The 72,089-nt window shown below is 37.2% G+C and overlaps 2 protein-coding genes and 2 long non-coding RNA genes across 7 annotated transcripts; all 4 read right to left on the reverse strand.

Moving 5' to 3' along the window:
• Positions 1-24,364: 24,364 nt before the first annotated feature.
• On the reverse strand, positions 24,365-25,987 carry LOC147514998 (uncharacterized). Its single transcript, XR_015213338.1, has 3 exons — positions 25,897-25,987; positions 24,568-24,632; positions 24,365-24,432 (listed from the first exon to the last, which is right to left on the reverse strand). It is a non-coding gene; the product is annotated as an uncharacterized LOC147514998 (long non-coding RNA).
• Positions 25,988-49,162: 23,175 nt separating this feature from the next.
• On the reverse strand, positions 49,163-49,747 carry LOC147514999 (uncharacterized). Its single transcript, XM_086592764.1, has one exon. It carries the CDS (start codon positions 49,745-49,747, stop codon positions 49,163-49,165), a length of 585 nt encoding a protein of 194 aa, XP_086448890.1.
• Positions 49,748-51,610: 1,863 nt separating this feature from the next.
• LOC147515000 (uncharacterized) lies at positions 51,611-54,555 on the reverse strand. 4 transcript variants are annotated; one of them, XR_015209773.1, is made up of 8 exons: positions 54,291-54,554; positions 53,739-53,885; positions 53,417-53,619; positions 52,996-53,342; positions 52,767-52,901; positions 52,450-52,622; positions 52,104-52,341; positions 51,611-51,887 (listed from the first exon to the last, which is right to left on the reverse strand). It is a non-coding gene; the product is annotated as an uncharacterized LOC147515000 (long non-coding RNA). The 4 variants fall into 4 exon arrangements; XR_015209770.1 differs by having other exon boundaries at positions 52,450-52,625; positions 52,996-53,619; positions 54,291-54,555; XR_015209771.1 differs by having other exon boundaries at positions 52,767-52,896; positions 52,996-53,619.
• Positions 54,556-54,801: 246 nt separating this feature from the next.
• LOC147515001 (uncharacterized) lies at positions 54,802-55,380 on the reverse strand. The gene has a single exon (XM_086592765.1). The coding sequence runs from the start codon at positions 55,378-55,380 to the stop codon at positions 54,802-54,804; it is 579 nt and encodes a 192-aa protein (XP_086448891.1).
• Positions 55,381-72,089: the final 16,709 nt, after the last annotated feature.

Here is a 72,089-nt window from a genome sequence, read left to right on the forward strand (position 1 = left end):
TCCCACCATTACTCTCATTAAACTTTGGATAGATTCGCAATATTAGAAAACATTGAATGCTAAAGAACTAGGAGTGGAACGAATCTTCTATTCCAACTCTATTTCAATAGGATCGAGAGTAGAAATCTTTGATAAACAATCTATTTTAGTAAAGTTTTAGTTTTACTTGCGTTGGAATTTTATCATTTATTCGTAAGTAGAGTTAATCAAATTTTACGATTATCACTGTCTATCGCTTTGTGGATTGGGAGGAATGTCATTGGAAAGGAGAAAGTCAATGACATCAGCCTGAATTGTCTCCATGTGCTTTGGATACTCCAGACAAGAGAGTATGATTTCTATATCCTCGAGTTTTTGATTACTATGATTAAAGGAGTCGGGAAGAGTATTGCACCTCTCCCTGTTTTGATAACGAGGATCATGATAACCTTGAGAGCGACTTCAAAGTCTGTTCTGATTTACGTGAAGAGGCACCAAAATCCTACTATTTATACAGAGTGTATCCAAAAGACATGGAGGTTGCTTGAAGAGAGGGTAGTGCAAGAGAATGAGTTGGAGGATGAGGAGGACACGACATGTTTTGATGTCTATGCCTTAGAGAGGTGTAAGTCTGATGCAGAACGCATGTCGGTGCTTCATCGTGGCATGCGTTCTCTCAACACTATTTGTGGAGATCTTCGGACTCGACAAGCTGTCATACATCGTAACTATGAGACTCTTGCCCAGCGCGAGGATGAGTGTTAGGAGGAGATGAAGGCCGAGATGGAAGCTCAGCGAAAGTTCGGTGAAGATATGCGTGAACGCTTCCTACGGGGGTTCCTCTTCTGAGGAAGAGTCTGTGTGGCACGAGCGTCGTCGCCGCAGGACAGATAGCTCGGGGCCATCGGGAACTCAGGAGTCATCTTCTTCTCATGTGCCATCCACTACCAGCAGCGCATTGTTAGGGATATTTTGAGTAGATGTCATTTTGTATTTCTTTTTATTTAGTTGGATGTTAATTTTGAATTCCGTAGTTAAATTTGAATTGGGTAGTTAAATGTTGTTTGAATTTCAATTTTAATATAATGTGGTTCTTTTCAAATTGTGCGTTGTTTTTATTGTTAATCCCACCTTCCCAAATTGTTTGGGGGTGGTATTATTTATTCTGGCATAATTTTTATATGAACCTCAATTTTAGAAGTTGTTTTGGATGATTGTTGAGAATATTGTCGATATTGGCATGCCTATGATTAGATGTTATAGTAGGATGAAATCTAAAAGAGTTTAGAAGTTACTATTCTAAATTCAATCTAAAAGATATTAGGTTTATTTTAGAATAAAAAATATGGGTTGTTTCCGTTTTCGGTTTTGAAATTTTTTTGTTTCCGGCAATTGCCTTAAAACTTTTTGGCAACTTCCCAATTTGTTTTGGAAACTCAAAACCTATATAAACTTTATTCATTCTCCACACAAAACTCACATCTCTCACTTTCATCTCTCACCTTTCACTCCCAAGTTTTCCTTCTTTTTCTGCTTCACTTCAAAGACTTTCAATTTCTTCGAGCTCAACCTCGCACCTCAGTTGAGCGCCACCCGCGCCCAAAACACTATAAGTCCAGTTTTCCTTTAAGCGCGACCGCGCCCTCCCAAGACCAAACCTGAGCGCGACCCGCGCCCAAATCACTATAAGTCCAGTTTTCCTTTGAGCGCGACCCATGCCCAAAACACTGTGAGTCCAAATTCTTCGTAGCGCGACGCGTGCCCATACAAGGCTTAGGTTGAGCGCCCCCGCACCCTGACTTCCATAGGCACGAAAAATTCCAATTTTTTGTGGGTTGTTCCAGGATCGTTCCAGCTGTTCTAGAGAGTAGTTTTGTGATGACATCACCTATAGTCATACCGGAGCAGTCTTTCGAGGACTTGTTGGGAAACGAGACATATGGACATTGGTTCCCCGACAGAATCTTGTAGTTAGGATGGAGACATCTACTGGAAAGTGAAGATGACTCGTATTCACCCCAGCTTACTAAATTTTTTTACAATAATGTTAGTTTCTATTATAACCAGGATGGAGAACAAGAATTCTCCATCATGGTTGATGACACGCCACTAGAATTCAATAAGTATTTGGTAATGTTAGTTTCAAGAATACCAATACCTGATCATATTCACACGTGGGGATATATGACCGATAATGCATACCTCTATGACTATACATATTTCCATGAGTATTATGGGGGAGGGGTGTTTCGTATAATGGACCAAGGGCGTTATAACATAGCCATTGGTAGCTTGTCCTTTAATGTAGGCAAAACCATGTTATTCATCCTGATGAATATTTTAGGGGACTGACAGTTTAATTCTGCAAATAGTACCGCTGGTGACATCTTTCTTGCTTTAGCTGAGGGACGTCACCGATATGACATTCCCCGCGTATTAGTGGCTAGTCTAAAGAGAGCCCAAAGCATGAGGCATAAGTATCTTCTTATGCCTGTTTTGGTTTGCCGCGTCATGCGCAGTTGTCTACCTGAATTCTCTACCCAGTTCACGAATTGGAAAAGGGTTGAAGTCATGAAACCCACCAATTGGGTGGTTCGTTCATTACGAGTTATGACTTGGCCGGGATGGCAGGTGCAGCCTCATTTGGTTGCCCCTTACACCCCATCAGACATAGTAACACTCGATAGGTTAGCACACGTTATTGACACACAACGGCGGGCTTGGCAAGTTATCATGGCGTGCAGGACAGGAAGGAACCTCATCTCTTTAAAGAGGATGAGGATTAAACGGGAGTTAAATTAAGTTTTTAGTTTCAGTTAGTGTCTACTTATGTCCCAAGAAATTTATTTCTTGTTAACCCCATAATGGGTGGAACTCATATAGAGTTGCATCTGTTTTTCTTTTTCTATATTAGTATGTTTTAACCTTGTTTTGTAGATGTTCCAGAATTTCACGCGTTTCTATGGTATTTCTCTACCCATTTTATTTAAATACTTTGAGGACAAAACATGCTTCTTGTTTGGGGGCATAGAAACACGTGTAATTAAGACATCTGTTAGGATATAGATATGTATAATATGCACTTGTTTTCTAGTAAAAATTCAAAATTTTCAAAAATATAAATAAAAAGTTATGCTATACATTTAGGAATATTGGTATTGTTTTCTTTCTCTATGCTCTGAGTAATCTAGAAGTCTCACGTAGCTTTTGCATTAGAATAATTTTTAGAAACTTAGGTTAATATATAGGTAATAATCTTTGCATCTATCTATAAAATATATTACATGAGTATCTATGATTGTTTGGTAGTAAGTTTATGAATTTTAGGCTAGAGTACTTATTCTACAAATCCTGTGAGAATATAGCCTAAAGCCATATATGAATGAAACATTTAAGAAATAACACAAGGGAGAAGTAAAATTTGGATAGAGAAATCACACGTACACTTGCTTGATCACTATACCATATCCTAAGCGAGAATTTAGGCCCTCTTTGGATCGATATAGCCAGAAATTCAAACCAATGAATTATTTTCCGCTAGTCGCCTCTCTCAGCCTTTCTTTAGCCTTTCATAAACCGCAAATCCTTTAACCTTTTACAAAAACAAAACAAAATAAAAATCAACCTACCCATTATAGAATGAGTCTGAGAATAGAGATGAAGAATAGAAGAGAGAAAGACCTTTGAAATCAAGAATTTGTTAGTCGCTTCAGATAAGAAAAGAAAGTTTCCATCCAAATAAAAAAAATAATAAATAAATAAAAGAAAATAAAGAGTTAGAACTCCAAAAAAATAGAATCAAAGGAGTCAAAAGACAAAGAAAAAAAATATATATGGCTAAGGATGGAAACAAAGTGTAGAAGCAAAAGTAAAGAACAAGGTTTTCTCTAGTTATATAATATGAAGACTCTATTATCTCAGACTTGTGCTTTCTGAATATCCATTTCCTTCATTCTTAAACCATCTCCTAATCCCCACAACACCTAATAAAGACCTCTAGCTCAATTAGGAATAGGTTAATGTGATAGTAAGTGGCAGATGTGTTTGATTGACTCTGGCTTCCTTGTGTGTCATTGAGATTGTGAGATAAAGTGTGCCCACCGCATTAATCGGAGTAGCTGAACTTGAGCGTAAAAAATCGAGTGGTTTTGTCTTGACATTTATGTGAGGACCTACTTAAGGACGCTATTCCGAGTTTTCATAAACGGACCTGCTAGTGCATTTCAAAGTATTACTCATTGTATATATGTTTATTCATAGATGATTGATTATTATGCATATATTAGCCTAGGTTTCGACTTGATTTTTCTTTATTCATTGCTAATGAGATATATAGATAATTGGGAGCATAAATAAGGAAATAATAGTTTTATTTCTTAGTCATTTTAGTATAGATGAAGTTTGTGAGTACCTTCACTGGAAAACTCTCACAAGGCTATAACTCGTCCACTAGGGAATTCCTAGTGGTTTAAGGCCTTGTTGCATATGGTCAATGCAACCGCACTCGGCGAAACGAGAGTAGTTAGAACTCTATTTTTGGTCACTTATTCTAATTTCTCATATTTGCTTAAGGACAAGCAAAATGCTGTTTGGGGGTGGTTTGATAAGAGGCCAAAATTGTAGTTTTAACCCCTTAACAATAATACTTTTAGACCAATTATGCGAGTAATAAATAAGAGTTAATGCTGATTACGTGCTTTTATGTATTTCAGGCATTGAAGTCAATTATGTGCAGAAATGTGTCATTTTGGCAAGATAAAAGAGAAAGGGTTGGTTGCTAAGAAGTTTTGTGATTAAAGGCCAAGATTCAAGGAGAAAAAGCCTTTATAAAGCTCGGTCAAAGCTGAAAACTCAAAGTCAACGCGGGCAGAAACAACACACAAAAATCAGCAGAACTTCCGAAGGCTATATCTTTAGATTCAGACCTCGGAATTGGGCCTACCTTATATCAAAACGACTGGCTCAGAAAGAGATTTCCAATGGTACAACCCTTGACCCAATCAAAGGAGCATCAGTGGATGAAAAGTCTGCTGAAGTCAAATCCAGTTGGAAAGGGGTCTGTGGACTGAAGAAATTGGGTTTTGGGCTCGATTTTCCGGACCAAAATATGGCTCCTCAGCCCATGCACGAAAATGTGGATCTGGTCTCCTCCATTTCAGGACAAAAGACTTAGCTCTTAAGAAAAATTAGCTTAGGTAGGGGGTAGCCATTAGAAAATAGTTTCTAGATCTAGTTTTAAGAATCCATTAAGTAGTTTATTAATTAGTTTTTATTATCTTGTTTTAATTTAGTATTTGAATAAATTGTTATTTATTTATTAGATCAATAAAGTAGTTTGTTCTTCATAATATAGTTTCATTTCATTAATCATTGTAGTTTCAATTCCTAGATTTAGTCATTTGTCATTATTAGTTTCAATCAATTCTTGCATGAGTAGTTTCCATTTGAATTCAAATAAGCAAAATTAGAATCTTTATACCATGTCTTGTTTAATTTCATTGGGAAATGATAGCATAATGATTCAAGGCTAAACCTCCATTAAAGGGGTTTGATGAAGCCTTGATGAAAACTTGATCTTTGTTAACTTAGAAATTGTCATGATAATTTATTCAATTCTAGAAAGTAATTAGTTCACCATGAGAATGGGCTTGATTGCTTAACATCCTGGTTATTATTTGGTAGAGATTGCCATGAATAATTAGGGATTAGAATTACCAATTTGTTATGCGGAAGCATTTCAATTTAGATTGCGACAATTCTTTGTTAATTGATTAAGTTTAGTTAAGGTGGAATTAATCACCCCTAATTTTTATTATAGATTCAATTTAGCATTTCATAGTTGAATTATCGTATCTCGTTAGTATAATTTACATCGTAGTATAATTTCTTTCGTAAAACTCTCATTGACTTTGGTAGGATTGATAATCTTAGAAAACCTAAATACTAAAGAACTAGGAGTGGAACGAATCTTTTACTCCAACTCTATTTCAATAGAATCGAGAGTAGAAAACTTTGATAAAACCTTAGTAGAAAATAGTTTTAGTTTTACTTGCGTTTGAGTTTCATCATTTGTTCGTGAGTAAAACTATCATTTTACTCTTATCACCTAGCTCAGGTCTTAGGAGGAGGATTTTTCTGTAACTGCCATGTTAGCTTGTTGATGTTCTCGACCTTATGAGTGGATACAGTAATTGCATTTGGGTCTACCTCAATAAGCTCTGTGCAAGTTTCTACTAGGTTCTCTTTTCCTGTCATATCGATCCAACTCATAGCCGGAGATAAAATGGAATCAGGTGGCTTCGCTATCTCCATATTACTGTTATGTTGTTTCCTATGTATCACCATCTGGAGAACCATATCTGCCTCACTTGTTGCTTCCTTTATTCTTTAAGAGACCACAAGTGGTGATTTTGGACGTGTCATCACCACTACCTGATTGTGTTTGTCCATATTTCATATTGGGCTTGGCTACCAAGCAGCATCGTGCCAGTCCTCAGTCTCAGAGCCAACATTTTTTAGTATCTCACCCTCCTCAACAGCTATGCCAGCACCAAGATTAACTTGATCGCCTTGTTTGTCTACAAGATTCTCTCGGCAATCATTTGTCTCTTCATTAGTAGTATCCATGGCATGGTCCTGCTCATCATGCAAGAAATGCAAAGCATCGAATCTGTTTTGAACTACAGTCACCTTAGTGGCCTTAGTCCCCATCTGAGTAGTGGCCTTGGCTTGTGACAAGCCTCTTTTTTGTGTGTGAGATGGTATATGGATGATTAGATAGATGATGGTCGTTGAACAAATAGAAGTGTATCAAAACCTAATTATCCCTCAATACGTAAAGGACGAGTAGGGTATCGTTCCACTTTTAAGTGTATGTTTATATGAAGGACAGGACTGGAAAGGGGGTTTAAGGGATTAAAAACTACGATTATAGATATTGTAGATTCTAATGCTAAACTAAACTAAACTAACTAAACTATTGAGAATTTATAAGATAGGGAATTCAAGAGATTAGAATCCACTGATACTTTTGATCTATGACATTATGCTTCATGGTTGTTCTCATGAGTAGACTACAATTAGGCAATCGAGCGAGTGTCGATGCCCTCTTGGATGAAACATTGTTAACGAATAATTCTACTTAAGGTTGTTCCTATGTTTATGCTACTAGTATCTTCTTTCCTTTTATGTGAGCTTGGGTAGTTATTCAATGAATCACCATCTAAGGCAAACACAAGGAATACTTCCCTTACTCTAAAATACTACACAACTAGAAGAAAAGTAGAGAATAATAGTATAATATTCAATTACAATAAATAAAACCATATTCTAGCATTATATTCAATTGCAATAAATAAAAGCATGTCACTACCAAATATTCAATTTCAATAAATAAAACCCTAAATTAGCATGATATTCGATTGCAATAAATAAAAACCTTAATCTATACTTCCATCCCCTGGTCTGGGCAATGAAACTAATAACTAAAAACATAAAGAACTAACCTGATTGAAGAACACCATGAACCAGAAGAATCATTAAACCTTCAGCATTGGCTTCATCTCCTACCTTGAAGGAGAAGATTAGCCTTCCATAAAGAAGGAAGAACACGAAAAACAGGAAGAAGAAGAGTCGAAGAACATAACACTAGAAGGACTAATTTATTAAGACTCAGCTAGTTAAAACCGATATTTTATTATTAATCTCTCTCTGCCTCAAGTTATGGAGACAAGAATATAAGTGAATTGGCAAATTACATAAGGCACTTAGGTCCTCTATTTATAGAGGTTACAATGAGCTCTAGAAGCATTCCAAACCGTCATTTGTTTCCTAATACAAATAGACTTCTTCGTGAGTCCAACCGTCTCAAAATTGAGAAGGAATTGGCTACAAGAATGGATTCATCATGCGGGCGACGACTATTTATGCATCTCAGATGCAATCAATGCGTCTGGATGCTCGATCCATGCGTCCCAGACGCGTAAGCCTATTTTGTCTCTTCTGCTCTATCCTTCTATCATCTTTTGTGGGATTTGGTCCAAACAATGAATCCTTTGGCCTTAGGCTTCCAAATAGGCTTAAAAATAGGTCTAAGTCGCATCTTTAATAGCTCCAATTCCTTGGGCTTCTCCATGATTGTCCACGGGCTTCCCATGTGATCCTTAATGCTCCGAATTGCTCCGTTTTATCCCTTTATCTCTAATATTCCACAAAACTCTCTCTTTGACTTGTAGAATCATAAAACATAACTTAAAAACACTATTAGTACACTAAGATGGCTAAACAAGAGGCATAATTGAGGGTTAAATTGCACTTTTTGAGCACTTATCACAACTCCCAACTAGCCTTTTGCTAGTCTCTTAGCAAATAAGATAAAAAATAGATAAGTGATCAAAATCACATCCTAATAACAAAAATAAAATCCTAACTCACTTTCGCAGGCATCGCGAGTGCATTTACCATATGCAACAAGGCTTTAAACCTTTTAAGTTCCCAAAAAGGACAAGTTATAGTCTCGTGAGGGTTTTCAGGTGATATCCCCACAAAATCAATCAATAGCATGTTCAAGAATGATAGTATTTTTCAGAGAGAGAAATTTCTTACCCACTTAGTGCTTACTCCAACAGACGGTCTCCATTGTTGACTACATTGCTACAAAGACTCATAGATTATGATGGGAGATAGTAAAAATTGACAAAATTCTCAATCAAGGCTTATATGTGTACTCAGTTAATCTCCTATACTCTCCTATCCAAGAAACGGAATCCTTAGTTTACTTTTAGACAAATAATCTCGACTTTCAATCCTCACCGGTCATACTCTCAGAAAAGAATCTCTCAGAAGATGGTCTACTATTTTACCTCATGTATGTGGGGAAAAGAATAATGCATACGAACATCCCACATACTACCTTGAAAAACAGAGTTCTGAATAAAAGTACTCTCATGGAAAGAATGTCAATCACATATGAAGTGTCGGGTCCTTCACTTTAACATCCTCTCACCGATTCTAGACTTTGTGCCATACTGTAGTGATAAGTCATGGGTTATAACTTGGCTTGGGTATTGGTTTATGAAGGAAAAATAAAAAGGATTCTAAGGTTGTTTCTTAAAACACTAAGGGTTTTGCTTCATTCTTTGGAAGATTTCTTCAAATTCTGTATTGCAGATAAAGTTCTTCCTTTATCTTAGCTTTTCCATCCATTCTGTTCAACTTTTTTTTTATTTATTTAAAACCCAGGGGTATATCCTTGATTAGTACTGGATATGCTTGTTTTCCACTAGCTTCTTTCACTTAGAACAGAATGATGGTCTTCATTGTATCTCTCTGGTATTTCCTTGTAATCTTCCTTTTGTGCTATTTCTTCCTCTTTGTGCCCCTCGTATTCTCAGAAACATATGGGTATGGCTGATAAAGATTTTGGCTATACTCCTTGTCTGGAGTTGGGTAAAGGGTAAAGGGTTTTATGAAAGAAAATGGCTTATTGTAAGACTCAAAAAGGTTTAACATGATGGTCCTACTAGCTGGGATAAAGGCAGAATGGGTTCACTACTTGACTTATCAGTATGATACTCTGTTTCGAATAGACTACAAGACCTAATGGCTATCTCCCCAGTTGATGTCACTTCGTGATTAACCAAATCAACAAATAATGAGACTATATTACAACGACATAAAGAACTGAAAGATGTTGAGTCACTAAGACTCAGATTTTTCATAAGACTCTCCAAAGAATGGGTATAGAGCTCAAGTCTCACGGGCTAAGTCTAAAAATTCTACTTCCAGTTTACTAGGGGTTTAAATCTCTCTTCTAACAAAAGTACACAAAACTGACCAAGTACTATGGTGGTGCCTTGATAAAGAATTCTATCAACAAGAACTATGTCCGAGCATAAAAAATAGTCTAAGCGGTAATGAAATCAATAATATCAACTATCTATCAAACTTAACACTAAGCAGTATAGAATCTATATCCCAGACTCATCATTAAAATACATTTTTCTCATGCTACTGATATAGAAACAAAAATATTTTTGTTTTTGAAAACTAATTTTCTAAATTCATTTCTCAAGTACACCCTCCCCCAACTTAACATATGCATTGTCCTCAATGTAAAGAAATTAAGTAAATGAAATGAATGAGAAAAAGGGAAGATGTTACCATTGATGCCAAATATCAAAATTAATCCCAAAAATAATAACATTTCCTTTTACCAAGATTTTTTTTTTCTTGTTAGGTCATTTTAAGTCAGATCCCTAAGACTATATATCATGCATTATCAATTTGGAGTGAAGAGATCATATTTTCTTACACAAATCTGACGAATGTTTGGAGGACGAGGAGGTCTCACCTTGTGGGTTGTCAAAAATACTCCTTGATATGCCGAAAAGATTGCTGGTGAAGTTGCTTCTCTACCTTGAACTATTTCAGGTCTGATAATTGTGTGATAGGCCTTGTGGTTCATCTGTGTAGAAGATTGACGAAAATCTTTCTTTCTAATAGTACAATGGTATCTGATGTGCCCTTTACCACCACAATAATGGTAATGGATGTCTGGCTGACTGCGCTCAAGGTGGGCAGTAGACTGGTTTACATACTTCTCTTGTTCAGAAAATGATGGTGCAGAAGAGGCTTCAACAGTGCAATGCTTCTTATCAATATGGTCCACTTTCTGCTTCAGAAGACTCATTTCAGTTTCTAGATTCTGTTGTTTTTCCAAAACTTCTTTAAGTTGATTCTCTAGTAACTGATTGTTCTGGGTAGAAGTCTGTTGTTCATCCTGAAATGTAGAGTTCATCTTCTCAAGGTATGATACTCTTTCTGCCAATTTTCCATTCTGCTCACTTAAATCCTGAATTTTATGTAGAGATTCTAAGAACATGGCTAGCAACGCCTCTGTTGTGGGGTTCTTAGGTTCATCACAGTTTTTTGTAGATTGAGCACTCTCAATTGTATCTTCGAATGGGAAGGATTCTTGTATCATACTATCAAGGAAGTACACCTCTCCACCTTCAGAGTCATCACAATCCTTATGCAACAGGTGAAAGATATTTATGTCCATGGACATCTTACCAAAGTTGATCTTCATTTCACCATTGTGACAATTTATCAAAGCTTTTGCGGTAGCGAGGAAAGGTCGGCCTAGAATAATTGGTATTTTATCAAAGGCTTCCTGGGTGTCTATCACAATGACATCCACTGGATAGTAGAAATCGGCTACTTGAACAAGAACATCCTCAACTATGCCTCTGGGAATCTTGGTAGAGCGGTCAGCTAACTTCAATTTGACTTTTGTAGACTTTAGGTTCTCTAGTCCCAACGCTTGGCACACATGATATGGCAAGAGATTAACACTAGCACCAAGGTCTAAAAAAGCATTACCCGTGAATTTTTCTCCTATCTTGCATGATATTGTAGGACTTCCCGGATCTTTGAGGTTGACTGGAGCTTGCTAATGGATAACAGATGTTGTTTGTCCAGCTAGAAATGCTCGCTTTGGAACATGAGTACTTCTCTTTATGTTGCATGCATCCTTCAAGAATTTGGCATATGATGGCAACTGCTTGATCACTTTGAGAAATGGGATATTGATGTTATCTTTCTCAAATGCCTCCTTCATCTCTAAAAATTGCTTGTCATTTTTGCTTTGAGCAAAAAACATAGGAAAATGTGCCTTTGGTACAAACACATCAGCATGTGTCTGCTCTTCTTTCTCTTTGGCATTCTTGCATATCTTGTCTTGGTTGACAAATGGGAGTGGAAAAGATTTCCCCCACTTCCATTTGAACTTCATTTGAAATCTTGACCGATTGCTCTGTAGCAATGTCATCATGAGAAGGTAAGTCAACCTTGTTGTCTATCTTCAATCCTGATCTGAGAGTAGTGACTGAGTTGACCTGATCATGGAGGTGATCAGTATTAGAAGTTGTCCCAATGTGGCACACATATTCACTCCTCGAAATCGGTTCTAATAAGCTAGGTTAAGTGGCTTGTGTCTTTACAGACAAAGCAGTAGTGAGTTGGTCGGCCTTAGCCTCTAGAGACTCCATTCTAGAACATTAACTTGCCTGAGATTGCTGGAGATTGAGCTGAGACTGTGCAAGAAGCTCTAGAACACTTTCAAACTTCTGATTTTTATGTGATAGCAAAGTAATTGCATTATCCAGGTTGGCAAGTGTGGCATTATTTCTCCTAGGATCAGGCACTAACTCTCCACTTGTATTGGAATTCTGCTGAGAGTATAATTGTTACTGAGGAACCAACTGTGAAGCTTGACTTGTTTGTGGAATATAACTTTGATCTTGAGAACCTGGGGGTCCAGCGTTCTGTCTCCAATAATTGCCTTGAAAGTTATTACCACCTTGGTTGGGCCTCTGAAATGAGTTTATATTGTACTATCTAACTGATGCATGTTGATAGTAACCAGGACATTCTAGAGTTGCATGAGAAGTGTCATAACAGACTTTGCAGTAGTGGCTAGCTTGCATGACTGGGAGAGATTTAGCTTGAGACTTGTTGATCTTGGAGGGATTCATAGAGAACTGGTTGAATTTCTTACTCAGAGTTTCAATGTTGGTGGCCAGGCTGGCCAATGTAGACTTCAGTTCTTGATCTGATTGTTCATGTGCTTGGTAACCAAATTGCTTTGGCTCCCTCTTCATGCTAACGACATCCTCGTTGCTAGTAGTCCATTGTTGTGTTTCTTCAGCTAAATTCTCGAGAAAGTTGTATGCTTCCTCTCCATCCATTGATGTAAACTTGCCTTTGTGCATTGACTGTATCATCTGCTTGTTCATCATCGAGAGTCCTCGATAGAAAAAATGAGCCAGTGTGATCTTGTTGTATCCATGATGTGGACACAAGACTAGCATATTATTGAATTTGTCCCAGCTTTGATGATATTCTTCAGTCACCTTCCCTTTGAAATTGTTGATGGCTTGCTACATTGCATCTATCTTTTGGGGTGGGTAGAACTTGTTCATAAACTTCGTCCTCAACTTCTCCCAGTTGTCTATTGAATTGATCGGCTGTGCAGTTAACCATTCGGAGGGTTTACCTTTGAGTGAGAGCGGAAAAAGAATCAACTTGATACTCTCATCTTTGATATTCTGATTCTTGAAAGTTCTGAGGACTGATAGAAATTTGTTCATGTGAACATATGGGTGAATATTGTCTGAACCATTGAACTTTGGAAGCATAGAGATTACTGATGCTCTAAGTTCAAACTGGTTAGCGTCTGGAAAATTGATACTGTTGGGTGGGTCTCCAATGATTGGCGAATAGAAATCGCTCAACTTCTTCTTCTGTTGTGCTTGAATGGGTGGGATAGCTTTAGGATTATTGGTGTCCATAAAATCTCCATCATTGCATGTGGCAATTGTATCAATCTTGTCTAGTATTCTTGCTATGCAAAGATGATGAAAAACTATCCTACTATTCTTGAATGCAATTAAACTAATATGCAACTATTCTAAATTATACTAATATGCAAAACTACTTTCCTTCAACTGGATTGGGCTTTGCAGATAGTATCTCGCTCGTTATCTAAAGCTGTCTCTTCTAGGGTTATAGTGAATCACTTGGATTGCTTAAGTACCACGACCCACAAACGATAGTCCGTTTGTCAAGATTCAGACAAGAAACACTAGAGTTTGATGTTTCACTGTGTTGGCTTACAACTTCAATTGTTGAAAAGGTCCTAAATGCAATTATACTAGAAAGCAATAAAACTAAACTACAATGCAACTATACTAAGAAAGGAATAAAACTAAACTACGATGCAACTATACTAAGAATGAAATAAAAATAATGAAGATTCGACTAACCTAGATGGTAGATCTTATCTTCGAGATGTCCTTCAAGCTTCTTTCTTTCTTAAAAGGATAAATGATGCGGCTAAAATTACCTCAAGATCCAAGGTTCTAATCTTAAAAGAAAACGTTAAACATAAACAACTTCCTCGACAGCGGCGCCATTTGAGAAGCCTCTTTTTTGTGTGTGAGATGGTCTATGGATGATATAGATAGATGATGGTCATTGAACAAATAGAAGCGTATCAAAACCTAATTATCCCTCAATAAGTAAAGGATGAGTAGGGTATCGTTCCACTTTTAAGTGTATGTTTATATGAAGGACAGGACTGGAAAGGGGGTTTAAGGGATTAAAAACAACGATTATAGATATTGTAGATTCTAATGCTAAACTAAACTAAACTAACTAAACTATTGAGAATTTATAAGAGAGGGAATTCAAGAGATTAGAATCCACCGATACTTTTGATCTATGACCTTATGCTTCATGGTTGTTCTCATTAGTAGACTACAATTAGGCAATCGAGCGAGTGCCGATGCCCTCTTGGACGAAACATCGTTAACGAATAACTCTACTTAAGGTTGTTCCTATGTTTATGCTACTAGTATCTTCTTTCCTTTTATGTGAGCTTAGGTAGCTATTCAATGAATCACCATCTCAGGCAAACACAAGGAATATTTCCCTTACTCTAAAACACTACACAACTAGAAGAAAAGTAGAGAATAATAGTATAATATTCAATTATACTATTCTAGCATTATATTCAATTGCAATAAATAAAAGCATGTCACTAGCAAATATTCAATTGCAATAAATAAAAACCTTAATTTATACTTCCATCCTCTGGTCTGGGCAATGAAACTAATAACTAAAAACATAAAAAACTAACCTGATTGAAGAACACCATGAACCAGAAGAATCATTAAACCTTAAGCACTGGCTTCATCTCCTACCTTGAAGGAGAAGATTAGCCTTCCATAAAGAAAGAAGATAGAGAGAGATAGATTAGAGATTGAAGGAATTGAACTTGGCACTCCTTATGAAGTTGGCATGGCATATTGATAAATTAGAGAGAGATAGATTTGAGAGAATATTTACTTGATTGATTTTCAACTGTTTACACACTTGTTTATATAGAGTTTACAAGTTCCTAATCCGTACATATTGTTGCTATCTACGTTAATAGAAATCCTAAAATAAATAGGAAACAAACTGTACAAGTGGCGAGAGAGCAGTTTTTTCGAAGAAGCAGCAGCTCTAATTATTATACTCGAATAGAGGGCGCGCTCTTCACGCCCGACATGCCCGGCTACTTCTAATACTCCCCCTCAAGTTAGAGAGTGAATGACAAGAACACCCAACTTGCGAATTAACCTGAGGAAGGTGTCCTTGCCGAGAAGTTTAGTGAAGGTTTCAGCAACTTGAGCTGAGGAAGGAATGAACTTAGGAAAGAGTAACTTGGCCTGTATCTTGTCGCGTAAGAGATGACAGTCCAATTCAATGTGCTTTGTTTGTTCTTGGAAAACTGGATTCTGAGAGATATAGAGGGCAGCTTGATTGTCACAGAACATGGTCATTAGAGAGGGGTGAGAGATGCCTAAGTCATGCAGAAGATACTTCAACCATTGAAGTTCACATGCAAGGGTAGCCATGGATCGATATTCGGCTTCAGCAGAAGAAGGGGATACAGTTCTCTGTTTCTTTGTTTTTCAGGAGATAGGGCTAGAACCAAGAAAAGTGTAATAACCACTAGTAGAACGATGAGTGATAGGGCAGCTAGCCCAATCAGAGTCACAGAAGCCAGAGATGTGTAGAGAACTAGTAGGGGATAAGATGAACAACATCTAGATGTGGAGTCCGTGGGGACTGCATGAAATGGCTGAGATAATTAACAGAATAAATGATATTTGGTCGTGTAATTGTGAGATATAGGAGACACCCAATCAAGTGACGATAGACAGTAGGATCCTGAAGTAACGTGCCATCATTGGTATTGAGGTTGATGTTTTGTTCCATAAGGAACTCAGAAATATGACCACCAGTGGTACCACAATCAAACAAAATGTCCAAAAGACATTTGCGCTGTATAAGAAATAATCCTTCTTTGGATCGAGCTACCTCAATACTCAAGAAATATTTACGACGTCCCAAGTCCTTGATATAGAACGTCGCTTCTAAAAATTGCTTCAAGTTCTGAATGAGAGATGGATTGTTACCTATGATTAGAATGTCGTCCATATAAACAAGAACAAATGTAGAATTAGAACCATAAATATTAGTGAACAGAGAATAATCAGACTTAGACTGAGTGAAGTTGGCATTGACAAGAGTGGTAGATAGTTTGGCAAACCATTGCCGAGAAGCCTGCTTGAGTTCATATAAAGACTTATTGAGGAGACAGATCCTATGCTCCCCCTGTTTTGCGAAGTCAAGAGGTAAGGTCATGTAGACAGTTTCATCCAAATCGCCTTGGAGAAAGGTATTGTGGACATCCAACTGATGAAGGGACCAATGTCTGATAGCAGCAATGGAGAGAAGTAATCGAACAACGACTAATTTAGTAACGGGTGCAAAAGTGTCATGATACTTTTGTTCTACAATCTGATTGTAACCCTTGGCAACAAGATGAGCTTTGTAACGTTCAATAAAGCCATCTGCATGATATTTAATCTTGAAAACCCATTTACAACCAATAGGCTTATGATGAGGGGATAATGGAACAAGATTCCACGTGTTATTCTATTCCAAAGCTGCAATTTCAGCAGCCATAGCAGCTCTCCATTCTGGAATTTTGACAGCTTGAAAAAAAGATGTAGGAACAACTAAAGAAGACACTTTAGACAAAAAAGCTTTATGACAAGTAGAAAAATTAGTGTTAGAAACATAAAAAGCCATAGGATATGGAATGGAAGACCGTGTTACCTTAGAGTCCAATTGGATGAGGTTGGTCAAACGAGGGACTGTAGGTGCCTTGGTGATAGTAGAACAGTGATAATCTTTGATGAGAAGTGGTGGGGGTTTCGCACTCTAGTAGATCGAGGTGAGGTAGGAGGGTTGAGTTGTGGTGGCTGAGGGGGTTCCAAAATTGCAGGTGACGGAGCTAATTGAGGTGGAAGATTGATAGGAGGGAGGGCGCGAGCACGCTCGATTTGTGCTAAATCAGAGCATCTTCAAGCATCCTTCAAGACCAACTTCTATAGCTCTTACTTCCTAGTACATGACAGAGAGCTGTTTGATGTTAACATTATATGCTAGTAGAACCTTGCCTTCATGATCCCTTATAATGGCACCAAACCCAGCTCCTTCAGTAGACAGAGATCCACCACCCTGCTAGTGTTCCACTTTATAGAACCTTCAGGTGGCTTAAACCATTTACATTTAGTCCCTTCCTTGCCTTTGAATACAACATGAATACCAAAGTTGTACAAGAACACCCTACTATTCACGATGTCCTGTGCTTCCTTATTCTGACATTGGAAGTAGTACTTCATATTTTCTTTAAAAATTTGCTACACCTCAAGTGCAGACTTATATCTGCTTCTAAAACTTCTAGCATTCCATTCAATCCAAATCCTATATACTGGACACACATTATACATTTGCTTTTATTTTATACCCATAGATGCATATATGATAGTTTTCAACCAAACAACAATTCATGAGTCGTCTTGCCAGATAAGACAGGTAGGCATGGGACTAATTAAATAAGTGGTGAAGACACATTCACCCCAAAAACAGTGAGGGAGATTGGATTGAAACCATAAACCCCAAGCAACTTCCAGAACATGGATGTGTTTTGGAAAAAAATACATTCCACAACTCCATTTTCTTGAGGAGTGGAAACACAACTAAGTTAATTCAAAATGACATGTGCTTGGGAAAAAAATATATATACTTGTGAAGCAAATTCAGTTCCATTTTTTGTTCATTCAGCATCTATATTTGTTTTGAATTTTGTAGTAAGAGGAACCACTGTTGATATTTCTAAGAAAGGCAGTCTTCCTCTGTGGACATGTGTGGAAAGGAAAAGAAAGAAACATTCTATACATTTCTAAACTTTGTAGATGTGGTAAAAGAGTCTTGAATCTTGGCTAAATATTTGGACAATGTTGTTATTGTCTATAGGATCAGATTGAAGTGTCCTTTATGATCAAGAGTAATGTTCCGTTGTAGAAGCTCATGGATGCGTACCGTAAGGAACGGTCACTGTGCTTCATTGTTTATGGTAAACGACTTCGGGGACACCAGTATACTGATGACGTACATCTCTTTTATTTATGTCTCCTTATTATCTTTTGTCTCAAATTATATTTAATTACAACAAGAGTGCTCTAAATTAAAGCTTCTAATTGATTTCTCTTTTTTCTCTTTTTTTCGGTTGTGGTAACAGTATGAACTGGATGATGGAGATACGATTGATGCTTTTGTCGAAGTGTCGAACAATGGGGTGTTGGAGAAAATGATACCAATCGATCCCTGCTAAGATAGCTTGTCTATGGACACTCCAAACTCCAATCAAATCTAAGTTTTCACTACAACCAACAACCACAACCCTAAGTTATGGAATCAATAACCACAACAAACAATAACAATGTAGAGTAAAACCATAACACAAGATGTAACGTGGTTCGGCCAATAATACTTACTTCCACAAGAGCAAATCTTTTATAAGATTGGGAAGGATGATTACAATCACTCCTCTCAAGTCTCTCTAATACTTACTAGATCTCTCTTCTTGTGTCTTTCTCCTTACAAGCTTATCTCTTTGAAAGAGTTTCCTCTCAATTTTGGTGGCTCAGAAAATTTTTTTTTTTTTCCGGGTATGAAACCATAACTTCTTTTATGTACTACGCTGAAATTTCGGTAAGCCATGAAATTTTGGTTCATCTCGGTTCAACAACGAAAAATCGGAACTTTGCTCTTCCTCGCACATGGTGAGGGACACCCAGCAATCTCCCCCTCACGATCCATGAGGGGGGATACATCTATGAATTCCCAAATCAATAGGAGGAGTGTGCTACCATTCTGGTGGTAACATAACAAACATCAAACTTGCCTTTCAGCAAAACTTTGGTCATCATATCCGACCCATTCTTGTCGGTATATATCTTCTCAATGCACAATCGCTTTTTTTTTCGAAAACTTCTCTAATCCAATGATAACACACATGTATATGCTTGGATCTAGAATAAAAACTTGGATTCTTGCTCAAATGGATGGCACTCTAACTATCGCAAAAAACTTTTAATTGTTTATGTTTTAGCCCTAGTTCATTAAAGAACCTCTTCATCCATAACATCTCTTTGCAACACTCAGTGGTTGCAATATATATATTCTGCTTATGTAGTGTATAGGGCAACACACTTTTGCAACATCGATTGCCAAGAAACTGCTCCCCCTACAAATGTAAACAGGTAGCCAAAAGTGGACTTCATCGAGTCGACATCTTGCCATGTCTACATCTGTGTAGCCTTCAAGTAAGGTCTTACTCCCACCAAAACACAAACACGCTTTGGAAATGCCCTTGAGATATATTAATATCCACTTAACACCTTCCTAATGTTTTTTACCTGGATTTGACAGAAATCGGCTTACAACACCATCGGCGAAAGCAATATCCGGTCTTGTACACACCATTGCATACATCAAGCTGCCTACTACAGATGCATAAAGAATCTTTTGCATTTCTTTCTTCTGATGCTCACCCTTCGAGCACTTACCTTTGGTCATGCGGAATTGGCCACCAAGCGGGTAACTCACCGGCTTCACTTGATGCATGTTGAATCTTTTCAACACCTTCTCAATATAGTTTTCTTGAGAAAGCCACAGCTTTCCACTTTTTCTATCACAAGTGATCCGCATACCAAGTATCTACTTTGCTTGACCCAATTAAATCCTTCATCTCAAAGGACATACTCAAGTCTTTCTTCAACTTGGATATCTTGTTGATGTTTTGGCTAACTATCAATATATCATCCACATATAACCAGAGCACTATGAAATCCCCATCTGGAAACTTCTGAACAAACACATAGTGATGGGAAGTAGACTCCTTATAGCCATGCTTCACCATAAAAGACTTAAACTTCATGTACCATTGTCTCGGTGTCTGCTTCGAACCATACAAACTCTTTCTCAGCTTGCATACCATGTGGTCCTTGTCTTTGACATCAATACCTTCTGGCTGGTCCATGTAGACACCTTCCTCAAGATCACTGTTAAGAAAAGTTATCTTGGTATCGAGTTGCTCAACCTCTAGGTTCATACTTTCGGCCAAACCTAATACTACCCTAATATAAGTCATATTAACCACCGGAGAGAAAATTTCTTCAAAGTCAATACATTTTCTCTGATCGAATCCCTTCACAACAAAATGAGCATTGTGCCTTGAATGTGGATTACTTTCTTCGTGCTTAACTTTGAATGCCCACTTGTTCTTGGGAATTTTTCTTCCTTTCGGTTTCTCAACTAAGTCATAGGTGTGATTCTTATGCAAAGAACCCATCTCATCTTGCATGGCCTTCAACCATTTCTCTCCATTTGTACATTTAAGAGCCTCTTGATAGTACATAGGTTTTCCACCATCGGATAGCAATACATGCGTATGTAGTGGGTACCTGGTTGAAGCTTGTCTTTCTCTCTCCGATCTCCTCACCTTATCTTTTTGTGGCTCAGGAGGATGCAGTTCTTCTTGTTCTGGTGGTGGTTCATACATTTCATCTGCATCTTCAATCTCAATAGGTTCAATCCCATCATGAACAATAAGATCATCATCATGAGCCTCAAACCCATGATTTTCTGTGTTCTCAATGCCATCTGTCGCTTGTTTCACAGTTGAAACTTCCAATTCTAAATTAACGATGTCATCAACAAATGCTTCTAGCTTCTCCCCATTCTCAAAGTCCTCTATTGTCTGATCTTCCAAGAACACGACATCTCGACTTCGGATTACTTTCTTGTTAATCGGATCATAAAGCTTGTAACCAAACTTTTCATCCCCATAACCAAGAAAAATGCATTGCTTGGCTTTGTCATCAAGCTTGGACCTCTCATCCTAGGTAATATGAACAAATATTATGCACCCAAATACCCTCAAGTATCCATAATCAACATTTTTGCCTGACCATAATCTCTCTGGATAATCACTATTCAGAGGCTTCGAAGACGATTACTTGATCACATGTATGGCTATGTGCATTGCTTCTATCCAGTAACTCTTTGGTAACTTAAAATGAGACAACATACATCTCATCCTCTCTACAATAGTACAATTCTTCATCTCGGTTATACCATTGTGTTGTGGTGTCTTGGGCACTGTCTGCTCATGATGAATCCCATGACTCTTGCAATATTCTTCAAACGGCCCAATATACTCTTCCCCATCATCTCGGTTATACCATTGTACTGCAGTGTATTGGGCACTATCTGCTCATGAAAAATTACATGACACTTGTATTACTCTTCAAATGGCCCAATGTACTCTTTCCCATTATCTAAACAGATACACTTCAAAGGCTTCTCGGTCTTTCTCTCCACCATACTATGGAAAGTCTTGAACACATTGAGAACCTCATGCTTACTCTTCAAACCATATGCACATACCTTTCTTGAAGCATCATCAATGAAAGTCAAAAAGTACAAAGTTCCCCCGTGGGACTTCACTTTCATGGGACCAAATAAATCCGAGTGTACTAGCTCATGAACATTCTCCTTGCGGTGAGAGGGGGATCTTTGGAAAGATACTCTATATTGCTTTCCAACCAAACAATGAGTACATCTATTTAAATACGTACCTTTGATGTTTGACAACATCTTTTTGCTTGGCAAGAACTTTCATGCCTTTCTCGCCCATATAACACAATCTCTTATGTCATAGATCGGTGGAAGCTTCTTCGATCTTGTGCCATATTTAACTTAGCTTTACACAAACTAGCTTGTGTCTTGTAAAACAAACAACACTTTTTCCCTTTGCCTACCATAAAGGAACCTCTGCTTAGTTTCCATACCCTATTATCAAACGAGCTCTGTAAACCATCATCATCTAACTTCCCAGCGAAAATTAGGCTTAGTCAAAGATTGGGGACATGTCTTACATCCTTGAGTGTCAAGGTATAACCGACACTAGTTTCCACATGAACATCACCAATCCATGTAATCCTTGAGACTCCATTATTACCCATCTTTTTTGGCTTGTAATAATGTTGTTTGTGTTGTTATTCTACCACTCTTGATTTCAAATCATTCGCCTTCCTCTTTTGCTTGTATTTTTCTTTTTGCACCTGTTTGACATCAAATACCGTCTTGTCACAAAGAAACTCAGTAAACTTCATAGATTTTCTCATCTCCATAGATTTTCTTCATCATATCTACGATCATATTTTCTTCTTCATGTCAATGTTTTCTTCTTCTTCTTTCGTCGTTGGCTCTATTTTTCTTTTTCTTCTGATATTGGTGCATACACAAAATCTTCATTTTCAGTTGCAACAAAAAACTCTAAATCATCAACAAGTAACAATTTTGTATCACATTCCCAATAAACCTTATCACATACTTTATGCTCTTCAACATCAAAATCAAGACTAACAATCACTACTTCTGAGTCTAACACTTCTGTGTTTTTCTAAATTTCTTTTTATGAAGCCAACTCTTCTTCTTCACAGTTTTGGCTACTACACCCAATTTCTAGGCACAACTTGTCTTGATCTTCACCAAATATATTGCAATAATTCAATGACAAACTTTGAGCACCTTCTCTATTCTCAATTATAACGTCTTGTTTTTCAGCAACCCTATCTTTTATGTATTTGCACCCATATTTGCAATGACCAAGTTCTTTACACTTGTAACACCGAACTTTTGATTTGTCAACCCTTGTCCTTTTACCATTACCATCATAACAAACATGCAAAATCTCCCATGGATCTTTTGAAGTTTGAGTAGAAGCGATTTTCTTATAATTAGAAATTAATATATACCTAGTCATCTATGAATACAACATAATGCTATATCATCTTTTCTTTTGTTTTCTTTAAGTGTACCTTTTTCTTCTTTGGTCAACAATGCTTCATCTTCAAGTTCTTCAATTCCTTGATCAACGACTTCCCATATATTCAGATACTTAAACACGATCTCCATTTGAAAACTCCAATGCCCAAAAATTCATGATCTCTTCCCACTTTGGAACCATCCACATATCATCTTCCATTGATTAATTTTGGATCTTTAACCATAAAGCTCTGATACCATATGTATGATCTAATACTTTGATTCAAACACACAAAATCGAATAATACACGTAGAAGACAAATTTGAACTAAATAAACTTTATTATATCAATTCAACTACTTATATTAAACTTGATAAACAAAAGAATGTGCCCCTTCGTACCAGTGCATCTGTTTTTAACAATGCATCTCTCTTATTATTCTCTCACTTCCTCTTATGCTAATGTCTAGGCACTCACACATATATATGGCTTCTCCAACTACTAATTTCTACTAAACTACTAATTAGAAACTTCTAATACCAATCCAATTCTAATCTTACTTGTATTGCCAATATCAACTTGGTTCCTAATAGCAACTCATACTTGCTAATCACACCATTTTCTAATTAATTAACCTGCAACTCTAATTTAACTAAAATAGCTAGATCTAAAATTACTAATTCCAACAAAAACTACTCTTGCTATCGATGTTGCATTCAGTCCTCTTATTATGGTGTCAAGTTTTTCTAAGAAAATTAACATTACCAGACTCAAAATTTCATGGTGTAGTTCCAAGCATCGATCTCTACAGTAAATTTACATTACCAAAATTTTCAAAGATAATTTTAACCGATAGAGAATGTGGATGAGTCCAAGTACTTTTTTATTTTCGCTTCTTAGCCAACGAGTTTAATTTGACTAGCCAAATGCATGTGCTATGCACGTTGGTGAGAAATGAAATCTATTGGAGAGCATATAATCTGGTTTGACATTAGTACATCTTTACAGTTATGACTTATGAATGATTAAACCACTTCTCTCATACAATTGGGCGTGGTTAATAAGAGCATACATAGCTCAATCAAACCCCTTGAAGACCCAAACATAACTTCCTAGCTTGTTGGCCCCCCTTTTCCAGCACCACAATTTATTTGAGCAACTACACGTTCATTTGTGTCAAGGTATCACAAACAACCACACTCCTCCCTGAAGTGACAAAGTAATAAATACAACAAATATCAGCCTTATCAAAATAATTGAAGGATGAGACAACTTGATTCCCTTACAATTAGCCTTAACAAAAGTCATACAACAACAGGGAACTTAATTAAAAGACCAAAAACATATTCCAAAAAAAGGTAATTCATAAAGTGACAGAGATAACTAATGACTCCGAAATTCAAAAGCTTTGCCCCTGATTGTCGTTGGTGGTTTAACTGGTTTGATCAACTGAAATTTCATCAGAAAGCTCATGGAATTACATGCAAACCTTGGAAGACAATGTTCAACTTCAAGGAAAAAGAAGAGCAATGAGGATTTGGAGCAAGCTGAAGAAGGTAGTGGTTGGTATTCTTACATTTATATATTAGTAGGTCAAATAGGTGCAAATGTAAGATGATCAAAACTCCATCGATATGTCCATGAATCTCTTTAACCTGCTAAAAACAAATCTCTTCCACTAAGTTTATTATAAGTTTGAATTGAAACCCCTACTTAACATTGGGAAATATAGTCATGAGAATAGGATAAAATATATATAATAACTAAAGCTTACAATAAGAAATACGTACTTAAAGAGTGGGTACTTGGTTGAGATCCTTGGCTGCAACAGTGCAACTGCATAACTATATAGGACCTGCAAGACAAAAGATCTTGAGATTTGGAAGCTTGTCAAATATGTATTCAACTATTTATGCACGTAAGTTTATAGTGCAATTTTGAATAGTTCATACTAATTAGATACCTAAACAATAATAAGTATTTAGTGGATACATATAACTATATAAGACTGAATAGAATGAAAGAATAAGTTAATGGTAAATTAATGCAAAAGATACAGCACGGACTCAAACACTCTTTCAGTAAGAACTCACTGGTACAATCTGATAAATAGATTATACGATGTCGTGGTTCGTGCAATTGTAACCTTTACAGGTGTTATTAACTGCTTATAGGCAACCTGGATGTGGACATGCATTATAAGTCCAACCCTTATTGTGAAGTATTTTGGAAATAATTGCCTCACAAGTGAAATGGTTTTGTTGTAAATATGATGGTTTGTTAAATGGGACATGGAATAGGTAAGAAATGAAAGTTGTAGATTAATATATCTTCAATAACATACATGTGATGAAGCATCATTAGCTGAAGCAATTACATCTGATGGTGTTTTATTTTCTATTTTGGGACAACATTTGTGGAGTGATTCCTGGTGGCTGGTGGTGCTTGAGGAGGCTCTTGCAACAAAAATTTACTTTGAGCTAGTACTGCAGAGAAATGAAATTGTCTTGATAGTATAGTAGAACTAAGAGTTATAGGTATTCTAGTTGAATTTGAAATCTGAACAGTAAGCTGAATAGTAAATAGGTGTAGTGTGTGCCTGAGGTTTTTCTAACTAAATTGCTAAATAAAGATGCTACCTTTTCGTCTGTTAGCTACTATCAAGCCTGTGCGTAGAAAAAACCTTGTACAGAAACACCAACAAAAGGCCTCAAAACAGTCCTGAACACTATTTGTTTATTGTTTAGCTAGAGGTTAACAAATGTGTAGATACAACATACATCAAAATTGAAGATTAGCGAGGAACAGTTCAACAAAGAAAGCAAAGAAACCTCCCAATTGTTGCCTCTTACTACAAATGAGCTTTTTTAACAACACAAAAAGGGGCACTTTTTCAGAAGAAAAAAATATTAATTTTTGAATTGTTCTTAACAACATGAAAATAATTAACAGGTTAGGACCTTAAAAAAGCGAAGAAACTTGATGCTCTCAAGGTGCACTATGAGGCTTATGTATTCAGTTGTGAATTAAGGAATATTTTTGCATATTTACATACAACCTAAAGTCCTATGAACTGAAATATAGATAAAAAAGATCTGGCAATTTGGCTGACCGCTGACCTGTTGCATTGGCAACCTGAGGTCCAGACCCATGATCGTGTCGAGATCACCTCACCAAACTACAACTTTGAGTCTCCTCAATAATTCCTTCGAGCAAACCACATAAATAACCTCAAATTAGTTTAGTTAGGAATCAAATGCACAAATAACATCATTGTGTTTACTACTGTGTCTAGATTCATTATAAAAAATATTAGAGCGGACATGATGTTTTTAATTAAAATTTTATATAGCAAACATGGTGGGGTCAGGTAACTTTTTGACATATTACATTTTTTTATTTATTTGAAATTTCTAAAACATAGTACATCTGTACATGTAAACTGATGCATATCACGGTATTGCCTACATATAACATACCTCATGAGCTACCTATCCAAGGTTAAGGCAGATAACAGTCGTCTATTTTCTTTAGCCTTTCAAAGAAGGTATGGGCATTACCATCTCTATTGGGCCATAAGGGAAGTACTTGCTCACTTGGAACCCTGTATTCCTCAAACCAAACAATAACCCATCTGCCATTCCCTTAAGCTAAGCAAATTGGAGCTTTGGGTTTCCCTTTCCTATACACAAACCTTGTGCCTTGGCTGCTTCAACTTTCCCTACATAATCCATATATATATATCAACGTACACAAAAATCTAACGAAATACAAAAGGATACAAAATCTATGAAGGTCTTTGAATTTTACCAGACTCAAGGTTATGTGTGGCAAGTACTACAGCCCCAGTGCCTGTGAAGACCTTTTCAACCATAAACGACGCACACTCATTGTAGCATGCATGCATTTCTTGAATGCTTCCATGACCCAATAGATTTAGGAGTAGATGAGAACTCAATTCAAAGAAAAGCTTTGCATCTTTGCACCTTTGCTTCCCATTTGTTTATTTCCAATGCCATTAATGAAAGCTTTGATTGCGCGGATGATACAAACTAAAACAATGAATGACATGGCGAGCTAAAACCATAATTCCTTTTTTATATGCCAAACAATAATTAAACTGTCAAAAACTTGTATAAACAGTTAAAAATATGAACTGTATTGAGAAGCTTAAAGTAAAAAATCTCACCTCACTAACAAGAAAACCACCAATTAAGTTCTGAAGTACAAAAGTCAACTGATTTCCATCTGATGGAATATACTTTCTGACTATTAGAAGCTCCAAAAATAATTGACTGGTAGGAAGTTAGGAACCCAACATGTAACTTTCACAAATTACTTTCAAGTAGCCACTGCAGACTTTACTTGGAATTTGAAACAACTGTCGAGACTTACTGATACAGTGGGGTGCACAATGTCATTATCTTTTACCAGTAACACAGCTTAACCATGATTTGCATTATTATACCCATAAACTAATTTACCACTAAGAGAGTAATTTAATTAGCAATACATACTTGTCTTTTTCTTTCATCCAACTTCACACTACCGTCAATTCAACATACCTCTATCCCTTTCTCACCAAAATAGTACTCAATTAAGTCCAAAATCTTGGTCCACTGAGAGAATATCAGGACCTAATATAGAAAACAACTTTAGAAGAGAGACTTGACAGCTCTAAATCTAAGTATAAAAAATTAACCTGAGATTTTTAACTTACTTTGTGCTTTCTGGCAAAAAGTTTTGCTAGTAGTATGTCTAGCAAGTGAAATTTTCCACATTGTTCAACTAACTGTTCTACATGTGGATAAAGATCTGTAGACAAAAGAAGGAAGACAATGTTACCAGCCAACTGAATGTCTAACTAAAATAAAATAGAAGGTTGCAAAGTGCATTCATGACCCATCAAAAGCTGACTCCAATAGGTCTGGATGGTTGCAATTCTTCCTAAGTTGAACCATTAGATTGTTTAGTTTTCCCTTCATGCAGTTCCAACAAATTTAGCATCAAGGCTTAGCAGAGAAATGAAGGCAGAAGACAGTGCTAACCAAAAAGTACATAACTACAAATATGTTTAGCTACAATAATTGGTTGATCTCTTCAGCAGTTTTATTAGATAACAATGGATAAGATGATGAATGATTGTGTGAGAAGAAAGATTTCACTGATAGCAATCAAATTCATACCCAAAATGTGTGATTAGAGATGGGAAGTTGGAGCTGGAAGAGTCTAGAGTAGTGGGGAATCATAAAGACCGACAGGATTTGCAGATTTACATAAAGAATTATATTTTGAATGACAGTATTACCCCTAACAAATATCGGAATTTACATCTTGGATGCGGTATAGAAACTCATAAATAGAAAATAGAAGTGAGGATAAATTAGCAAAATCAAAGTTCCAATTTGATGGAAAGGGAACTGTTATGCGAGGAGTTTTCTTTATAGAGGGAAGATATCTTTATATACTATTCTTTTGACCACACTTCTTAGCATCAACAGTAATTACTGGTTCCCAGATAATCAAATTCCACTTAGCTTACAACCCCATGCCACACCAAACCAAAACCATGCTATTGAAGTTGTTGAGAATCAGTTAAAAATGACAACAAACAAAAGAATACCTCCCACTAACAAACAAGCGGTCATCTTCCCCCTGAAAATTTGAGAGGTAAGGGCCCTAAAGGCGCATACACATACCTCCCACTAACCACTAATCATATATAATCAAAGTATCATCCCTTAAACTTATCATATATTCACATAACCGATACATAAGAAAGAGTTCACCTAAATCCATCCATTTAACAACTGCCACATGGTTGCCACTACACACATAACAACACATCAATCATACCAACACCAAGTATCCACTACTATCAAATTCACTACAATAACAAAAAGTATAAAATGATCACCTAAAAACAAATATATTTTTCAATCATGTTCCAATTACACAAATGACTAACACGAAAATCAATATCTCAAAAACAATTGTTATGAACAGCTTGGGATTCAATACGCAACAATGCACAAACACAGTACAATCACTGCAGTCATCATTCACATTACAATACATACTACCAAATTCTTTTTCAAAACACCAATTCACTCGACAAAATTCTTTTTCAAAACTCCAATTCACTCGACAAAATAATAATGCATTTTAGTCACTAGGTAGAAAAACAAACCATTTCATTATAAGAAATAAAAAAGGCATGAATTTATCATAACCTACAGACAATAACAATTCAAAAAGATAGACTCATTTCACCAAGCCTAAGTTGGTAACAACACCTATCAAAACCCAATTTAAAACACGAGCATGACAAAGATTTGCATATACAAACACATGTCCAATAACATTCAAACAAACATTATAAACATTAAACAAGCGCCTCTCACTCAGCTAGTACACCTCAAAATGAAACCTAAGCGTGGTTTTGAAAACTTTTTAGGGGTACCCTGCTCGTGAGGACACTTGAACCTAAAGCTCTGATGCCACTTTGTAACGCCCCAAACCCACTATATCCTAGCTGACCATTCCAAGATATAATGAGTTGGAGAACCCAGCTACTTAACCATATCGACAAATGCCAGAGCATTCAAGTAACCGGTTTACAAAATGAAACCATTACAATAAGTCAAATACAGGTGATAAATAACTAATAAATATAAAATAAAAACAAAGAGTTCAAGCTCTAACCAAAAAATATCTCAAGCCTTTACTCGTCTCTCCATATAATATCACACCTACAAAATCTGTAAAGGCGTAAAAACCACTCGCCCAGCAAGCATCATCTACTAACAAATTTTTTACTTCAATAAGAGGAGAAAGCATCGAACAAGTGACTACCTTTAAAATATCCAAATCACTAAACAATCAAGCTTCCCATTTAATAATAACAGTCAATCCACATATGAAAATACTGCAATTAAACCAAAACGATTACGTTCATATATTTCATATTTCCTTCAAAGCAATTACACTTTATTATAATCTTAAAACTGGATCACTTATTTTAAATACCACCACGAATATATTTCAACTAATACACTTCTAAATAGTTAGCACATAACACCGCAAGATAAATCAATTAACTGAGTCATAGTTACACACACAAAACCCAAATGAAACTGTAAAATCAACAATGAATACCAATTTAACCAATCACAATTTCAGTTCAAACATGATTTGTTCAAGAAATCAGTAACAAGACCAAGCACACAGTTAATGCACCAATTCACATAACTTAGGCAGTCAAGACTGACACAAAGTTTGCACAAAATAATCGACAATTACCTTGAACCCAAAACCAAACTGAACATACATATTAAACATTAATAGAAATAAAGACATAACTTATTTAAGATCAAAAGAAGAGGAAGTTGAGAAACTTGCCTGAGCTTTATGAGAAAAACAACAAGAAACAAGTGATATCACCCCTCCAAAACCTGATTGAACACCCTCAAATTTCAGCTCTTCCTTACCATGGGGGTGGCAGATTTTTACCTAGAAAAGAACCAAAATTCTGAAGCAACCCTAGTAGAATCACTCACAGACCCATATACCTTTAGAAAGCTCATTGAATCTAGGTTCTAAAGAACCAAACAAAATAAAAAACCGATCACTAGGGAGAAAGATATAGTTGTTTTCGTGATAGGTACCAAATCTGATTCAAAACTGATTTCTCACCCATTTCTTCTTCTTTTGTGTTGAATTCATAAGTGATCTAGTTTAAATAACGAAGGACTGAGTCTCCTCTCAATTGTTCTCTCTTGTATAAATTATAGTGAATGAGAATAATAAGAGATCGGCATTGGGTTATGGTTTCCTCGAGTTTTCTCTCGAACCTGAAAGTGAGTTCTCTTTTTGTTTGTTCTCATTCGAAATAGATATGTGAGAACCGACTAAATGAGTGCTAGATTTTCAACAATGGTATATGGTTCACCAACCAAAAAGCCCACCCCAAAATAAAAACCCACTAAATATGATCACCCACGGTAAGCCCAAACTTTAATTATTTTTTTGGAAATATAGGGTTTCACAGCCTAAGTCTAAGTTACTACCGAAATGAACAAAAACAAACAGCTACCTACTGATAAGATAAATATATTAAGACTGATGAATAGTAATACGTAAACAATAAATTTAATGTTCTAAACAGTGATTTAAAGTGATGAGAGGAGGATATAGAAAGGAGTAGTCGTGTTCGCCAAACTCCAGTTGTACACTACGTGGATGAGACTTTATATTAGAGGTATACTTCACTAATGAGAGTCAAAACAGTGGATATGAGGTGAAAACCGTGAATTTAAATGATGAATAAAGATATTAGAAGGGGTTTAATCCGCCACGCGATTCAATTGACTATTAGTTAGTATCAAATCGCTTGTATTGATCCCTAATGAAGACCAAGTCCTCTCGGATCGAGATTTCACTAGCATGAGAGTGTAGCTCCACCACAAATCTCTTTGGTGGTGGCTCTATACTGTAGTTCTCCGTTATGAGCTCTATCTCTAGTTACTCATAACAAAGAACTTGACGTTCTTTTATGCAACACAATAAATACTAATGGTGAATCATCCTCACATGATTTCATAAACCTCCTTTAATGGAGTTTTAGCCTAGTGTCATAGGAATCATTACACTAAAACAATAATAAGGAGACATAATTGAAAAGACAATAATTGAAATTAAACTAAAGTTTTTGATTGATTGGGAATTAATAGTGGCTACAAACTAAATTATTCTAACCCTAAAGAAAGTCAAACTAATTATTAACTAAGAAGGGGAAGGAGAAAAGTTGTTTATCCTTAACCCTCTTTATATAGGAGAGGGTTAGGGTTACATTTTCGTGTATGGGCAAAAAATAGGGACTTTAGACCTCTAAAGTGAGCCCAAAGTCCATTAGGTTAAGTCTAAAATGGCCAATTCTATTAGAAATTACTTCAATGCCTTTTTTGTCTACTTTTACAGATCTTCTTGGGTCATGGTTAGGTCCATTAGAAAGTTGATTCTGAGTAGGTCGTTTTGACATAAAGTAGGCCCAATTCCGAGGCCCGAGTCTAAAGATACGGCTTGTTAAAGTTCTGTTGACTTTGACTTCACAGCTTTGACTGGGCTTGAAAAAGGCTTTTCTCCATGATTCTTGGGCTTTAAATGTAGAACTACTTTGGCAATCATCTTGACTCTTTTTCCATGCAAAAGTGATGTTTTTAGTCACTTAATCAACTTCAAGTCCTGAAATGCACAAAAACACGTAAACAGTACTAACTCTTATTTATTATAAACAAAATTGGCTAAAGTAGAGTACTATTAAGGGGTTTAAACTACACTTTTCGGTGCTTATCACACTACCCCCAAACAACATTTTGTTTGTCCTCAAGCAAAGATGAGAAATAAAAATAGATAAGTGGCAAAAAATGTGGTCCTAACTAATCTCGTTTCGTAGAGTGCGATTGTATTGAACATATACAATAATGCCTTAAACTACTAGGAATTCCCTAGTGGACGATTTATAGCCTTGTGATAGTTTTCCAAATAAGGTACTCACAAACTTCATTTATACTACAACGACTAAGAGATAAAAATAAAATTTCCTACATAATATCAGATATCTATACATCTCAATAACAATATAATAAGAACAATGCTTTTAAAATCTAAGCTAATACACGCATAATAATCAAATCATCTAAAGATACACATGCATATGATAAGATCTCAAAACTATAGTTTAAACTCTTTAATAGTATTTCTATTTAGCCAATTATGTAATTAATAATATAGGTTTATCACTAATTACGTGTGTACGCACAAAAATGTGTACCTAAGTCTATGCAATTGATTTTAGAGTCGCCACTAACTTTATTAAGAAAAAGTTGAGTAAAACCTATGTGAATGACTAGCCCTCGAAACTAGATGATTATTGGGTTCGGGAGTCAAGGTACGATGTGGGAAGGTGTTAGGCACCCACACTCGCTTGGTAAAACCAGCCTTACTTTTCTTGAGGTGTAACGTGTTAAGATAGGCAAATGAAGAAAGCTTGAAAAATTAATCTATCAAGTTAGATGATCTTCACTAAATTATTTAAAAAACTAATAACTATATGCTAAAAAAAAATAACCTAATATGCAATGCTAAAGGAAATAAAAGATAAAAGAAAGATGTCACCTTGTTTGGAATGTTGCCTCATACTTGATTGTAGATTGATTGATTGATTGATGATAAACTTGATCTTGAATTGACAATTGTGATTTTTGGATTGAAACAGGTGATTTGAGGAAAAACAACTTTTGGTGAAAAGAAGTTTCTACTCAAGATCGACGAGAAGAAAAGAAGGCTAAAATGAAGAACTAGAAAGAAAAAAATGAGGAACACTAAAGAAAAGAAGGCTATTAGCTCTGAATAACTAGGTCCAGATTATTAACTCCGAATTCCTAGCTCTAGCTTGCTCTAGATTGATTTTTGTGGGTGAATGAGACCCATATTTATAGCTTTTGGGCATGGATTCAAATATGGTAATGATTTTGATCCAATGGTTGAGTATTGATGAAGAAAAATCCAATGGCTTGATCTCTTTCTGGTTACACCTCCTAAATCTGGCCCTTGATTCAAGAGGTGGGATAAGGGGTGCGATCTTGGCCCTTGATATTTGGATATTTCAGATGGATTAGGGCAAAAAATCAAGCCCTACACGTCTTCAATGAGCCCATAATCTAGGGTTTCCAAACATGGCTCCAAAATGGCATATTCTCTAGAATATTCTTGATTTTAGGGATCAAATCAAATCAAACAATTAAAGAAGGTTCTATAGATTTTTGGAGACTTGAAAATGGGCTAGAAACCCTAATGAAAAGGTCCAACTCGAGCTGGATCCACAGCCCACGAGCACGGGTCCAAAATCCACAAAAAAGGCCCATTTTGACCATATTTTCAAAGTTGCAAATTCCCTTTGACCGGGTCAAAATTAGGCAAACTCTTCTTCACAAAAATTGTTCATTAATCCACTAGGAAGGTCCATGAACTCTTAAAAATACCCTTGGGTCGAAATCTTACTTCAATAATGTATGACACTGAACAGCGCGCACAACGGGCTGAAACGGGATATGGCAAGATTAGGGTTTCTAAAATCCAAAAGGAACCTAGGCAAGCTTGTACTCATTTCGAAGGATTTTTCAAGGGGAATTCAAATATGAAATAATCTCATCCAAAGAAAGAGTGGAAAAAATGAGATTTGGGCTCCAAAGGGTTACAGGGGCATTTTGGTTATTTTCAGCTCAAAACTCAGAAAGCAACGAAACTTCAGCCATAGCTAGAACATGATGAGGAGAGTCTAAAGACGTGAAAAGAAGATGAAAAGAAAGAAGTTTGATGTAGAAAAGAAGACTCTATAAAGCAAATCACCTTATATGATCAAATTTAATTCAAAGCAAAATCGTGAATGAATTATGCCTGGGGTGCAAAAATGGGGTGTCTACAGTTGCCCCTCTTTGGTGGAGGTTGGTTGCAACTGAACAGCAAAGCCAATGGAGACAAACCATTTTTTCCAAGCTCCAGCCAAAAGATCTCATGCAATTTTTGAAAATTCATTTGAAAAATATTTTTTGAAATAGGGCTTTTCCCTAGATATTTGAAATCCTCAATTTTTTTTCAAGTTGTTTGTGAGGGCTTAAAAATGATTGAATGTTAGTGGATGCATCGAACGGACTTATACCACACAACATAGTGACTAGATTATCTGTGGAAGCATCGAACGGACTTATACCACAAGACAAAATATCAATGCTAGAGGAAGCATCGGACGGACTTACACCGCGTAACATGATATTGGTTGATTGAAAAATATTTTCTGAAAATGATGAACAACTTTTTTTAAATCAAGGGACAAATTTGTTTTTTTTTGAAATCTAATATTTTCAGATTCATTTTGGAAAACTGGTGAAATTAAATGGATAGATCAATTCATTCATGATTTTGACTTAGATTAAATATTCTCATATAATGGTGATAACCAAACACTGACGAAAGGAGAAACTCACCGGGGTGACCAAGAAGACCCACTGGGGATGGGAGATTCTAAAGAAAAGGGAAGAAGACACAGACGAACACTGTTGGGGAAGATAAGAGATGTGCTGGAGATGAAATATGGATGCTGGGATGATGATATTCAAGTTCAATCAATCAATCAAGCAATTATGTTCAAGTATACTTAGGTTGAAAAAGTCTGTCACTATGAGTTCAGGCTGATCCATCCATGAGGTCAAGCCAAAGAAATCCCATACATTGTTCTCGCGAACAATTTTAATGTTGCACAAATGGAATTACCGAAATGATATTAATGATCAAGTGGTTGTCAATAGTGCGATAGAAAACAAAACTTGATGAATATTTTCTCATACTGGAGGGTAAGAACCCCATGGTACTAATATTCATCATTTTTTTATTTTTGAAAAGTTTTTGGAATTTTTTTTTTTTTTTTTTAATTTTTTTTTTTTTCAAACTTGGTCAACTGTCAAAACTGGTCAAAACCGGGTCAACAGGTGAGAACCGGGTCCAACAGGTGAAAACCGGGCCAGTCTGGGCGAAACCGGATCAACATGGTCCAACCGGACTAACCGGGTCAGACTGGTCTAACCGGGTTGAACAGGACCGAATGATAAAAAAAGGTAAGGGGCACCGACTTCCAATTCTGGTACTTGCACCGAATCATTTGAATTAGAAAGATTTTTCCAAAAAGGACCGAATCCGATGACAAAATAGGTAAGGCGTACCGAACCTTCTCTTTTTCGGTGCTTGCACCGAATAATTACATGAAAACAGTTTTGGTTTTGAGAGAAAAAATCTTTGAACGGTCAAACAGCCTAATAAAACAAAAGCTTCCAATTTAAAACTTTCCAAGCAATCATCAGGCGGTCTAAAATCACATTTTCTATATCAGCGTTCTAAAAAACGGCCTATGTGGCCGTCTAGCGCTACGCGGTGCCTAGCCGTACTGATTTTCACCCTAAACGGTTGATAAAACGGTGGACCGATTAATCGGGACTAAGCGGTTGATTAATCGGCCTAGGCGGTCTAGGCGGGCTGAACGGTTTATAAGGTCTAGTTTGTTTTTTGGGCCCAATTTGTTACAAGCCCAATTAAAAAAACAATCGGTCTCTCTGGGCTTAAATTTAAAAAAAAAAGCTTAAGTTAAAAAAAAACCCGATAGGGCTTAGAAACAATCGGTCTCTCTTCAACAAACAATCAGCTGCTCTTTTTCTTCTTCTCGGTATGTATTTCTTCTTTCCAATTCTATTCTCTTTTTTTCTTCTTTTTTTTTTTTCTTCTCTCCAGCAACCAAAATAAATTAAGTTGTAGTGAGTGTGAAAGAATCCATCTTTAATATTATAATGGGAATTTCAAAAAGTTGGAAATCATCAAGTCTTAAATGAGGGGAAGAAGTCTTAAACGGTGACCCATTTTTCCATTTTGTTTCGCCTTTTCAATTCCAACAACTTTGATATCAAGCTAAGTTTTGAGGTCTTACCAGGTATCAAATAACCTGTTCTATCCAGAGAAAAAAAAAATAATTATACATATATATTTAAATAAATAAATAAATAATTAATTAATTAAAACCGCCTAGCGCTTAGCCCGTCTAGGCGCCGCCTAGAAGGCCTAGGCGCTAGGCGCTCTCTACCGTCCGACTACCGCCTAGCGTTTTTTAGAACATTGGTCTATATAAACACAGTCAAGGAGAAAGAAACGTACCTTAGCTGACGTCTAGCAAGAGAGAAGCGCGAGGAGTGCTCACCAGCGTGATAAGCCAATCTTTTACCATTTTTATTTTTGTCTTTTTCCCAATTAATTAAACTTGCAATCACATGCAACTGCCCTTTATATAAATCAAGCTCATGCCCGCAGCCGTTATAAATAAGATTGGAAAAGGAGAACTCATACCTTGCAAACGTTCAGGAGAAAGAAGTGACGGTGCCGAAGCAGGCAAAACGCCACACCATCCAAACTAGGGGTGTTCATGGGTCGGTTCTTATCGGTTTCGGTTCTGGGTCTATTTTTAACGGTTTCTATCGAGTTCGGTTCTTTCGGGTTTTTTCTTATATTTTGAAAACCCGGACCCATACCCATTAATTAAGTCGGTTCCAGTTCCGGTTTCGGTTCTTTATCGGTTATACATTTTTATTGCTAAAATTATTTTGTTTAGTTATATAACCGATATAAAAGTTGGTTTACGGGGACTATAACACTTGTCATCGATATTTTTGTCCTCTCATAAGAAGTAATGGTCCTAAATTCAATAATAATATTTGAAAGTTATCGAAAATTTTTAAATACATTCTCATACATTATATGTATGTGTATATTTTAAATCGAACATATGTATATTATACTATACGTAATGCGTCATATATAGAATAAATACCACATGTACCACAATTGTTAGTTAGCATTGCACGTATTCGTTATCTAATATATATACATGTAATATATCAAGCACGTACACGTTCATGTATTAGTTAATATAGACAGTGCATAAGTTAATTCATAGTATACGACTATACGTATAGACGTAGACACGTAAATATTATTATTAATATTTATAATACACATATTTAATGTAATATTATAAAAGATGCATTTAATAACACACATTCACTATTATGCTAAATGTTATATATATTTAGTATAATTTTACACCTAACAAATATAGACTATATATAATACTATATATAATAATAATGTTTGGGTTTGTTTTTATTTAGTGTAATATAATACTAAATTCTATATATCAAAATCAAACTAATCGGTTCCGGTTTCGGTTCGAGTACCCATCGGTTTTTTACTATTCAGTTCTAACGGGTTCGGTTCTTTATCGGGTCGGTTCTTGAAGACCCACTTTAAATGGGTATAATATTTTAGGACCCAGACCCGCTATAAATGGTCCCGGTTCCGGTTCGAGTTCGGGTAATTGGGTACCCATGCACACCCCTAATCCAAACCATGCCATGCTATGGTAATACATTTTTTTTTCTTTTCTTTCGAACTAATAGTGACTCTTTGGGACAACATATAATGGAATCTCACTTATCTTATTCACCAATGGCAGCCTTGCTCTCACTCTTGAAATCTGATGTCTTGGAAACCGGTGGAACTTGGGAGAAACTTATTTGACCAAGGTTAGACAATTTATTTCTCTCTACACATTACAATAAAGTGAAATATACAATATATATGCATGAAAACAATACAACTATGTTAGCATGAATAGTTAGAAAGATTGTGGTGTATGCATGTTATGTTAGTAAAACAAGTACATGGTTTACTTAGGAATATTGGCTTCAGAATTTTCTACGTACTTGAAATCCTAGATTTTTCATCATAAGTCATCCAAAGCAAACCAAGTTTTTTTTTTTTTTTTTTTTTTTTTTATATTCATTTTGAAAACCATGGAAAACAAAACATTTTTTTTTCACAGAATAAGAAATACCACAAATGATTGAATAACGAGTGAAGGTGGGGAAATGAATTACCGACAAGAAGATGAGCATGAAGACGACCATAGGATAGAAGTACGATCAAACTTGGCACCTATGAAGTAGATGATATTCTTGTCCCTTTAATTGCTTGACCTTCACAACGTACTGAACAACACCCAAAACTTTCTTCCAAAACAGATAGAGCATAAAGCATAGGACCAATCTTCTGGAGACGACTTCCTCATACATCGCAATCACTAGTAGTGAATCCTCCAATGCCTTCCATTTTTTTTTTTTTTTTTTTTTTGCCTTGAGTACTTCTCAACTAGGAGATATAGTGGATCTAAAGATCAAGAATGGACTTTCATAGGACTATAATGTAGGCTTAGGTAGTGGGCTCAGAAAGAAGGGATAGGATCAAAAAATTATTTTTGGAGTAGAATTTGTCATATAAAGGGAGGAGTAATTGGAATGATAGTCGTGAGATGATGATACGGATCCCAAATCTCAAATGAAGCTGCCCCTTGTTTAGGTTTTCCATTTTGGATCAGTGTCGATCATTTTGTGCAACTCTAAGCATTTTGTGCTATGACGGTTTTTTTTTTTTTTTTAACCCCTTGCATTAGGATTTTTTCCAACACCTTCTTGGGATAAATAACATGGGGATAATTGTTTCGTGATCAAAGATGGATGGAATGATGCTCCTGGAATATGACAAGTTCTAAAAAAATAGGTATGGGTAATCTATGGGTAGGCTAAAGATTTATTAGGCTTCCTAAAGGATATGGGCTTGTATTGTGGGAAATAAAAGAATAGGCTAAGGCTCAAATGGGCTTCTAATGGTAGCATATGACATTAGGTGGGCTTATGAGGCTAAAAACAAAACGATCAAAGATGGCCTGTTCCATCGTCTCTCTAAGATTTCCACTATACTCTTCGTCTTAAAATAAACAAAGTTGGGTAAAAAGTAGTACCTCTTTAATTGGTCGGCATTGGTAGGATTTTCCATGTATAATCTTTATAGTGAATGGACATTCACTGTTAGGTTCGAACTTTCTGGTTCATTGATTCCACTCTAGTCTGGATTCGCTTGCTCAGCTTTACTTGCAACAATCTGTCTCCATTGGTATCTAAGTCCCAGTAGAACATCAATGCCCTCCTTCATATCTCGGCTCTCAAGAATGTTGGTCATAGATGAACTCCTCTTAGCATTCCGCTCTTTGATGTAGTCAGATTCGAGTCAGCTGACTTCTTTGATAGATAGCTCTCATGTCTTCAATGGATGCAAATGGAGTTTGCCCTCTCCACGGTAGGGTAGTTGATCAAATGATGTAGTGGAGCTTTGCCCTCTCCACAAGGGTAAATGCATAATGCTGAATGCTGATGTTGATGTTGGTGATCTTAGACATTTGAAAAATCTTCTCAAACATAACCGCTGAACTTTCTTCCTCCTCAATTTCTTCTTCTCGGTGAGTGATTCTCTCATCTTTGAACAATGAAAATCATGTACCACCTTAAGACAATAGATTGTCATAGGTATGATCAACACTTCTATGGATTCCTTCAGTAATTTGATCAGGCTTCAATGCTCAGAGGGGATCAAGGTTATACCAATCTGCACATAATGTGGTTCATTTGTGGTGCCAAGGTTGATGGTCTTTGTCTTCACAATGACTATCGTCTGTCAATCCTCAGACTGCTTATGAGAAAGAATGGACTCAGCAGCTTCATTGTCCATTCCTTCTTCATCGTCGGGGGGAGGGGATCATAATAATCTACACAAGTCATTCAATCATCTTGCACTAAGGCAAGTGGGTAAATTATATTCTGTGGGATTTTGAAAACTTTTTTGATTTTTTTGTATTTTTGAAAATTTTTAATTTTTTTTTTGTTTTTTGAAATATCTGGATTTTTTTAGGTTTTTGAAATATTTGATTTTTTTGGATTTTTTGAAATATAACTATATACAAAAAGAGTTAGAACAAACAATTTCACGGCCTTTGAGCCCTCTCGGATTCATCCGGTGGCTCAACCGGAGCAATATGATGGCTGGGGATTGGATCAATAATGACTTGCGTTCCCCAATCATCATAGTCTCCATCAATGAATGGATCCTCATAAGAATCTAAGGTCTCTAAAAACCTTTCCCAAATCTCATATTGCATTTGGGAGTCAGAAAGTGGCATGTTCTCAACATACGTTGGACCTGGGTCAACAATAGATTCCATATTCAACTGATCATCCAAATCAAGTATGGTCTGAGGGTCCAATTGGACATGATAAGGTGTGACAATCTTGTCTCCTGGGTCAAATCCTAACCCTGGGGAACTGGCCAAAGTAAAAGATGGAGTATAGTACGTCCATACCTGACGAGGAAGATGTCGATCCAACCTCATTTATCCAATTAAATTGTCTAGCCTCATGATCCAACCTAAGTTGGTGATATCCTGAATAGGAATTAACATCTGGCTCAAAACAAGAATCCTCGAGTTTGGATCTGGGTCGTCGTCTTCGCCCCAAAATATATTGGAATCAATAATAGCCTCAATCTCTGCCCCTAGATCAGGTAGAGCCAATCTGAGATGATTCACCATGGCACTAGAATTGATAAACAATTCTGACAATCCTTCCACAACCTCCTAAGTATAGCCTAGCCCTTTTCGATCATCTTGACTAGGAATCTACAGCAGTTCTAAGATACCGTTTTGGGTTTTTCCCAATCCAAGTCTTGGAAAATAGTTCTGCTCACGGAACATCTGAGTCGTCTTGGGATTTCCATTGCAAAATGGGGTAGGGAGCTTCTCCTTGTCGGGTGCTCTAAACTCCACAATCCCTAATGGTTCCTCAGTGTAGTTACACTTTCCTTCAATCATTGGTATTACCTTATGCTCTTCTGAAGAGTCTAGATCATCTGAATCACCAGTGATGCAGATAATCTTCCCTTGCCATAAAAACTTGAGCTTTCTGTGAAGTGTAGATGGAATTGCGCCGGCCTGGTGTAGCCACGGTCTGCCCAAAAGGAAATTGTAATTAGCCTCGATATCCATAGCCAAGAATGTGACTTTGAACTTGATTGGACCTATTTGGATGTTAGTTGTAAACTCGCCAAGGACTTCTCTTCTCTGATTATCAAACCCATGAACTGCTCTGGCATATCTTTAGTGAAAGTGAAGTCTTCCAGCATGATTCCAATGGCTTTCGCAGAATTGACCAGGCAGATATTTAAACTGGATCAGTTGTCAATCAATACAAATGGCACCTTATAGTTGTTGCAATGCACTGTAATAGTCAACGCTTTCGTGTGAGTTATTCCATCTGCGGTCAGATCATCATCAGAAAATATTATGGAGTTTGTCTTCCTGAGGGAAGCGACGGTACGTGCCAAATCATTCGGCTAGATAGAAGCTGGAACATGAGCTTGGTTCAAGACTTGAAGAACTGCTTGCCTATGTTGGGGTGATGCCATGAGTAAACCCCATATGGAAATGTTAGACTTGGTTTTCTGCAATTGTTGGATTACTTCATTACCCTCCTGCTTCTCTCGTTCAGTAGCCGTGGGTAGGTCAGGCTGTTTGGCCAAAACCAGATCCTTCTGCAAGTGTGGTGGCTTGTATATCCTTCCTCCTCTTGTCAAACCGTGAGTCTCAACACATTCCTCTACCAAACTAGGTTCTAATTGCTTCAACTGATGTAGTGAGATTGCTGAGTCATCTTTACTTTTCTCAGGCTCAATTAACTTCTTCCCTAGAACCTCCTCGGTATCGTGACTCTTGGTTGGCGCAAACTGGACCTTAGGGATTGTGATAAGAGTTGGGATCACCCGCTGCTGAGTTGGATTCTGGCGAATCACGGGTCCTTGAGGTTCTGACCCAACTTGTGACGCCGCAGATTGAGATGTATTCAAAGTATCTACCCATTTTGTGATGGGCCTCGATCATAAAAGATTCCGGATGCTCTCTAGTTAACTTGAAATGACTTTGGAATCTGTGGAGTATGTAGAAATGGTGCTACCACCTCATTTAATTGGATACCTTTAGGCTTTGTTTGCTCCATGCATCTTCTGACTGCATCTTGAAGATTAACTGGCCTTGTGGTGCTAACATTGGATGTCTGTCTGATCGGAATGATGAATGATGCCGGATCCTTCTTGACAGCTTCCAAAGTATTAACTCTTCCATTATGCATTGGTAATGGATTTGTCGATATATTGGGAGTGCCAAGACTGGACGCATCTATTTTACCCTCATCAATTAAGTTTTGGATAAGATGTTTAAGGAGCATGCACCTCTCCGTCGTGTGACTTGGAGCCTGATGGAAGTCACAATGTTTTGAAGCGTCATACCAAAATGGCACCGGATTTGGAGGAGGACTCAACTGCATTAACGTAATCAAACCTTGTTGGACTAAAGCCCTCAATACAACTTGTAATGGGAACCCCAATTCTGTGAACTGCCTCTGTTGCCTGGGAAAACCCCTGTCTTGCTGTCTTGGAGGGAAAATGACTTGATTGGAAAAAGGTTGAGTTGTCACCTCTGCCTGGATCTATGTGTGTCGTTGAGGTTGTACTTGTGTGGCGATGGCATATGTGTCCTTTGGCTTATTGACAGTAACTGAAGGTGGCTTCTTCTTCTGAGCATCGTTTGAACCTGACGATACAATTGAGGTCATAGTTCCACAAGCTAAAGCATCTTCGATTTGAGTCCTCGCCGAAACCAAAGCCTGAAAAGATGGACGATAGCTGAGAGACTCAATCGATTTGCATATTCTGAGTTCAAACTTTTTACCACCATTCGAATCTGTTCTGTCTCTGATGGCCTGTCTAGAATCTGAGCTGCCTTGGTCCTCCACCTGGTTACATATTCGGTGAATGTCTCAATTGGACCTTCCTTGAGTGCCTCCAATTGTCTTCGACCCATCTGGATGTTTGTATTGTATGAAAAATGGGTCACAAAAGCTGTTGCAAGTTCAACCCACGTTCTCATCTTCTGAGCGTCTGTGTTCATCCACCAAGTCAGTGCCGCACCCTTTAAACTCCTCTGGAATAATTGGACCAATAGTTCTGGACCGATCCCCATAGGCTGCAAGTAGCTAGCTTACATTTTCACATGGGCTTTAGGACACCCAGTTCCGTCATATCTCTCCATCTTAGGGAATTCAAAACCATGTGGAACCCTAATTTGTGGATATGGACAAAGACTATCCAAATTGAACTCATCGGCTTTAATCTTAGTTAATGCCTCCTCAAGCTTTTTCAATATGTCTGCCACTGGGCCTTGGTATTGATTTTGGATGATAGGAATTTGATTTTGGGTGTTCATATAAGTGGTAGGTTGTGGTGTCTGTGTGCTGTATGGAGGAGGGAACATGAATGGTGTAGAGCTCATGGGTTGGGATATATTTGGGGTGAACATGGGTGTGGATGTATATTGGTTTGGGTTATAGTAGGAATGGTGAATGGTGGGTTGAGCCATGTAGGTTGAGTCGATATGAGAGATTGGTTGGTTTGGAGTCTGAGATGATATAGGAAGTTGTAGTTGGGTGGATTAGTGTGTGAAATTCCTAGTAGGCAGCTGAGCTTGTGGAGTAGGTAAGTTAAGATCAAACCTTGGTGGTGGTGGTGGAACGGATTGCCCTTGAGATTGTTGTCCCTGCCCCTAGTTCATCATAAGTTTGGATCGTACTTCTTGGACCATCCTTTCCACAGTTTGCTTTAATAAGTCTTCCGATCTAGGAGGGGTGATGTTGGACTCTGACCACCTCTTTAGGGTGGTTGTCCATGGCTAGACAGTGATTGTTCACCTTGAGAGATAAGCGGAGAACTAACCATTGGCTGAGACGCTAGTGGAAGAGACCCTTGAGGAGAATTAGCTGGTAGATTCTCCATTTCCATAAGCGAGTTAACGGTTGCACGAGATAACCTTAACCCTGACCTTCTATTCCAACTGGCTGCCGGATAAGCCTTCTTCTTTCCTATCTTAACTGAAACACCTCAAAAGAAAACGTAAGTCTGACTCTCTAGGGAGTTCCCCAGCAGAGTCGTCAAAAAACTTGTACGCACAAAAATGTGTACCTAGGTCTATGCAATTGATTTTAGAGTCGCCACTAACTTTATTAAGGAAAAGTTGAGTAAAACCTATATGAAAGACTAGCCCTCGAAACTAGATGATTATTGGGTTCGGGAGTCAAGGTACGATGTGGGAAGGTGTTAGGCACCCACACTCGCCTGGTAAAACCAGCCTTACTTTTCTTGAGGTGTAACGTGTTAAGATACGCAAATGAAGAAAGCTTGAAAAATTAATCTATCAAGTTGGATGATCTTCACTAAATTATTTAAAAAACTAATAACTATATGCTAAAAAAAAAATAACCTAATATGCAATGCTAAAGGAAATAAAAGAGAGAAGAAAGACGTCACCTTGTTCGGAATGTCGCCTCATACTTGATTGTAGATTAATTGATTGATTGATGATAAACTTGATCTTGAATTGACAATTGTGATTTTTGGATTGAAACAGGTGATTTGAGGAAAAAACAACTTTTGGTGAAAATAAGTTTCTACTCAAGATCGGCAAGAAGAAAAGAAGGCTAAAATGAAGAACTAGAAAGAAAAAAATGAAGAACACTGAAGAAAAGAAGGCTATTAGCTCTGAATAACTAGGTCCAGATTATTAACTCCGAATTCCTAGCTCTAGCTTGCTCTAGATTGATTTTTGTGGGTGAATGACACCCATATTTATAGCTTTTGGGCGTGGATTCAAATATGGTAATGAGTTTGATCCAATGGCTGAGTATTGATGAAGAAAAATCCAATGGCTTGATATCTTTCTAGTTGCACCTCCTAAATCTGGCCCTTGATTCAAGAGGTGGGATAAAGGGTGCGATCTTGGCCCTTGATATTTGGATATTTCAGATGGATTAGGGCAAAAAATCAAGCCCTACACGTCCTCAATGAGCCCATAATCCAGGGTTTCCAAACATGGCTCCAAAATGGCATATTCTCTAGAATATTCTTGATTTTAGGGATCAAATCAAATCAAACAATTAAGGAAGGTTCTCTAGATTTTTGAAAGCTTGAAAATCGGCTATAAACCATAATGAAAAGGTCCAACTCGAGCTGGATCCACAGCCCACGAGCACGGGTCCAAAATCTATAAAAAAGGCCCATTTTGACCATATTTTCAAAGCTGCAAATTCCCTTTGACCGGGTCAAAATTAGGCAAACTCTTCTTCACAAAAAATTTTCATTAATCCACTAGTAAGGTCAATGAACTCTTAAAAATACCCTTGGGTCGAAATCTTACTCCAATAATGTATGGCACTGAACAGCGCGCACAACAGGCTGAAATGGGATATGGCAAGATTAGGGTTTCTAAAATCCAAAAGGAACCTAGGCAAGTTTGTACTCATTTCGAAGGATTTTTCAAGGAAAATTCAAATATGAAATAATCTCATCCAAAGAAAGAGTGGAAAAACGAGATTTAGGCTCTAAAGGGTTACAGGGGCATTTTGGTCATTTTCAGCTCAAAACTCAGAAAGCAACGAAACTTCAGCCATAGCTAGAACATGATGAGGAGAGTCTAAAGACATGAAAATAAGATGAAAAGAAAGAAGTTTGATGTAGAAAAGAAGACTCTAGAAAGCAAATCACCTTATATGATCAAATTTAATTCAAGGCAAAATCGTGAATGAATTATGCCTGGGGTGCAAAAATGGGGTGTCTACAACGTGTTTTTGAGTATTTCAGGCTAAAAGTGATTTTTAGAGAAGTTCCATAAATAAAGCCCAAGTTTAATGGAGAAAAAACCCTTAAAAAGCCCAAGTCAACATTGTTTTTTTTTTTTTTTTTTCCAAATAAGCTAGGGTTAGGCCGACCCCCACCTGTATTAATCTAACTTTTCCTTACATATATAGTTCCACTCTCATCCTCGTTTACAATGTTTTGTACAACAAAATCCAGAGGATAAGCAAAATGTATAGTAGAAAATTCAGCATTTTCAACACTTCTATGTAAACTAGCAAAATAATCAGCTATCCTATTCACTTCTCGAAAAGCATGTGAGAAAGATATGAAACTGAATCCTTCCTTCTTCCTTTCAATAGCCGCCACAACATCTCGACAATACCAGGGAGGTTCCTCAATTTTGTTGATTGCATTGACGGCTCTTATTGAATCCACTTCTACTTCTACCTCTAAGAATCCTTCTACCAGACATCGATCAAGACAGACCTCTATAGCTTTCAGTTCTTGGAATATAACTGACGCCATACCACCACTTCCACTAAATGCAGCCATAACCCTGCCTTCATTGTTTCTTATCACTCCTCCATGTCCCGGTCCATGGATATTCAAGGCTCCATCAGTGTTTGCTTTCAATCTCGTACCTATCGGAGGAACCCATGAGCAATTCGTTTGTGTCTGTTGCTTGAATTCACTGGTAATACCAATTCTAAGCAACAACCCTCGTCCCCTTGCACTATCTCTGAGCTCCGGTCGAAGCACCTGAAGATAGTTTCTTAAATCTCTAACCATCTTGTTAAAAACTGACTCCGGGGGTTTTCCATCATGTCGAAAGCGTCTTGAATTACGTTCCTTCCATATATAATCCACCGATGCACATATGAATACCTTATATATCTCGCCCACCTCAACATTTTTACATTGTCGGATAATCGAAACCCATTCCCTATTCGCATTGGAGGCATCAGTGTGAATACCTAGTAGCTGTTTCACCCTTTCAAAGAAATTTCTTGAGTATTGACACTCAAAAAATAAATGCACTGAGTATTCCCTGCTTTCGTTACATAAGCAGCACACCAACCTGTTAAGGATCCTCTTATGCACTAACCTGTCCTGTGTTGGTATACTATTAGAAAATAGCTGCCAAGTTGAGAAGGAATGGCATGGCAGAACCCATTTTCCCCAAACCATATTGCACCAAGGTTTCTTCTCTCTTGCTCTGGACAAAGCTTCATAAGCACTCTTGGAATTAAATTTGCCACTTTGATGAGGAGTCCAGACAATGAAGTCTTTTTCCAGGTGCGAGCTGATTTGCACTTCATTGATTACCTTTTTCAAACTTGCCGCCTGCAAATTTTGGACTTCTGAGTTCCATGTACCATCGGATATGAGGATACTTACTGTAGCATTCAGTTGAAAGTCCCATGCTGCTCTCGCTTCTGCATCTTCGATCAAAGGAGATCTTGAACACCAAATATCATGCCATAACAGAGTGTCTTCCCCATTCGGAATTTCATATCTGATAAACTTTTTGGCTTCAGTCCTCGTCTCCAAGATGTTTCTCCACGTCCATGAGCAGTCTTTTGGGATACTCATGGACCAGAAAAACTTCTCTTTAATGTGCTGCTGCCATGTCCAGTCAACCCAAACCGTTTCTTCTCTTGTGACCACCTTAAAAATCAACCCACAGTAGGCTCCAATGTTCCACCTTTGTAGGTTCATGACTCCTAGACCCCCTTCCTCCTTAGACAGACAAACAGTACTCCAACTAGCTTGGTGATGCCCTTTCTTCTCTGTAGACCCAGTCCACAAAAAATTTGCACATATCTGTTGCACTTGTTCAAGAACCGTAGAAGGTAGAATGAAAGTTCTGGACCAAAAGGTGTGGAAAGCAAGAAGCACTGAGTTTATAACTTGTAATCTTCCTGCATGAGACAACAACTTTGCCTTCCAGTTCGAAATCTTACTAGTAACCTTCTCTATTAGCGGTTGACATTCTCTAATCCCCAGCCTAGCAGAGATGAGTGGTAGCCCAAGGTATCTCACTGGCGGTTTAATCAAATCTATACCCATCATCTCTGCTAAAGCTATTGCATCCGGATGACTAAGGCCTCCAGCTAGTAGAGACGTCTTGTGAGTATTGATTTTTAGCCCTGTCGCATCTCCAAAGGTCTTTAATCCTGCTTTAACTGTTGTCACTGATGCACTATCACCTTTGCAAAACATGAGAACATCATCTGCAAAAGCTAGATGAGACAACCTCACCTTGCTACATTTGGAATGAAAAAGGATATCTTTGTTACTGAATCCTTGCATCAGGATACCAGTTAGGATTTCCATCACCAACACAAAAAGATACGGTGATAATGGGTCACCTTGGCGAATACCTTTTTTTCCAGCAAAGAAACCTTCCGGAGCTCCATTGATAAGGATAGAATATGAAGGAGTCGCAATGCACATCTCTACCCATTTAACCATAGTTTCTGGGAAATTGAAAACTCTGCACATCGTTAGAATAGCCTCCCAACTCACCGAGTCGTACTCTTTCCTTATATCCAGCTTTATAGAGCATCTGGGAGTACCATACTTCCTGTCATAGCCTCTGAGAAGTTCATGAGACAGAAGGATATTGTCCTGTATAGATCTGTCAGGAATGAACGCGGACTGGTTAGAATGTACAATATCATTAATCACCTTCTTAATCCTATTTGCTATGATCTTAGATATGCATTTATACACCGTATTACATAGAGCAATAGGTCTAAAGTCCTCAACCTTTGTGGGGTTGTGAACCTTAGGAATAAGACAAAGAAACGTGGCATTAACACCTCTCGGAAATTTACAAAATTTAAAAGCATTGAGAATGGCCTGAGTAAAGTCATTCCCTACAACAGACCAACAACTCATGAAAAAGAAAGGTGTGAAACCATCTGGTCCCGGGGTTGCCTTCTTATTCATGCCAAAGAGAGCTGCATTCACTTCCTCCGGTGATATATCACTGCCCAACTTTGCTGCCATGTTCGATGATACCACTGCTTTGACTTTTAAGCTGTTGAAGAAGCCTCTGCCACTTATCTCTTCAGATTCAGACCCCAGCAACTCTCTATAGAATTCCAAAAAAGCCTTGCTCACCTCTGCTTGACCAGTCACAGAATCACCACTTTGGTTTTACAGACACCAAATGCCATTCTTGGCCTTCTTTTCCTCTAAAGGTTTAAAGAAAAAAGCCGTACACTTGTCTCCTTCCCTTACCCAAGCTTCATCATATTTCTCCTTAATCTCTGCAGCCTCTATTCTTGCTAGCTCACTGTATTTCTCCAGAGCTATCCTTTCATTTTGTCCTAAGTTCAAATCCCAAGGCTTGCTCTGCACTTGCCTTTGCAAATCATATAGCACCTCCCTCGCCTGTTGCACTCTTGTGTGGATGTCAGAAAAATTCCTCCTAGCCCAAGGCTTGATTTTGTCCTTCAAGAGTTTAAGCTTTTGAGTCAATAGATACATCGGATTGGTAAAAAGCTGTGTTGCCCATGTTTCCGACAACAGTTCCTGAAATTCTTTGTGCTGCACCCAATGATTTTTGAATCTGAATGGCAAAGCTTTACTCTTATAATCATACCAGTAAAGTAACATTGGAGAGTGATCTGAAATTCCTTGCGACAAAAACTCCACCCTTGAAGTAGGGTATATATCATTCCATAGACTATTAACCAAGCATCTATCGATTTTGGTCATAATCCTTCCTCTTCCCACCATTTTGTTATTCCACGTGTAGAAAAACCCATTAAAACTTAGATCCGACAATCCTGCGCTTTGGATGCAATCAACAAAATCCATAACTTCACTCGGATGTACCGGTTTGCCACCCACTCTCTCTTCGGCTTTAGAAATGTTGTTAAAATCTCCCACCACAGTCCAAGGCACCGTGGATCAGATTTTGTATCGCAGTAATTTCCCTCCATAGCCCAAGCCTGAGCATCTTTGAATTCCTTGCATACACCACAGTCAGTAAAAATGCTTCATTGGTTGGCCTGAATGTAACTTGACAATGTATGAGTTGATCAGATTCATGCAACTTTACTATATCTATCTTGAACGGATCCCAACACACCCATATTCGACCTGCCGGATCCTTATTATAATTATTTGTGTGTGCCCAAAGTGGACAACAAATGTTCCTAATCAAATCATACTTCTCCTGTCTCACTTTTGTTTCCAATAAACAGAAAACACTCATCTTCTTATTTATTCTGACATTATTGATTTCCCTCGCCTTCTCTATGTCATTCGTACCTCTGACATTCCAAAAGCCCATGGATGTTATCATCTTCGATTTTTGTTCTTGGAGCGTTTAGGTCTGCCCCTTCCCTTCTTCCCTTTGCTCTGAGTCTTGGGTGAATGTTCCTGACTCGACTTCTCACCGCACACTCTACCTGATCTTGTCACCATCCCACTGGTTTTCTCTATAGTTGGTGTGCGTAGTAACATCTCACTATCAGGTTCAACTATTTGGTCATGAAAAAATTCCATATCCCCATCCATGACCTCTTCTTCTATAAACTCTTCCATCTTATTAATGTCCGACAACATGTGGAATCTACTTTCTTCCATATTAAACGCCTGCAGCAACTCCTCTTCTATCCTCTGAACTAAGTCTGCACTCAGTTCCTTTTCAGATAATACAATAGCTTGCTCTTCTATAGGTTCAGCCCTCATACTAGTTTCATGCCATTCCTCCATACTATTACTACCAGTAGTCGGACCCCCATTACTCTGTGCCTCTTTATGGTCTTCTAGTGCTCTATCATTGTGGCCTCCATTTATCCCATTATATGCTCTCTCTCTGCCTCCATTCCTTTCATTATTATTGGTGTTGTTGTCTTGCACTTGAGTTTGTCTCGTTCTGGTACTATCAGTTTCCTCAGAACTTTTCTACCTCCATTCTGCTGCCTTATTTCTCTTCTTATTTCTCCTTTGCTGGCTCTTAGAAATCCTGACATTAGTATCTTGTGCGCCTTGTGATTCTGGTATGTCTGATTACTTATCCAGCCTCTGTGCATTCTGTTGTACCCCTTGCTGTGACTCTGCATTACCACCTCTGTTCACTCTTCTACATTCTGCCACTAGATGCCCTACTATGTTGCAGTGTTTACAATACTTGGGTAACGTTCCAAACTGTCACTACACCAAAACAACAAATTTGTGACGGCTATTTGGCGTCACAATTATTTTTTGTGACGCCATTTTGGCGTAAAAAATTTGGCGTCTCAATTTGTGTCACTTTTTTTTGTGACAGCACTGTGGTGTCACAAATATTTGTGACGCCATTTTGGCGTCAGTAATTTGTGACAGCACTATGGTTTTTGTGACGGCATTCTTGTGTCACAAATATTTGTGACGGCATTCTGGCGTCAGTTATTTATGACAGCCCTTTGCAATTAGTGACGCCTGACAGGCGTCACAAAATATCATTTAATTGAAAAAAAAATAACTTTCATTTTTGGTTGCCTTCCTGTTTTTTTTTTCTCCCCCTTAAATCACTTGCATAAATACAACCACAAAAACCCCAAACACCAAAATTTGACAAAGCATGTTTCACAAAATGATTAACACAAAATATATATCAAAAAATCTACCAACATACCATTTCAATTAATGTAATCACTTGACTACAACTCAAGATCACATATTAAGTATTCAAGTTCATCTATGAGAAAAAAGTAATACAAAAAAATTCATCATACATTTGTTTTGTATTCTGCAAACTAGTGAACATATAGCGCCAATTGGCTCGGTCAAAGAATTGTGGGTGATATTCTTGTGCACAACAATAGAAAAAATGCTCGGAGGTTGACATAGGCACCCAAATGCTACTAGCCAGTTCCTCTAGCAATACCTGCACATTACACAGTCCCTGTCAATTCAAAAAAATTTTGAAAAAAAAAAAGATGGTCAAGCACTAATCACACATCTTATCATCCTATTAACATATCGTTTCCAAATAAAATAATATAAGCACTGGTGATAAATTATCGAAAGTCACTGATTAAATGGACACCCTAAGCACTGGTGATAAAAAAAAATCAAGAACTACATACATCTTCATTCTTACCTGCACATGCCAGTTTTCAGGATCTCCTTCTTTGGAAACACGCACATTCTCATCATTAGAAGCAGCAGGAGTAAGTATCCATGACATCCGATATAAGTTTATCAACGCATCATCCTACCAGCGTGTGACTTTCTTGATCCCGATATCTTTCCATTTTGTAGCTTTTCTCCATCATTAGAAGACTAGTTGTTGTTTTTTAGTACCCGAGTTCTCCACTCCATTACTGGCCTACCATGCGCTACAAAATGTAGAGAAACATGAGATTAGTAATCTCATAATAGAAGACCAACACACACATGCTAAAAAGTTCATTTTTCACTAGTATTGACTAAAATGTTCATCTTACCATGAAAATGATAATATAGGGTGTTATTTGGGACAAAATCATAGACAAGCAATCGTTGATGGTCTGATATGTTTGTGATGAACACGGCTAATAGTCTCGACTTCAACTCTGAACTCATGGTCTCCATGTAAACCACCAATTTTGAGCTCCTTTACAGCCACATCTCTTCCATCCTGCTAGAAAAATCAATTTTGAGACTTTAAAGAATAAACCTTTACGTCTGACCTATCTATAGAGGAGCGAGAAAAATCAACATCAACTTTTGGAAACACAATTTCTATAGTAATAAACAGATGTTTAAGCATAGGATAGTTCACCCGTTAAGTCTCCGAAACTAGCGTTTAATGCGCTTTTGTCTTCTAATACAAGAAAATCGGAATAAGACTTTCTTCTGTATATAGCGAACTGCATCGACTGAAGAAACTGACCGAACGCTGGGCAAGTTTTCTGAGCTAAAAAGTAAAATAGATTAAAGAATTTTGAAATAAGTTTTCCAAGAGGCATAGCAACTAGTGGTAACAACATGGGATTGCAACAGTAGTATACCTGAGAACCAGGCAGAAATGCATAAAAAGATAGATTCCTCTTCTAGCCCCATTGGGATAAAAACCAGCAGCACTACCTTTGCCATTGATAACACGAGCTGCTGCATCCCAGGGCTTGTAGAAGAACTTATTTCTCTTTTTCGCTGAGCACCTACCAGAAAGCTTTTTTTCATCCTGTTGCTAGCTTTGAAAGACAAAATTATGATCAAGATGCAGTCATCGATTCTCCCGAGAGGCCTTGGGAAAGAGACGGAACGATTTACAATGTTTTCGTCGCTGTCGTTCGTCAAGCAGGCCAGTTGGATCGCTCCGATCTCACTGGGGAACGCAAGTTTGTTTATCTCCAACCTTCACACAAATCAGTAAAATATAGTAGAGTGTATAATGGTCCCAAGTCTATTCTAGATGTTATTACACTTAACTGTGATATATCTAATGTTATCCTTGTGCAAATCTAGGGCCGGGATCAGCTAACTTCTAGAAGAGGCTCGTTAATCATCTCCCTCAAGTGGGAGGGTAATCTAGCTCGTAACCATTTGGTAAGAAGGTATTGAAACCTAAGATGAGATCTTGGTGGCCTCTGAACAAAACTTTGATTTTTGCTATAACATCTGCAGTGTTCATTCTGCAACCAAAATAAACAAAAACAAAAAGAGTAGAATGTTGTTATCAATGTTTCTTAAACATCTACAATCCACCAAATGTACTGATGGGAAATTTAACACAAATTAAAAGTAATCAAACCTTTGGGCCTTGAAATCTATCATGACATCAAGAAACTCTTCATACTCTTGCCTTCTATTCTGAAGTGTGTCCTTTACATCTTTGAGATATCTAAGCGCATCATTGGTTGTTAGTTTGCGTTGTCCTCCTCCACCGGGCTGCCCAGATCTTCATAAACCATCAAAACAAATACCATTTTGTTAACAAACAGAAACACAATAATCAAATCTTCGTATTCTCAGATTCAAACATTCTCATATATCACATACCGAGGAAAAATAAGAAAGCAATAAACAGCCTGTTTCAACTCATTCAAAAAAATAAAATAAAAATCAATATACCCAAAAAAAAATTGAAACCTAACCATTAAAAATAATATTTTAATATAATAAGAAAACCAAAAACATTAGAATTTATGGGATCATGAATAAAATTCTTACTATCAAAAAGATTAATGGAAACCCAAAAATTCAAGACTCAAGCATAATTAACAACAACAAAAAATCACAATATATAAAACTGGGGAACGCAAGTTTGATCGAGGATTTCTAATGAAATAGGATTGGAGCTGACCGAATGAACACACGATTTTTTGGAAGTGAGCCTTGCAACTGTATCCAGCAGAGACGTAGAGAAGAAACCCCAATGACGATTGAAAAGAGGTTTTTTTGCCCTATTTTCAGTTTTATTTTTTTGTTTTTCGATCGAGTGGTTTTGAGAACCCTTTTGGGAATTTTGGGAAAACATAACAGGTGGAATTCGAATAGATCGAGAAAGGTGGAGAAGAAGGGTTTCTCATTTGGTGTTCTTAAGTTGAGGGCAAGAAGAAATCCAACTCTTTGGACACAGTTTCATCTTGACGTATTCTCCTGTCGCACATGCCCAACACGTGCGTTTGAAATTAACTTCTTTGACGCCACATTGCTGTCAGTATATTTTCTAAACATTTTTTAAAAAAATTAAATGAATTATTTGATTAATTGTGACGGCAAAACCCACACAGTGACGCCAAAATGGCATCACAAATTTTCTGACGTCTATTTGGCGTCACAAAACGAAAAAAGCCCCTGTCACAAAAAAGTTGTTATGGTGTAGTGTGTACCTTCTGCCAGAATTCAACACCTAACTCAGGCACTTCAACAAATATTTGATCCAGAATAGGTTTCGACAGATCAATATCTACCAGCACACTCGCATAGTATCCATTCGTACGTTCCAACGAGTTCAAATCGACTCTTATTGGGCATCCAAAACCTCGTCCCAAACTCATCAGAATATCCACTTCCCAATATTCAAATGGTAACCCCGGAAACTTGACCCACACATAGCCAGAAGTTTGTCTATGCATCTCAACATTAAAGTTAGGCGTCCATCTGAAAAATCTCATCAACTGTTCTTGAAGATACCAAGGACCTCCAACGAAAATTTTGTTGAAATCTAATTCATTTTCAAACCTGAACACCACATACCCTTTCCCCAAAGGTGATAACTTTAGTGGCCCTGTAAGAGCCCATTCACTATCAACTGTCTTCCTAATAGTGCTAATGTTGAGAGTGGTAACATCCAACCTCGCTATCAGAGCAAACTTGCAAGCTTCTATTCCCTTTTCCACCGATTCACGGGAGAGTTTCATCGCAGGTTTATCATCTTTTCTTGTCAGCATGGGTTAAAGAAGATACATCCACTGTTTGTTTCATTTTACCTTTAGCGATATTGAGATACGATTCCTTATTTGCACTTGTAGATGCCATATTACTCCCACCTGTCTGATATAAAACCTCCACTCCACCTCTTTGGTGACGTCCATCCCCAAACCCTAGAGGAACCTCAGCCATGGCTAACAACCCCCTAAAGAACTAACACTGTTACCAGTGCAGGATTTTACCTTTAGAGGCAACAAAGCTACAGCCCTTAACTCTACTAAGAACTCCCACTGTAAGTAGTGAAGGATTTACCTTAGAGAATCAACCCGAAGAAGAACGTTACTAACTCTTAAGAAATCCCAATGAAAACAATGGGGGATTACCTATAGTAGTAAGAACCGAAGAACAAAAAGGATAAGAAACTGTCCTAACCAGAAAAAAACTTCCTATTTTAGGCAAAAAGAGGTGCACAGGATCAGGAAACACTTTATGTTATCTCACTCCCATATTCCCCTAAAATTGTCCCCATTAACACTTTCATTGTTGCAACACTCCCAACTATGGTCTCTTTCCTTCAATAGAGCAATTAAAAAAAAAAAACCATTGTTAAGTGAAAGTCAAACCGGATTAGAGAGCTGAAGAAAAGTCAATAGAACTTCAAAAGGTCATATCTTTGGACGCAGGCCTTGTATTTGGGCCCATTTTATATCAAAATGACCAGCTCAAAAAGCCCTTTCCAATGGTTCAGGCTTTGAGTTGATCTGAACAGAATTAGTCGGTGAAAACGTACACTACAGTAACATGATCAGAATTAGAAGTCTTGGATTGAACCAATTGGGTTATGGACTTGATTTATGGGTCCATAACCTAACCTAAAAACCCATGCACGATTTTGTATCATTATATAAGAGAATAAAAACCCTAAACTTTCTCTCTCCTTCCCATTAGTTTAAATAATTTAGCTCTCTCTCTCTCTCTCTTTCCTTTTTTAGTTTAGTATAGTTTAAGTTATTAGGGTTTATAATTGTAGCCTCCATAAAACCTCCATTAAAATACCTTCAATTTATTATTATTATTAAATTCAATTGCTTCTCTTTCTATTATGTATTCTTTTCATTTTTTTTGTTCATGATAGTCCCATGAATCAAAGCTAAACTCCCATTAGAGGGAGTTTGAATGAAGCTTTGAGAGGACTTGATTTGTTAGTATAGATTTGTTGTTTAGGATTTTAAGTTTAGGTTTTTCTTGACTTAGAGATAAGAAGAGTTTAATCTAAACTAGAGAATGGTGAGTTTGCCATGAGAATGGGAACAAGCTTTCTCTCATGCTAATTAGTTTATGACTAGAGGTAATATAAAGTAATTAGAGATCATTAAAGGTCTTGTCTTTATATTTTAACCTTGTGTGAGAATATCTAGACTAAGGTTTTCTATACAAATCTATGCTAGCATGTTAAGAAATTAAAAGTGGATTTCAATCTCTCTCTAGCTTTCTCCATATTTGATTCCTCTATATTTAATTACTTTAATTAATATTAGTATAAGATCAATTGATAGTATTATCTCTTAGTATTAAATTCACATCCATAATTATTCCTCTCACCATTGTTTCTTTGTATTTGATTAATTGGATTCTATTTAGACTTGATAGATTAAGAGTGGAACGATTCCGTACTCTTTATATTACTTCATTATTATTTGAGAGTAGGAATATTTATCTAAGCACTTGTTTAGTTGATTGATTATTTGTGTTTAGGCATAAATAGTTAGTTTACATAAAATTTGTCTTTTATCAAATGGCGTCGCTACCATCTTAAACTATTTCAAGACAAGTATTCAATTGCTTGAATCTAAGGGGCAATCCCCCATTCTCTACCCACCCACCCTTTTAATTTTTCATTCTTGTTTCTCATATTTTCATTACTGTTCTAGCTTGAAATTCACTATTTTACACTAAGAGTGCACCCGCCAGCCCTTTTGCTTTGCACAAAGCGCGCCCGCGCTCCTTTAAGATTGTGGGATCACAGTGAAGAATTTGGTGGTAAAGTTTTGCATCACTTAATTTCTGGAACAACAGCCGATAAGGAGGGTTTGTAGAACTCCAATTGCTCTTAAATTTTTACAGGAACCCGCATGATCTGTTAATAGTCTCCATTAAAAGTTTGGCAATTTTTTGCTCTGTTTTGATAGGTTAACCATACGGTTGTTTGTGTTGTTTCCGAAAACTGTTTCACAAACATTGCAGGGCAATAGAAGGACTTTCATAACTTCGATTGATTTAAAATTTTACACGCAACTTACTGGACATCTTAGCAAACTACTACAAAAATTTCAAATTTTTTGGAGCGTGCATGCACCCTCTTAACCTTATCATTTGAGCACGCCCGCCCTCGTGTTACTAGAAATTTTTTTGCGAACGGTACCTTGAGCGTGCCCGCGCCCTTGTTTACCCTATACTTGAGCGAGCCCGCGCCCCTTCTGAAGGAAGCCCGATTTTCACAGGTTAGTCACCGGCTCTCGTTTTGTTCATATTTATATATATATTCAGTGTTTCCAACTATTTATATACACTGGGATTGCGTATACAAGATGCTATTCACACGTGTAGCAAGGAGGCATTCAAGTACTCCTTCTTCCACTCCTCGTTTCTTCTGTCAGAGGAGTTTTAATTCTAGTATAATCAGGCTTATTTTTTGTAAATGTAATACCACACGCCTATCTAGAATTTCATACACTACACCTGCATCAATGGCTAAAGAACCAGAGACTCCTCTCTCTGATTTTTATAAAGCACTAAACGATGGCCCTAAGTCATGCATCGTTCTTGTAGACCTAGTAAGGGATTTTCGAATTCCCCCGAATATATTTAACTTGTTACTGGTTTTTCATGGTTTAGACCATGAGAAGCCTTCTCAACACATGCATAGGATAGAACAAGTTCTCACTACATTCCATCATCCTAGCGTAAGTTCGGATCAAGTTAAACTTAGGGTGTTTCCATTCACACTAGCCTACAAGGCGGCGTCTTGGTTAACTGCCCAAATGCCAAACTCTGTGGACTCATGGGCTAATCTTGTTCAATTGTTCATGGAACAGTTTTACCTACCACTGAAGACAGATGAAATGCTTCAAAAGATTCATTTCTTCCGCCAGAATCCTCATGAATTCTTTTCAGAGGCCTAGAATCATTTCACTGATTTTCTCATTGAATGCCCACATCATAATCTTGCGAAAGGCACGCTTGTTCGTGCCATTTTCAAAGGGATTTTACATCGTCATAAGGAGGTTCTAGATATCATGACTGGGGTAGTTTTCTTAGTAAAGGAGCCTTATAGACTTATAATTTCTTAGATGATCAATCTAAGAGGAACAACAATTGGGGAGGTAACGACTCTTCCCGCTCCACTATTTCTTCTTTTGAGGTTAAACATGATCCTGAGCTTAAAACTCTTATCGATGCCCTCACTAAAAAGGTAGATGTCCTCTCTGTTCAACAACAACCCACTCCAGTCATGAACATTAACTCTACTCGTTGTAATGTCTATTTTAGTCTTGAGCATTAATTCTGACTTCTATTGTCCTCTTGTCTATGCACAACCACCACCATAACCATCACACTTCAACCAGTTAACTCAATATCAAGGACAAGGAAACTTAGGTGATCACAATAGAGGTTTAGTGCCCATGACCCAAAACTGTCAATATCAAGACATGAAAGCTAAACAAGCCTTAATTCCAATTCAACCATCTACAGACTAAGTAGTAGTGACCTTGTTGGAAAAACAAAATCAAATTATGCAACAAAACTCCAACTTAATAAAAGATCAGCATGATCAAAACTCTAAAATGATGCAACAAACAATGCAAATGATGCAGTCTTTGTGCTAAAAGGTTATTGACATGTCTCTTAACCAAAATAATAACCAAAAATGCATGCTTCTAGGTCAAGCAGTGTCTAATCCTAAGTCAACAAACACTGCCTTCGAAATAAACAGTATTCAGTGTAATGGTACTATAAGCCCAGGGGACCTATAGACAGTCACTACCCTTCATTCAGGTAGAGTAGTTGTTAACAAAGTGACTATTGATATCTGTAAAAATAATCAAACCAAAAAGGAACAATGGTGAGAGTAATGATTTGATGTGAAATTTCTATACTACCATTCCCAACACAAGAACAATAATAAGAGCATGTCATTATGGAATAAGTAATTAACTTTATAAATCTAATAGAACAATAAGAACAAGATATGATTGAATGAATAACAACTACTTATTAATCTAATGAACAATAAAAACAATGATTCAATACTTAAGAAATAAACTAATCAATTAATGTAAAACTAAATAATGTAAAACTAGATCTGGATCTAAAAACTAATCTTTAATGGCTACTTTCTACCTAACCTAATTTAACTACCTAACCTCCTTTCCAACAAAGAGTCAAACTTTTGTTTTTATACTTTCAGATCAAAAAATCGTGCATGGGCTTCGAGCCATGTTTTGGGCCGGAAAATCGGGCCCAAAACCCAATTTCTTTAGTCCAAAATGGGCTCTTCAGCTGTAGTTGGCTTCGATAGATATTTCATCCACTTTTGCTCCTCTGATTGGGTCAAAGCTTGGACCATTGGAAAGCTCTTTCCGAGCCGGGCGTTTTGACATAAGATAATCCCAATTCCGAGGTCTGAGTCCAAAGATACGGCCTTCGGAAGTTCTCACGACTTGTCTTAATCTTTTTTACGCCCATGTTGGCTTTTCAGCTTTTGACCGGGCTTTACAAAGGCTTTGTCTCCTTGAATCTTGGCCTTTATTCACAGAACTCCTTAGCAACCGACCTTTGCTCCTTTATCTCACTAAAGTGGAACATTTCTGCACATAATGGACTTTGAAGCCTGAAATGCATAAAAACACGTGTCGATATTAACTCTTAATTATTACTCACATAATTGGTCTAAAAGTATGATGGTTAAGGGGTTAAAACTACAGTTTTGGGCTCTTATCAAACCACCCCCAAACAGCGTTTTGCTTGTTCTCAAGCAAAGATGAGAAATTAGAATAAGTGACCAAAAATGGAGTTCTCTCTACTCGTTTATTTGAGTCGCGATTGCATTGACCATATGCAACAAGGCCTTAAACCACTAGGAATTCCCTAGTGGACGAGTTATAGCCTCGTGAGAGTTTTCCAGTGAAGGTACTCACAAACTTCATCTATACTACAATGACTAAGAAATAAAACTATTGTTTCCTTATTTATGTCTCAATTATCTATACATCTCACTAGCAATGAATACAAAATAATCATGTCGAAACCTAAGCTAATATATGAATAATAATCAATCATCTACTTAATAAACATATATACAATGAGTAATGCTATGAAATGCGATGCAGAGTCCGTTTCTCAAACTTTGGAATAACGTCCTTAAGTAGGTTCTCACATAAAAATCAAGACAAAAATCACTCTGATTTTTCCACTCAAGTTTTGCTACTCTAGTGTGCAGTGGGCATACTTTACCTTACAATCTCAATGACACACAAGGAAGCCGAAGTTGATCAAACACATCTGCCACTTACTATCCCACTAACCTATTCCTAATTGAGCTAGAGGTCTTTATTAGGTGTTGCGGGGATTAGGAGATGGTTTAAGAATGAAGGAAACGGATATTCAAAAAGACAAGTCTGAGATAATAGGGTCTTCATATTACGTAACTAGAGAAAACCTTGTTCTTTTGCTTCTACACTTTGTTTCCATCCTTAGCCTTTTTCTTTTGGCTTTTCGACTCATTTTATTCTATTTTTTTGGAGTTTTTATTTTATTTCTATTTTTCTTTTTCTTTTCTTTTCTTTGGATGGAAACTTTTTTTCTTTTTCCTTTCTGAAGCAACTAACTGATTTCTGTTTACATAGGTTTTTCTCTTCTCTTTTCTTCACTCATCCTATTCTCAGACTTATTCTAAAATGGGTAGGTTAATTTTTTTTTTAATTTTTTTTATTTATTATTATTTTTTTTTGTAACAGGGTAAAGGAATTGTGGTTTATGGAAGGGCTAATGAAAGGCTCAGTGGGGCGACTAGTGGAAAATATACTTAGGTCAGAATTTCTAGCTATATCGATCCAAAAAGGGCCTAAATTCTCTCTTAGGACATGGTATAGTAGTCAAGCAAGTGGACGTGTGATTTCTCTATTCGGAATATACTTTTCCCTTGTGTCATTTCTCAAATGTTTCACTCATATAAGGCTTTAGGCTATATTCTCACAGGATTTGTAGAATAAGTACTCTAGCCTAGATTTCGTAAAACTTACCGCCAAACAATCATAGATACTCATGTAATATATTTATAGATAGATGCAAAGATTATTACCTACATATTAACCTAAGTTTCTAAAAACTATTCTAATGCAAAAGCTACATTGACTTCTAGATTATTAAGAGCATAGAGAAATAAACAATACCAATATTCCTAAGTGTATAGCATAAACTTTTTATTTTTATTTTTATTTTTATTATTTTTAAGACAAATAATACGTAATATACAACCTAATATGTGCTTAACATTTACATCGTGTTTCTATACCACCCCCAAACAATTTGGGAGAAGGGGGTTCATGAAACAATTCAATAGCACAATTAAATTATGTAACTAACTAATTTTTATAATTTTTAACATTTTATAAATAAAAGTGAGTAATTTACATCCTAAAAGTGTCTAATTTTTTGCAAATATTTCTATCCCACCCCCAAATAATTGAACGCTTTGTCCTCAAAGTGTAAAGAGATAAGGAAAGAATTTACCATAGAAACGTGGCAAAAATTGGCGTGACTGCAGAATGTAAATATTGTAAAGATGATATGATAATATGAAGCACAATTAAACTAGTACGCACTAACTAACACAAACTCTACTGGAGTAAACATGACAGGCTTAGGGTGGCAACATGATTTGAAATGAATACCAAAATACGCCACCCCCAAACAAAATTGGAAAACTCTTTTTAAGTTTGAAAATTTTGTTTGGCCTATACTCCGAAAAGTTGGTATTGTCGAAAACTTGGGTCTTTTAAAGTCGATTCCCTAGACTTACTAATATATGTTTATGTTTTATTTTATTTAGTTTTTATATGTTTGATTTTTAGAAAAACAAAACAAAATTACGATAAAGAAAAAAAAAAAATGAAACTCACTCCATAGAGAAGCACTACTCAATCCACGAAAAAGTGCAAGAGATAAATCGCGAGTCGCATGAAACGTAGACTAAGAATCGACACTTACAACCACTCACTCCAAAAGGAGGGTCCGGTTGCCTTAATGGTGCACTCCCATAACATAAGATTGGAATGGAGTACAATCAAGAATAAAATGAGTCTTTTATAGTCGATACTTTCGAGACTTTATCTAATATATATGTATTAAAATGAAGTTTACCATATATCAACAATCGAAAAAGTTGTGGGTCTTTCCACAAATAATTAACATGGAATGCACCATCAAACGAAATTAAGCACCAAGATTTCCTATGACGTAGCTTAGTGGAATGAGAGCAAAGCCTTATAGATCTAAAACCTAATCGAAAGCATCACAGTTTCTTCTTTGTCCTCCTACGAAGGGATGCCAAGTAAATGAACGTGAAAAAATTGATGGTTGTGGAAGATAATGGGGATGTGGATAATTTTGAGAAGGAAAAAATGGAAAAAATGAAAAAGTGTCGGTGGCTTGTCCTTGGGTGTTACTTCTTCACCAGTTGGTTTTAGATAGTTATGAAGCATAGGAGAAACACCAAGGTCAAGTACAAACTTAATGGTTCTTTGAAAAGGTAGAGGCGAGGAACATTAAGTGATAGAAGGTGAATGAGTGACATGAGGATGTGAGGTGGGTGAATGGTGTTCAACTAGTGTTCTTAGGTCTATATCATCGAGGCCTTGAGATATGCAAGACATTCCTCAATAGGTGGGTAAGAAGAATCACCGGGATAGAGGGCTTAAAAATTCTTCTTCCGTCATGGCGTCAAGAGATGAATGGATGTCAATAGAAGAGAACTTCATGAGGCGGCAAAGAAGGGTTGCAAAAAGAGTCGAAGGAAATCCTCCTTGATGTTATCTACGCCTAGGGGAGTAAAATTGTGATCCTTGTATTCTTCCATAAGAGGGGTATCTACTAGTGTGGGGACTAAAGTGTCACCGCACTAATGTGAGGTACAAAACTCTCAATGGACTTCACTTCCCCTTCTATAGGAAACCTAGTTGTCCCTGTTTTTGTCTAAACATGGTAACTTCTACGAAAGATTTCCAAAAGAAAGAGTCATTGAGCCATCCCGACAATTGATTTGGGCATTGGCGGTTGCCAAGAAAGGGCCCCCTAGATGATGGGAATGGAATCATGAGCAACTTCGTGTCAAGAATAACAAAGTCGGCTGGATAGTAAAAATCCTGAACTTTAACGAGAATATTTTCAACTACACCCTTGGGATACTTAATAGAACGATCGGCTAACTGCAAAGTCATTTTGGTTGGTTGAAGTTTTGTTAGACCTAGTTGTTTATATAAATAAAAAGGGAGTAAGTTAACACTCGCCCCAGGTCTAATAAAGCAGTTGTTATGAAGGTATCACCTAAGGTGCATTGTACAGTAGGACGATGATAAACATAAAATTGATAGTTTACCTACGAAATGAACAATGAAAGTCAAAACGGAGTAAACTAAAACTATGGTTTGTGCCTATATTTATCAAAGTTTCTACTCTCAATTCTATTGAAATAGAGTGGAGTAACAAATTTGTTCCACTCCTAGTTCTCTAGCATGGAATGTTTGCTAATCTAATTAATCGGTCTTAAGTCTAATGAGAGATTTACGAAGGGTGTTATACTACGATACAATATGAAATTGATTATGTTGGTTTTAAACTACGAATGCTATGGAAATATGATTGCTTTTGAATCTAGATAAAGGATTAGAGGGGAATTGAATCCACCTCGAATCCAACTTAATAACCTAGCATAGATTCTTGTATCTCGATTCTTACGTTCTTACGGTAAGAATTTCGAGTTCTAATCCCTAATGTTCATGGCATTTCTACCAAATACTAACTAGCATGTGAGGTCGTCCACCCATTCTCATGGCGAATCACGACCTTCTAGAGTGGAATAGATTCTACAATGCTTCTACACTATACCACTAAGTTTTCATCAAAGCTTCATCAACCCCTCTAATGGAGGTTTTAGCCTTGAGTCATCAACCCATCATTTCCCATTGAATTATAACTACACATCATATTAAAATTCTAACTTAACTAATTTAACTAACAATTTTTCAATCTACTTAAACTACGAAATGATAATCAACAAGAATTAAAATTAGATCTATAAATTGAAATGACAAAAATCGAAATTGATAAAAATAACTATTTTATTTATCTAATCAATCAAGAACAATGATTCAAGACTTAATCTAAAACAAGAATTGGAAATGGAACTTAAACTTAATTACTCTACTGAAAACTAGATCTAGAGTTCTATATAGTTTTAGGTCTAACTAGCTACCATTAACAAAGAGTTCAGCTTTGGTTTTTATACTTTCAGATCCAAAAATCGTGCATAGGCTTGGAGCCATGTTTTGGGCCAGAGAATCAGGCCTAAAACCCAATTCTTTCAGTCCAAAAAGGCCTCTTCAGCTATAGTTGACTTCAACAGATTTTTCATCCACTTCTGCTCCTCTGATTGGAACAAGGCTTAAACCATTGGAAAGCTCTTTCCGAGCCGGTCGTTTTGACATAAGGTAGGCCCCATTCCGAGGTCTGACTCCAAAGATACGGCCTTCGGAAGTTCTGCTAACTTGTGTCTTTGTTTACGCCCACCAAGATCGACTTTTCAGCTTTTGGCCGAGCTTTAGAAAGGCTTTGTCTTCTTGAATCTTGGCTTTTAATCACGGAACTCCTTAGTAACCGACCTTTGCTCCTTTATCTCACTAAAGTGGCACATTTCTGCACATAATAGACTTTGAAACCTGAAATGCATAAAAACACGTGATCAGTGTTAACTCTTAATTATTACTCACATAATTGGTCTAAAAGTATGATCTATTCTGAGGGTTAAAACTACAGTTTTGGGCTCTTATCAAACCACCCCAAACAGCATTTTGCTTGTCCTCAAGCAAAGATGAGAAATTAGAATAAATGACCAAAAATGGAGTTCTAACTACTCTTTATTTATTTGAGTCAAGATTGCATTGACCATATATGCAACAAGGCCTTAAACCACTAGGAATTCCCTAGTGGGCCGAGTTATAACCTCGTGAGAGTTTTCCGATGAAGGTACTCACAAACTTCAACTATACTATAACGACTAAGAAATGAAACTATTGTTTCCTCATTCATGTCCCAACTATCTATATATCTCACTAGCAAATGAATAAGAATAACCAAGTCAAAAACCTAAACTAATATATGCATAATAATCAATCATTTATGATACAAATATATATACTATGAGTAATACTATGAAATGCCCAGCAGGTTCGTTTCTGAAAACTCGGAATACCATCCTTAAGTAGGTCCTCACATAAATGTCAAGACAAAAACCACTCGATTTTTACTGCTCAAGTTTAAGCTACTCCGAAAGCAGTGTCAAGGTGGGCACACTTTACCTTACAATCTCAATGACAAACAAGGAAGCCGGTCGATCAAACACATCCGTCACTTACTATCACACTAACCTATTCCTAATTAAGCTAGAGGTCTTTATTAGGTGTTGCTTGAGGATTAGGAGATGGTTTAAGAAGGAAGGAAATGGATATTCAAAAGGACAAGTCTGAGATAATAGAGTCTTCATATTATGTAACTTAGAGAAAACCTTGTTATTTTCTTTTTCTTCTATACTTTGTTTCCATCCTTAGCCATATATATATATATATATATATATATATATATATATATATATATATATATATATATATTTTTTTTTTTTTTTTTTTTTTTTTTTTTCTTTGGCTTTTGACTCCCTTTTATTCTATTTTTGGAGTTTTTATTTATTTCTATATTTTTTTTTTCTTTTCCTTGGATGGAAACTTCTTTTCTTTTTCTGAAGCAACTAAATAATTTTTGTTTACACAAGTTTTTCTCTTCTTCTTTCTTCACTCATTCTATTCTCAGACTTATTCTAGATTGGGTAAGTTGAATTTTTTATTTTGTTTTGTTTTTGTAATAGGGTAAAGGAATTGTGGTTTATGGAAGGCTAAAGAAAGGCTTAGAGGGGCGACTAGCGGAAAATAATTCATAGGTTTGAATTTCTGGCTATATCGATCCAAAGAGGGCCTAAATTCTCGCTTAGGATATGGCATAGTGATCAAGCAAGTGGACGTGTGATTTCTCTATTCGGAATATACTTCTCCCTTGTGTCATTTCTCAAATGTTTCGCTCATATAAGGCTTTAGGCTATATTCTCACAGGATTTGTAGAATAAGTACTCTAGCTTAGATTTCAGAAACTTCATCAAGTAACAATCATAGATACTCATGTAATATATTTATAGATAGATGCAAAGATTACTACCTACATATTAACCTAAGTTCCTAACAATTATTCGATGCAAAAGCTACGTGAGACTTCTAGATTGTTAAGAGCATAGAGAAAGAAAACAATACCAATATTCCTAAGTGTATAGCATAAACTTATTTATTTATATTTTTGACATTTTTAACTTGAAAAGAAATGCATATTATACATATCTATATCCTAACAGATGCCTTAATTACAAGTGTTTCTATGCCCCCCAAACAAGAAGCATGCTTTGTCCTCAAAGCATTTAAATAAAGAGGGTAGAAAAATACCATGGAAATGCGTGAAATTCTGGAACGTCTGCAAAACAAGGTTAGAATATACTAATATAGGAAATAGAAAAAAAATTGACGCAACTCTATAAGAGTTCCACCCATTATGGGGTTAATGTAATTAAATTGCTTGGGACATAAGCGCATACAATAACAAAACTAAAACTTACCTTATCTCCCGACTTTAAGCATCCTCCCTCCTCATTAAAGAGATGAGGTTCCTTCGCATCCCGCCCACCCATTATAACTTGCCAAGCTTGCCGCCATTTATCATCTACTAATGCTAACCTTTGTTAAGTGTTATTATGTCGATGGGATGTACGGGCGACCAAATGAGGTCGCACTGCCATCCCGCCAAGTCATTATTCGCGAATGAGCGAACCACCCCATTGGTGGGTCTCATGACTTCAACCCTTTTCCAATCTGTGAATTGTGCACGAATATAGGTAAACAACTACGCGTGATGATGGCTTACCAACACAGGCATAAGAAGATACTTACGCCTCATGGCTTGGGCTCTCTTAAGACTAGCGACTAAAACTTCGGGGAATGTCATATCGGGTAACGCCCCTCCCTAAAGCGAGGAAAATGTCACCAGCGATCTTGTTTTGCAGAAATGAACGCCATTCCCTCAAAATATTCATCAGGATGAATAACATGGTGGTGTCTACGTTTAGGGAAAGGCTACCAAGGGCAATGCTATATCGCCCCTGGTCCATTATTCGAAATACCCCTCCCCCATAATACTCATGGAAATATGTATAATCATAAAGATATGCATTATCGGTCATATATGCCCATGTGTGAACAAGATCAGGTATTGGTAATCCTAAAACTAAAACGACCACATGTTTATTGAATTTATGTGTCGTGTCATCGACTACGACGGAGAATTCTTGTTCTCCATCCTGATTACAATAGAATTTAACGTGGTCGTAGAAATAAGCAGTAAGCTATGGTGAATATGAATCGTCATCACTTACCAGTAGATGACGCCATCCTAACTGCAGGATCCTGTGTCGAAACCAATGTCCATAGGTCTCGGTTCCCAACACGTCTTCGAAAGACTGTTCAGGTATGACTATAGGAGATGTCATCTCAATGACTCCTTGAACAGTTCCAAAAATCCTAGAATGACCCTCAAAAAATTGGATTTTCCGTGTTCACAGATGGGCGGGGCACGCAGTGCGCTTCGCTTTGAAGCGGTCGCACTCGTGGGTTTTAGGATTACGAGTTTGGGCGGTCGCGTGCTCGAAGTTTTAAATTACAGAGTTTGAGCGGGTCGGCTCTCGACTAAACTTTGTGAAAGTGTATGCGCGCGCGCAGGCGCGTAGAAATCTTTGAAACAGAGTTTAGAGGAAAAAGAAGGAAAAACTTGGAGTGAAAGGTGAGGGATGATGGTGGGGTGTAGTGTGGTTTGTTAGTGTAGAATGAAGGGGGTTTAAATAGGTTCTGTGCTTCCAAAACGAATCGGCAAGTTGCCAAATTGTTTAAAGGCAATTTCCAGAAATAGAAAGATTCCAAACCCGAAAACGGAAACAAACCATCTTCTTGATTTTCTAAAAATCCTGGTATCTTTTATACTGGATTTAGAATAGTAACTTCTAAACTCTCCTACATTTTATGGTACCACCACACAATTCATAGATATGCCGATATCGGCCAAATTCTCAACCTTTCCTCCAAGACAAATTTACAGCAGATGATCATATAACGAATTATATTAAAACTTAAATTTAAAACCACACAACATAAACAAACACCTTAATATTTAAATTTAACAACTGAATTAAAATCCAACTAATAAAACAAAATCATGAAATAACAGCGAACACAAACTGATGGTGAAACCCTAGTTATGTGATAAAGATGGACCCTGAGATGGAGATTGGCCCTGGGATGGAGAATGGCTTGAACCATCTATCCTTCGGCGACGACGCTCATGCCTGTCGGACTCGGCTGAAGCAGAGTCCTCCACGGGTGGCATGCGTCGTAGCATCTCTATTTGGAACAAGCGTTGTGCTTCCCTCTCAGTCCTGAGTAATGCATACTGGGCTTGTTGATGCTGGTAGATAGTCTCCATGTTAGACAAGATATCGTCCTGAACCTTTTCGAGCATTTCAAGTCTCGTATGAAGGTTCGTTTACTTTTTTCGAACTAAAATCTGTCTATCTCGGATATCTTCACAAATACCATAAACGCAACGTAAGCCAGTTTGCAACACTTGCATGCGTGCTAAATTAGAACTACAATTATCTAATGCATCGTCATCTAGACATGTCATATCTTTCCTTTCATCCTCTAACTCAACAACCTTTCCTTCCGACAACGGCCACGTCTCTTGGATGCAATCTGTATAGATACTTGCATTAGAATGCAATTTGATCTTAATAGGAGCAGATTTTGCGACAGCTCTAAAGGAGAGCATGATCTTAGTGATCAATACGGGAAGAGGCGCTAAGGTCTTTCCCACTCCTCTAATCACATTAAACATTAAGTCAAGGATGCAGAAATTATACTTATTTGTTTGCAAAATCCAGAGAACGTGCAGACATTGCAGACCGATATCACTGACTTTGTCTTTCTCGAGGACGTTCCTACCAATCCACTGAGCTACAGACCAGTTGATTGGTTCTCGTGGTCGATCGGGCGGATGAGATGTCGGATTGTATTCACCCTCCATGACAAGTATCTTTCATCAAAGCAGAACTCCAAGATACCGATTTCTGAATTGTCGCTACGAGATTGCTTTCAAGCGAATTCCTAACAGTTCAAACAACAACCGCCTCAAGTTATTTCCCTCCTCGTTCCTCGCTACCTTTATAAAAATCCTATCCCCTCAATTCTCGCTTTTTATAAAACTGTTCTACCACATCATAGTGATAGAACTCCTCAGTCAAGTACCACATCCGTTCCAATCCCTCCTAATCATCTCCACGTCGTCAGAAATGGCGCCGTCGCTTCTCGGCAAAAAACGCGTGCTCTCAAAATTCTTCGTCAGTGTCATGTCATTGAAGTTTCTGAGACAACTAATGGTTTTGTAGACTGTGGGGGAGGCGAGTTTGAAGAAAAACAACTAAAAACAACGGTGGTGGCGGTGGTGACTTGAATTGGTGGCTATTTTTCGGAGTTAGGTTGGTGGTGGTAATTTTTTGGAGAAGATTTTAGTTGGATTTGAATTTCTTGGCGTGGGTGTAGTTAGGTTTCCTTTTCTCTTTTTTTTTTTTTTTTTTTTTTTTTTTTTTTTTTGGTGTTTAAGGTTTGTTTTAAACCTTGGTAACCGGCAGGATTGAAAAGGAAAGAACTGTGCGTTTTTGGGAAGGAAGGAGACGCACAGACGTGCGTCCGGTTTGGGCCCAAGCCCAATTTGAATTCCGAAATTTTCTGAGTTTTCGCGCAATATCAAATTGAATTTGCCGCTTCATTATTGGCCCGATTTTGGCGAATGAGTTATGGAAATGATCAGTAGAGAATTTCCAATCCAATGATCTATAAAACACTCAATTTCAGCCATGGGTGACGTATAAGAAGGTGGAAAAATGCCTCGAAGTGCGTGTGTGACGTAAGTTATGCGAACGAAGGAAATCTAAGTTTTAGATTACGTCAACCCAATTGAACTACAAGTAATGGGCCTAAGCAACACAAATGGAAAGTTCGAGCAATCCAGATGGAAAGACCGATTGTTGCCCCCAAACAAATTTTTAAACACAAAATTTGTTCTAACGTGGGTCGTTTAAAGTCAGATTCCCAAGACTTGTTGGATTGCTATTTCTATGATTAAGAATTTATTATTATTATTTATTTTTTTTAGTTTATTATAAGAAAAATGAAAAACAATAAATACATAATTCACCCCATAGAGGAACATGACTCCAAAACCGAGAAAAAAATGCAAAAGTGGAAAACGTAAATTATGTTAACCGTGAACTTAGGTTCCGGTACTTATAGCCACACACTCCATAGGGAGAGCCCGGTTACCTGAATGGTGCACTTACCACTATATGGAAGTGAAAGGAAGTACACCAATGACAAAGGTCAATCCTCATAGATGCGGTCCCGTAAAAGGACTTCCTACATCGTGGGACGTAAGTTCGTGAAAATGTTTTAACCGTTGACCATTAACTTGAAAGGTACCGTTGTCATTGGGATTTACCAAGGTGATTGCCCCGTGGGTGACTTCAAGAACTTAAAAGGACCGCACCAACGGGTTTTAGTTTCCACGGGAAAATATGTAGACGGGAGTTGTAAAGCAAGACCTTTTGACCGACCACAAACTCTTTGCGCAAGATTTGCTTATCATGAACACGTTTCATGTTAGCTTTATAATCCTTCGCGAGATCGTAAGAATCGCTACGGATTTCTTCAAGCTCATTCAATTGCAATTTGCGTTTGACACCTGCCTCATCAATATTGAAGTTAAGGCTTTTTATAGCCCACAGAGCACGGTGCTCTAATTCAACGGGCAAATGACATAGTTTCCCAAATATAAGTCTAAAGGGAGACATACCTATAGGAGTTTTGAAAGCAATTCTATACGCCCATAAGGCATCCGATAGACACTTCGACCAGTCTTTCCTATCAGGGTTTACAGTTGTTTCTAGAATCTTTTTGATTTCCCTATTAGAAACTTCTACTTGTCCACTAGTTTGTAGATGATAAGGAGTTGCTACTTTGTGTGTAACTCCATACTTTTTCACTAGGGATGCAACAACTCTGTTGCAAAAATGTGTTCTACCATCACTAATGATGGCTTTAGGAATGCCAAACCGACAGAAAATATATTCTTTAATAAAAAAATACAACGGTCTTATGGTCATTGTTACGACAAGCTAGGGCCTCTATCCATTTAGACACGTAGTCCACGACAACTAGAATATAAATGAAACCGTGGGAAACAGGGAAGGGACCCATGA

This window comes from Coptis chinensis, chromosome 2, assembly GCF_015680905.1.
Source record: "Coptis chinensis isolate HL-2020 chromosome 2, ASM1568090v1, whole genome shotgun sequence".
Taxonomy (NCBI): Eukaryota; Viridiplantae; Streptophyta; class Magnoliopsida; order Ranunculales; family Ranunculaceae; genus Coptis; species Coptis chinensis.

Bases quoted from the DNA above. Each gene is read 5' to 3' on its own strand.
- LOC147514999 (XM_086592764.1), bottom strand. From the start codon at position 49,747: ATGGTGGGAAGAGGAAGGATTATGACCAAAATCGATAGATGCTTGGTT.
- LOC147515001 (XM_086592765.1), bottom strand. From the start codon at position 55,380: ATGCTGACAAGAAAAGATGATAAACCTGCGATGAAACTCTCCCGTGAA.